The sequence below is a fragment of the Python bivittatus genome, unplaced genomic scaffold (assembly GCF_059951505.1).
Source record: "Python bivittatus isolate LINGU-HERP-01145 unplaced genomic scaffold, Pbiv_v1 ctg000480_np1212, whole genome shotgun sequence".
In the NCBI taxonomy this organism is placed as follows: domain Eukaryota; kingdom Metazoa; phylum Chordata; class Lepidosauria; order Squamata; family Pythonidae; genus Python; species Python bivittatus.
Window position 1 is genome coordinate 80,828,036 of NW_028277075.1, and position 70,286 is coordinate 80,898,321.

General features: G+C 40.5%; 1 protein-coding gene across 4 annotated transcripts; it reads left to right on the forward strand.

Moving 5' to 3' along the window:
* The first annotated feature begins 4,342 nt into the window (after positions 1-4,342).
* On the forward strand, positions 4,343-56,809 carry MRAS (muscle RAS oncogene homolog). 4 transcript variants are annotated; one of them, XM_088146407.1, is made up of 7 exons: positions 4,344-4,510; positions 33,380-33,517; positions 38,207-38,418; positions 45,488-45,641; positions 47,624-47,723; positions 51,581-51,660; positions 56,028-56,809. In XM_088146407.1, the coding sequence occupies exons 2-7, from the start codon at positions 33,474-33,476 to the stop codon at positions 56,122-56,124; spliced, it is 687 nt and encodes a 228-aa protein (XP_088002533.1). In that variant the 5' UTR covers positions 4,344-4,510; positions 33,380-33,473; the 3' UTR covers positions 56,125-56,809. The 4 variants fall into 4 exon arrangements, with proteins under 4 accessions (XP_088002537.1, XP_088002533.1, XP_088002535.1 ...); XM_088146409.1 differs by having other exon boundaries at positions 33,380-33,496; XM_088146410.1 differs by lacking the exon at positions 33,380-33,517 and having other exon boundaries at positions 4,348-4,510.
* The last annotated feature ends 13,477 nt before the right edge of the window (positions 56,810-70,286 follow it).

A 70,286-nucleotide genomic window follows, 5' to 3' on the forward strand; every position in this document is an offset into this window, starting at 1 on the left:
CATTCTACTCTCTGTCATGTCAGGAGGCGTGTGCCCCACCTGGGCAGGTTGGCTACATCACTGTTGTATCCTGCCCCCTTTTCCCCAAATGGCCATTCCCCTTGTACCCTGACTAACAGCCACAAAGTATAGGCCAGCCTCACCTCCCCATCTATGGGAAAGCATGGGGAGCAAGCTTGCTGGCAAAGAGCTGGGAGGGGAGAGAATAATTGGGGGAGAGGCTTCCCCATGTGTCTACAGCCCACCACTTCAAAACTCCCTTCACCCAGTCCAGCCAAAGGGAGATCCAGCCAGGATGGCATTGCTCAGGCCAACCATTATTCAGGATGCAAAAGAATGGCCACTTTGGGAAAGGAGGATGCAGGCTCTCTCAGCAGACCTGCCCAGCAAGGGAATGCACCTCTAGATATGAAGGATGGGACACATCTGTACCCCTGATGTGACCTCTGTCTGATGCCCTGAAGCTTGTGGCCAAAGTAAAAAAGCAGCTGTGGGCTCTGAAGAGCTCTCCATCAAGGCTGCTTCTCAGCCAGCACCCAGGAGCTGCCTTATCCCAGTGTCTGGAGGCTGTGAGGTCTGGATGGGGAAAAACAGGCTTCAACTGAACTGCGTGGCTTTGGGTTCAGGGTCTTGGTGGTACTGGGACTATACCATCTTTGGTGCTGGATGGGGTGACACTGCCCCAGACAGACCCAGTGTACAAGTTGGGGGTCCTCCTAGATTCGCAACTCCTGCTCAAAGAGCACGTGGCAGCCGTGGCTAGGAGGGCCTTCACACAACTCTGTGTTGTATGGCAATTGTGCTCTTTCCTGGATTGGGAGGCTCTGCTCACAGTCACTCATGCCCTTGTCACCTCCAGATTGGACTACTGTAATGTGCTCTACATGGGGCTGCTCCTGAAGAATATCCAGAAGCTTCACAAGTTGTACTGGCTGCCAGTTTCCTTCCGGGTCCAATTCAAGGTGCTGGTTTTGACCTTTAAAGCCCTTCATGGCATGGGTTGGGTTACCTGAGTGACTGCCTCTCCCCGATCACATCAGCCCATCCCATTAGATCTGGCAGGGAAGGGATGCTATATGTTCCATCGGCCAGGGACTTGCTTTTGGTGGGTCCAGGAGGCAGGCCTTCTCTGGCGTAGCTCCCTCCTTGTGGAACATTCTCCCCCCTGAAGTTCGGCTTGCCCCTTCCCTGTTGTCATTTAGGAAGTCCCTCAAGACCTGGTTGTGTCATCAGGCCCGGGGTTCTTTGGGAACCGGAGACATTCTTAGCTGGCTCCACTGTAATTGATATTCTGCTCTCTCTGTTTGTATATTTTAAAATCTTTTTAAAAATCTTTTTTAATTTGTGATGTTTTTATTCTAATAATAACTTTTTATCTTCTTATACTGCCCATTTTTATTCACTTGTTATTTTAACTGTTGTACGCCTCCCAGAATCGCTTTGTGAGATGGGCAGTTATATAAATGTAATAAATAAATAAATAAATAAATAAATAAATAAATAAATGTAATAAATAAATAAATGTAATAAATAAATAAGTAAGTAAGTAAATAAATAAATAAATAAATATGGGGCCCCCAATCCAGCACCAACCTTCCAGGCTACATCTCCTGACCATTCCAAATGGGCCAGTCTCAGGTTTTGCCCCAGCCTGGACATCTTCCACCAGAGGCAGCTTTAACAGCGGTAAGGCTTAGCTCAAGTATTAAGTTTGACTTGAAGGCCCCAAATCATCAGGCTTCCCAAGCTTTAATTATAACTGGAAAACACCAAATGGCAACTGGGTTTTTTTTTCCCTTGTAGGGCTGAATGTATTTATTTAATCCATTTTTAGCCTGCTTTCCATTAAAAGTAATCTGAAGCTGAATTAAATTTGCACTAATTGCAGCTTCTTATAAGAGGCTGACCCATGCCAAATTGAAGACAAAACATTTTCCCCCTTTGAGAACTGCCAATATAATTTTTATTTCTTGGCAGAATTGGAAATAATTTTCAGACATAGCTGCATCTTCTGAGGAGATAGATTCTGCCAAGTTTGAGATGATTAGGTTCAAAGCTTTTACACTGTTATTCCACAACAACCAAACCAAATATTGGTGTTCTCATGAAATCAGAAATGCTGCCATATTTCTTCCCTGCCACAGGGAAAGGGCAAAAAAACAGTTTTGTTTTCTAATAGAATGTGTCTTTATTTCATAAATGTCATGCTTAATTGCATAATATAATACCCTTCAGTTTTGACTCACTAGAGCTGTGTTTCTCAACCTTGACAACTTTAAGATGTGTGGACTTCAACTCCCAGAATCATCTTAAAGTTGCTGAGGTTGAGACACACAGCTCTGGAGGCTTTTGGAATGAAAAGACATCAGTGTTTCAGCCTTTGGGCTAATGAACTAGGACAAACTGAGTTGAGACCTTGGTCTAAATATGCAAAGGGACAGCAAACTGAGCAGATACCAGATCAAGTCCTCCTTTGCTTATCCCCAAGATATGTCATTAAAGTCAAGTAGCAGCATCCTTTCAGCAACTTCTTGTATCATAGTCCATCAAGAGGTTTTACAAAGGTTTTTAATTCTATATTTTCCTTAGGCTGAATATAACAACCACAGAAGGCCTAGAAATCTATCTGAAAGCATTCATAAGCACTGACATTACCTTAACCATGGTCTCTTTAATAAGCCACAATTGGCTGGATTCGGGTATTATGCTAAACCATCCGATACAATTACCAAGCCATTATTTTAAAACACAACACATTGACACCGAACCAAATAAACCATATTATTGATTTAGTATGACATCTCCCCATCTATTAGATAGTGAAAGGTTAGGCCTCGAGTCAAGGTCAGTTCTTTCATGGATACATTAGGGTGATTTTTGAGATTAGATTTTTGTTTTTATCCCGCCATTTATTTATTTATTCACACACACACACACACACAAATTCAAGGTGGCAAACATATCTAGTACTCCTTCCTCCTCCTATTTTTCCCCACAACAACAAAGGTGTGAGGTGAGTTGGGCCGAGAGAGTAACTGGCCCAAAGTCACCCAGCCAGCTTTCGGCAGGACTGGAACTCACAGTCTCCTGCTTTCTGGCCTGGTGCCTTAATCACTAGACCAAACTGGCTATAGTACAACAGAAATGGTTTGCCACTGCCTTCTTTCAGAGTTTTTATTTTATTTTTTCTTTTTCAGCTTCCCGGTCTAACCTAGAGCTCTAAGATTTTCTGATGGTCTCCCATCCAGTTGGTTGTTGGTGGTTTGTTTTTTGCTTTTTTTATAAATTAGTTGACTGAGTGCTTCCATTTGCTTGTAAATTTATGAGCAGTAGCTACTGATAATTAGCCACCACAGTTAATCCATTAGCATTATTCTCATATGGTGGGGAATTAGACTAATAATACACAAACTGTTGGCATGTCTAAAGCCATTTCATAAGATCATGGCTAAGACATCACTTAAGTCAAGTATCGTTAAATGGAGAACCCCAATTCCACAAATCAAATAAAATTTTATTATAATCCCATTGCCTCATTTTCAGTAATGGCTTCATGGTAAGAAAAAGAAACAGAAAAATATATCTTTTTTTTTTTCCTGGTAAGGAGAAAAGTGCCTGGATTCCGACTTCAACAGTTCCAATACTCTTCTCACTTTTATAATACTTAAGAAATTAAGGATAGGAAGCCTATCCTAGATTCCGAGCCTGAAATAAACCTGACTCGGATCAATAACACCAACTTCAACAGGGCGTAGCCCTGAATATTTGGCATCAGGCTTGTGTGTTATTCTTTGGCCCTCATTAATATTCTTTCTGGTCGTTAAAATATCATGAAGGCCAGACGATCGCCGCATCTTACAAATGCAACACACGTTCGGCATCATCTCAGAAGAAAACCAGGATCCCAGATGTCCCTCCCTTACAATCCTTGCTTGACAACCTTCACCCAGCCCACGTGTAACCAACCACAAAATCCAGAGTGACTCCGTTTAACGAGGAACCCAAATCGCTTCAAGCCGCAAAGCTCTCCGGCTCGTGAAATCCATCGTAAAATCGGGCAGGACTGAACCATTTTCTTAAAAGAGGTCGCTCTGCTGTTGTGGATGCCGGGGAGGAGGAGAGACCCTTTCATTCTCATCAATGCACTAATGACTGAAGCACTAAACGCTTCTGAACTCGCCTCCCTCGTTTAAAATAAGCCCTCTCGGGAAATGGAGCCAAGCACCCGCGTTCGTGGGGGCCGGCGTTATTTATAACAGCCGTAGTTACACTTCGCAGAGCAGCTCTGGCTTGGCCGAGGATGCTGCAGCTTTAAGAGAAGCGAGCAGGGCTGATTGGACATAGAGGGGAGGTGGAGGGGAGGAGTGAGCGGCGGACGCGGGGGAGAGAAAATGGGCATCTTTTCTGTGCTTCTCCGAGGGGATGGATGTGATTTAAGAGAACGAGGCGCCAATTGTAGCTAGGCGGGGGCTTGTCCCTGGGACTGGACGGACAACCTTGGTCAAAGCGGGTGAGTAATAAGCGCTGTGTCATTAAAGAACTTCGCTCACGTCAGTCCTGCTCGTGTAAATTATGTTTCTGCTTCTCCCCTCGCACTTTTTTTTTTCAACTCTGGTACGATCTTCTGTTGTTGAGAAATATAGGAAAACGTATCTTTCGCAACTCTTCCGCAACTTCTTTCGGTAATAGTCTGCGGGCTTCGGAGCTGATCCCGTCTCTCTTTTTTACGCGGACCATCCATTTCGGCGTTTACTCGCATGTAAGTGTGATGCATTCGGCGGAGTTCTTGAGCCAGCGCATTTCGGCCACGGGTGCTGGCCATACCGTGCACGTCGCCGACCTTTATGTCTGCACTTTTTCGAGAAAAGACATTTATTTTAAAAAGAACCGTATAGAATAACGTCTCAAAGGACAAAGCCTTGGATGTGAGCGCGTTGGATGGAAAGATGCAAAATCAGCCTTTCAAAACCATGCTTCATAGTGCAAACAAACAAAATTCGAATTCAAGGATCCTATTTTAATCAAGGCTTGTATAACTGGGTTTGGAACTCAGCGAGGGGACTGAAAATCTGAGCCTGCTCAGGTGTGAAGGGGAATGAAGGGAGAACAGACTTATGAAGAAAAATATACCTGACAAGCTGATGAGAATAAGGTGGTCAAATCTTTACAAACTTAGTCAAATGACTGTAAGAATGATCCTCTGGATTAGGACTAACACAGGTAGTAAATTGTTAGACTTGGCGGTAGAAGGTCAAGCCATCCAATTTCTTGCTGTGAGTTTAATGAAACAGTTAATGGTAGTAGCAGGCAATTAAGAAGCCAGATATTTAGCTACCTCTGTAGTTAATGATGTAAAAAAAGAAGCAAAACTAATCCTCTGAAGATCCTCTAACAAAGTGGATCTTAATCCTTTGGAGTTTATCCCACGTTATCTGTTATTCCTGAAAGTAGGCGTGATTCTTGTGCATTTGTGGACCAGTTGTGGATGTAGCATAGCCAGCTTGCTGAACATTCATCCTAAGAAATGAAAGCAGTCTCCTTGTCTCAGGATGAACTTTGCTTCTCCAGGCATTGCATGCAATTTGGCTCTTGAGGGTGATCATGTGACACTTTTGCCACATAGCCAGCTTGCAACACTGGGGGCTGCTTTCCATGTGACAACTTTCCAGCACCAAGATAACTTCCACTTCACAAGAAGGGAGAACATCATGTTCTGTCAAATCTGTGTGCTTTCGTCACCTGTGGGGGTGTTGATCCAGTGCATGGAAGTTGTCATCATTCTGTTACTGTATGTCAGCCTGTTTGTAACAGTGCAATACGTTGTGAATGGAGCTGCAACTGGAAAGTGTGGTTTAAAAAAAGAAAGAACCATGCAATTGCATATACCATCCAATGAATTCTGCAGGGATTTACACCCTCCAAATTCTCAGCAGATGTGTTCAACTTGCAAAATTGTCACTGAATCCATTTTGACACACTACTAAAGCATTCTGGAAAGTGTTCTTTATTCCTTGCCTAAATAATCTTGATACATGAAGTATTGGAATGGTGAAAAGGAGATGAATTCTGTGTTTGTACTATGAAGAGATAAGGTTAAGAATGTGTATATTTTTCATGCTTATCTAGTAACTCATGCTGAATGCATCTTGATATGAATCTTAGTAAGCAATCTTATAGGGGGCAGGAGGAAGGAAAGTTATAAGTGCTATTGTTTTGTGTTTTAGGTTACAAACTTCCACAGTGTAAAATATTGAATAGAATTCCAGTTGAGAGAAAATAGATGGTAGGGCATACAACTTATATAAAGTGGTTTGCTTCATTCTGGTGTAGCTTATTCTGCAAACTCAGCCATTGTGATCTATAAACCAAGGTTTGTGACTTACCAGGCTGTGTGAGTTTAGCAAGTTGGTTTATCAGTAAGTGACAATCAAGAATCCATGGTTTAATACAGTGTGCAAATCTAGTCCTTGTTGGGCTCCAGGGTTATAAACTGCCATTATACCAATAATTTATTTATTTTATTTATTATTAAATTTGTATGCCACCCATCTCCCCCCAACGGGTAATAGATTAAACATGTATTAAAGAATATAACAGAAGTGAGTCCTAAATGAAACTTTGGATTCCCAAGACCCCATAAATAGATTCAGAGAGAATGGTTTCTGAGATACATAGCAAGTGTCCTATAAGGCTCTTCCTATGCAAATAATATTTATGTATAAATGGGCAGAATTTTTGGTTATGTTCTACAGTAGATCAGTGGTTTTTAAACAGGGGAAATTACCCCCAAGGGAGTAACTTGAGTATATCTTGGGGGTAATGGAGCAATTTGTAATTGCTTGTTCTTGAGTTGAGGATCCAGTTTGGGACTGCCGCTATGCTTGAATAAAACAACAGTCTGGGTTTTTGGGGGTGGTGGTGATAATATTCAAGAGGAGGGATGGGTAATTAGGTCAAACAGTTAAGAACCACTGTTCTAGATTAAGCTTTGGCTTTCCTGATTTGTGTATTCAAATCATGGTGTCATGTTTTACCCATTGCTTTGTTGAGATGTAAGAGCGTTTCAAAGATGATGCCTTTGTAGAAGAAAGACATGTTTCCTTCAGACATGATTCTTATCTTTGGGCCATTTGACCCAGGAAGAGCGCCCATCCATTCTTTACAGGCTGAGAATCCTTCCCCTGCGAGAAGTTAAGGGGGATAGAACCTTCTAAGAGACCCCCCCTCACTTTGCAGCAATCTGGGCCCTTTGGATAAGAACCCCCCTTCTTTTCTTTTTTTTGCGGTGTTTTGTTTTCACAAAGCATGCTTTTCTAAAGGGCTGTTGGGACCGAGAGTACAACTGAGCAGCCAATCCATGGAAAAGTATTAGCTCAGAAGTTGTGTGATTGGTGTTACTTTGTTGATTTTAATGTTTAACAGTTTATTGTGGTATATGATTTTTACCCTACTGTGAACAACCTAGAATCTTAGGAGGAGGTGGCATACGTGTTCCGGTATGTATAAATAAGCATTTATGTCTGAACCCAATCCAGTGTGATATCCACTGTGTCTAGCAATTAAGGTGGTGGACTTGGATCAGGGACACTCAGATTCAAGTCCCTATTCAACCACAGAGCCCACTGGATAATTTGGGCCAGTTATTCTCTCTGAGCCCCCCCCCCCCCTCAGAGTTATTGTGAACATAAAATCCAGAGAGGTGCTCATGTATGTTGCCTTGAATTCACAGACAAAAGGTGGAATATACATAAAAAATAAAGAAATGAATATGCGTACCTGACAATAAGCTTTGCATCACCCCAACTAATGCACCTAAATTTCTAGAATTGTTCTGCGAATGGAAAGTCATAAGGTCTCATCCAATTCTTCTTTTCATCCCAGGACGCTGCCTTCACCTAATGGTTGTGGCATTACCTTGTTCTTATTTTGGGGGGGGGGGAGGGTAAAAATTAGCTTGAGATACACAGATTCTCTAAAGTTCCAGCTATATTTCAACTCTGGCAGAGGTCCATGTACCCATGTTATGACTGGAAAGTTTTGTGGCACTTTTATTTCATAGAAACAGCAAAATACACAAGTCAACAGTGGCAAAACCACACATTTGCAAGAATGCCATAATTTTTAGTAGGGATGATCTCGGGAGGGGGTCATCAGTGTAAAAATGGACATAACCTGGGCAGTTGAAGCCCTGTTCCTTTGTACATGTGTGTGATGCATGTAGCACATCTTAAAAGGTGGAGCTTCAATCCTTTGGGTGCACCCACCATTTTGATGCTGTTGACATGCCCCAATTTCTGCATAAACTAATAGGGACACAGAGAGGTCTTAAGCAGCAGACAGTATATGCAGTTTGATAAAGCTGCATCTGAGAACATCTGTGGCCCTGCAGGCAGGGGTTGGGAGGGGAGAAAAGAATCCCAGTATTAACCAAACCTTTATTTTGATTTATTTAGAGTTCATAAACCAGCTTTTACTTTGTGCTAGGTATGATGTAATTGGTCTGACCTCCACTTACTAACTAAAGTCTTGTAAGCTTAATTATTATAGTATCCAGGAAAGGAATTGAGAACTTGCATCCCGAACATGATTTTCTTCCCCATGCCATCACTGAAGCAGGGCCAGACATGACACCAGAAAGAACCAAGCTTTGTTTCTTTGTGGTGTCCCTCAAAGTGTGGAACCTCATCTCAGAAGTTAGGGAGATTGATTTATTATACTAATCACCTGTTTTTTTGTGAATTCTGATCAAGGTGGCTTCTAATCTAGTGATACGTTAGCTTACTGGAGGTTTGATAAGACTTACCTTATCCACTGAGCTTTAGTTTCAAATATAGTTAGTAGTCCAATCCATAATAGCCAAAATGGCCAAAGATGGATGAGTTGATAAGGCTGAATCTGTGCTGAATCTAAATTCCCTCCCATTCAGAAGTGAGGGATTTTTTTGAGCTATCCTTGAATTTTGTTACTGCATAAGCTCTGGTTTAATCATGATTTGCTGCATATATTACTATTAGCTGGATTCGCTCATTTTCTTAAGCTGTAAACCATGGTTTTCTAAATTGCAGTGGCTGGGATCATACTAAGCCAAAACCAAAGAAGCCTGCAGTAGGGCTTACCTAGATGTGCCATTATCAAGTATGCCAGTGTACTAGAAATTAGGAGTATCTCAGCATAACTCAATTCTGTGCCAGTATTACGGGTGTTTCCTTAGTCAGAGAAGGAATATTTTGCCGCCTTTTCATTATATTCTCACCATGTCTCCCTTGGTTCTGCTGACAAAAATGGAAGTCAGCCAGCATAAGTGGTTCAGCCCCTTTCCAACAGACCCATATTTTAACTATGATTATGCCCTAAGTCTAAAGTGATATGCTGATGTTGCTGTGATCCTAGTTTCAGTGATGATTAGTACTTGAGCTTTGGGCTTCTAGAGAAGCCTTATATGAATATTGAAATCTTTTTTAAAGTGAGTCAGTCATATTTTTAGGAAGTCTGACCCATCTGTTTCTTGGTAAATATAGAGCTTTAATTCAGCATAATGGGACTCTGCATTAATGTCCAAAATAAACAATGTATGTGCTAGACAGTACAAACAATGACTGTAAGGTCCTGACCCTGAAATTGTATATGTCTATACTGTCTTGAAATCAATAAGCTTTTTGCAGGGTGCAAAGATTCATTGGTGTACAATTGGGACCTCAGTTGGATGCTATTAAGAGAAACCGGCAAGGGGAGAATTAAAATGTGTGTACGGCATCTTAGCTTCATTCATTGTCTTGATGCTCACTTTCAAAACCAAACTGGAAAGTAATTCTCTGTGTACATTAAATGGTGCCTTGCACAACTGTGCCTTCTGCCTGGGGCTAATGGGTCAAATATTCCATAATACTCACAAGTAGGAACAGCTTGCATTAAGTGTAGGCAGAGAAAAGGTTGACACCACTGAACAATATGAGGCTGTGAACAGTACACTAGACACATAACTAATTTAGAATGTCGCTAGAGGCCAAGAGTCTGGAGAATTAGACTTGAAATTCAAATCAAGTTTGGAAGAGGCAGACTTTATTTTGTAGTTCTGGGTTGTATATAGCCTTGTCACCCTAGTACTAATTTTGGGGTGAGCCATCTATGCTTTGCTCTGGCTGTTTTGATACCCTGTCTTAGATCAAGGAATGGATCTGTCACAACAATTATAATGCCCAAATCAACTGACGCTAGAGTGTATAATGAGCCTGACTGTTGGTACGTCGATGCTTGCACTGTCTATTGTGATTGAACCTATTTGTCCCAAATCTTGGGTAACAGACCTACAGTATAAGATTATTTTCAGTGAGTAGATTTAGGATCATTTGCGTAATCCTCTTTCGTCAAAATAAGGAGTGCATCGTAATGCTGCAAGCGTCTCCTCTTTCATACATGCATATGACATCACAACACATGTAAAACAAGAGTGGGCTCACAATATGTTCTGCCCACCGGCCCAAACCCCATCCCCTCTGAGTGCATGCAACATATGCCTCTTTTCCTGAGAAATTAGCATTGGAAATTTGGGTTCCTCCCTGGGGAAAATGAGCAATATAATAGGATCAGGAGATTCTGAAGCCATGTGAATAATGCTGGAACTGTAGAATTCTTCTGCTTCATGATATTTCTTTACACAATGATCCATGGAGAAAGACTGTTTCATCAAAGCTGACCCTCCCCACCCCCTCAAATATCTGGCAACTAAATAGTCTGCCAACTATTCTTAAACCTTAATCTCTCCAATATGAGTAGGAGATTATGAAATGCCAAGATCTGAGGGCTTTCCAAACAGTAAATTCTTTAGATGTTTCCTTCTTTCTCTGCCTTCTGAACATTGTCTCTTTTATTTATATTTGTATAATTCTAATAAAGCACATGAAGTAGTTAGAGTCCCATGTATAAAGAAGAGGTTAAATTTATTCTTAGGGGTGGCTTGAGTAAAGGATGGCCAAAGACCAGCTCAGAAGAGAATGTTGGAAGTTGTAGCTCTTTTATACCTGGAAGGCACCAGACCAGGAATGGCTGATAAAGTTTAAAGTCCCATGTGCACGTGCTTGAAGACTGCATGTTGACATGAGCACCTGTGCGATGTGCATGTTCATCAGCTCCTTTGGGTGCAGGTATTAGGCTTGATAAATCTAACGGGCAAGTCTCTAAGGTGGGCATTCAGTGCGCAGCCCGCACAATACTGAGTCAGAACTCTCCCAGTATCCCTTACTATTGGCCACTATGCTGGCTAGGACAGCTGGCAGCTGTGGTCAGCAACATCTGAAGTATTGCATGTTGTGCACTCTTTCCTAGAATAAACTGTGCGTCACATTTGAGAATCCAAAGGAGCTCTCCTGATTCCATAATCAGCACTTTGCATTCCTACTCCAGGTTCCAAATGCTCCTGATTTTATTCTGTATAATCTGTTAATGCTTAGAGAGGAATTACATAGAGTATCAGTATCCTACCACATCAACAATGGCTCTAATGATTCCCTAACACATCATTCTCTATCTAGCTCGGTCTCTCACACACACACATACACAGAATGATGTGAAACACAACTTCTGATGCCATTTAAGATTCTTCCCAAGAAATAGAAGTTGCATAAAGTTCTTTTTCTTGATTTATTTGTAACAAGGTAGAACTTCACAGCTGCCCCTTTTCTCCTAATCTGCTTGTGTAACCCCCCCAAAAAGTTTCTTTATAACAATATTAACCTAGCAATGTTAACAGTGCAAGGGTGGGGCTGCCAGAGAGGCACAACATAGACATTAAAAAATCAAAGCTGATGAGTTCCGTCTGCCCAAGCAGTTGGACGGCTGCCTCATCATACATAGACTTGCACTTTTATTTGGCAGTGAACCTTTGTGATGTAAGGGGATAGCATGATGCGATAATCCTCATCTTAACTGGCTTTGTGCCTTGTGGGTTTCCCTGCAGAAGACATAGCAAGAAGAGAGGGGATACCGTGGAACACAAATTGTTGTGTTTCTTTGGAACTTTCTAACATTCTGTGGGATGCAAGCATCAGGAGGGTGCTCAGATCACCCAGTCTGTTTTGGGGCTCAATCCAGAACTTCAGAAATGGATTGATTTGTTGTTGATTATTCTTCGGCACTGTAATCCTACTTAATGGTCAGATCCAGTGTGAGGTTTGGAAAAAAAAAAAAAAAGGATGAGTCTGTCATATTTCAGCATCCTTTGTTGTTGTTGTGTTGTGTTCCATCAGAATAGGATGAGATTTATAGTCAAACTAGAGCATTTTCAATCACTTGTTATTGGAGAGGCCAGGAGCCATAGATGCTGCAATAAAAGTGCCCTTCTATATTCTGGCATAAATCTAATGGGTGAGCTGCCACAAACCCACCACCAAATCCACTAAAACTTCTGATCCTCATTTGAAAATGTCCAATGAGGAACAGTCCACTGTTCTTGGCAGACTGCTCCGTGCCTTATCACTCTTTCTCTCCGGATATTTTTTTTTTTATATTCAATCTGAATTTCTCTCTCTCCTTCTCCCTCTCTTTTTTAGTTTCAACCCATGGGTCTTCATCCTACCCTTGCTTCAACAAAGAGCAGGTCATTCCATTCAATTCTATGGGTCATTTATAAAGATGTTGAATAGTACTGGGCCAAGGGTGAAGCTCTTGGGAACCCTCCAAGTCAGTGCAGAACCATTTGCTAGCATTCTTTGGGACATCTGGCTGCAAAACCCTTTAGCCCAGGGTTTTTCAACCTTGGCAACTTTAAGATGTGTGGACTTCAATACCCAGAATTCCCCAGCCAGCATGGCTGGTTGTCAAATTCTTGGAGTTGAAGTCCACACATCTTAAAGTTGCCAAGGTTGAGAAACACTGCTCTAGCCCATATTTATCTATCTTGTCCACAGAAATGGTATGAGATACTTTATCAAATACTTTTATTAAAATCAAGAATCCCATAGCATTCACTTGGTCTACCAAATTAGTCACTCTGTTGTAAGAGAGATCAAACTCTGACACAACTTGTTCTTGACAAGCCCAGGCTAGTTCCTGATGATAGTAGCGATCCTTCTAACCGCTCAAAGACTTGCTGCTTGACAGTCCGTTCCAGTACCTTGCCCAGTTTTCTTCTCCCTTTTTCAAATGTTAGGAGCATGTTTGCTTTTCTCCAGTCTTCTAGTATCTCACCCATCCTTCAAGAGTTTTCAGAGACTACAGTCAGCAGTTCTGAGATCACTTCTGCCAGCTCTCAGCATCTGGCCCTGGAGACTTGAATTTATTTAAGGTAGCAAGGTGGGTTTTTACTCGATTCTAAGTTATCACTCATATTAGGAGGGGGCTGAGAGAAGAGATACACAAGGTCCTAAGCAATTCTGCCTTCTCCCTATTCCCCATTATTATTTCTCCAAACAACAGGTTAACAGCACCTTTGACTTTCATTTTGAACATAACTCTCTCCCCCCATCCCCAAAATTATATTTTGCTTTCCTTGATAACCTTATTTCATCCTGGTCCTTTATATTATCCCTGTGTTGTCCACCTTTCATGTGAATTCATTAAAATCTGCCTTTCTGAAGTCCAGGGTACAGACCAATTTCTGTTAGTGTTTCCTCCTGTAGTTATCTTGAACTTCAGTCCATCTACCAGTTCCAGAACAGCTATCACCTTGATCCTTCATCTACCTTCTGAAAAATGGAATTGTAAACAAGAGAGATGAGTAATCTGTTAGACTCCTAGCTGAGTTAGTTTTCCAGTAGATATCAGGGTCAGTTGATCTCTCCCATTGCTGCTATTATCTGTTGTTTGTGCAATTGGTGAATTGATTTAGAAAGGCATTTTCTGCATCTTCTTGCTAGGTGGGTGGCTTATGGTAAACTCCCACAACAGTATCCCTATTGTTTCTTTTCTTAACCCCTTTTAATCCTACTCAAATGCTTTCAACAAGACTTTGGTATTTAGAGAAAATGATTGTTTCAGATGGATATAGTGTCTTTACATACATAACCAGGTTGCCTCCCTTAAGTTTTATGCTCTCCACACTCACTCCACTGGGTTTATGTGATACCTGTACAATCATATTTGCATTCCTCCTGTTTATTGCCCATACTCTGGGCACTAATGAACAGACAATTGGTACTGAGGATGTCACTGTTGATCTCCCTACCACGTGCACTGGGCCTTCCCATGTCCCCTTTCCTGCCTTGTACTTCCTCCATTTTCCTGCCATGTTCCTAATGACCAGCACTTTTCTACCTGAGTCTAGGCCTCTTTTTTTCCTCTTCTTTCTGGGTTAGGTTAAAGCCTGCTCAATCAGATTAAAAAAGTTCCTGCCAAACCTACTTTTCCTCTTCTAGCAGTGTTGTTTGTTCTCCATTCCTGCTTAACCATGTACAATCAGTCCATTTGATGAGCCTGATATCTTTTCATCATATCCTGAATACATGCGTTAGGAAGAGAGCACACATCTAGCTTGTTTGTCCCTTATGACAGTGAGCCTCCCACTACTACCTTTCTTCTTTTGCACCTCAGTGGAGAACTTTGTTTTTGTTGATCCTTGCAGAGTTGAGAGTCCTTTCCATTGCTCTGGAGAGGTTGAGATGATAGTCCTGTCTTAGATGGTCTGAGCTTGCTTGCCATGTTCAAGCCTCAGATCAGTTGGTCAACTCCAGTGATATAGACTTCATCTTGACTTGTGTGCTTTCTTGCCACTTATCTCTCACCACTCCCTTTCAGGTACCTTCCTCACACAGTCTTCTTTTTGCCACCTCTGTTCCTGAACAACATCTTATATCCTATCCTCCATGAAAGTCCCTTTCTATTGGCCTTCATCGTGTGCCCTCTGTGCAATACCTGTGTACAGAGGGCACTATACCTTTGTACAGGTATGTACCTTCCATGATGAGTCCTAAAGAAGAAGGATTGGCTCCCAGTCCTTTCATGCTTTCCTCCAACAAAGACACATTTTTGTACTTCAACGTGTAATTAGCATACTTAGATACATACCTATCTTTTCTTTTCAAAAGTGCTGTCAGAGATTGACCTGCAAAATGTAGCTCCATCTGCTCCCTGATCATCAGATCAGTCAGGTGCAACATAAGCCTCTTCTTTTCAGACCATGCATTCAGACCATTTGCTCAGCAAATAAGAAAATAAATACATGCATTCAGCCAGAAAATACCGAGGCTGGTGCAATCAGTTAAACAAACTTCCCCCAAACTCTGCAGATCAACTCCACAATTCACCAACTCCCTCACAAAACTCTCCTGCTCCTATTTGCTTTCCTAGTCACATATTCCCAGCTGCTTGCCCCCATTCTAAAAACAAAATGGTTTGATTCAAGTAGAGTATAGGACAATGTAGGACATTAATTCCGCAAACATCAGGGAAGCTGCACATGGCCAAGTTTCTGCTACTGAACTAGATTCAGTGGAGTCATCTCCCCGGAAAAGTGTCTCAAAAAAGTACCAAGGCAGGTATGCAAATGTAGAGCTTTAGTACCCAAAGCTACTTGAAAAAAAATTGGAGCTGCTTTAGTGTGAATGCCCTTGAACAGTTCTTTGTGACACAACCAGTGGCAAACCTTGAATGCAGAAGAGGTTCCTTCTATGCAAGTTGGTAGAATGCACTGCATTTTGTACTTTATTTTGACAATCTGTTTGAGCTTGGTGCAGGGACTAGAGGTGGGAGAGACAGAAGTGTTTTTCTAGTCTGCCCTATAATAACAAATGAGCAAGCCCGGCAGGAAAGCAAATCTGATGATGAATTCATGTTCAAGGCTGAAAGAGGAGGATATTATTCCCAGACTCAAGCAAGAGCAATAACTTGAAAGGTTAAGGAAATACCCCTCAAAGTACTGCTTTAAAGATCAAAAAGGCCAGGCTCAGCATGTAGACCAGTGCGAGGGATTGTATTCCAATTTGAAACAGAAGTGGTGTCGACTCATGAGACAGGAGAAAAGCAGGGGCTTCTTTCAGTGACTGGTTCCACCTTCAAACTGTTTGAGGCTCATGGGAGATGGATGCCGGTAGGCCTAGCATCTGGTTTAGAATGGTATTGGTGAAAGAAACACTGGTGTGGCATCTTCTGAGAGTAAGGAGAGATGGGAGGTAAATAAAGTAGAGCAGAAGAAGGACTAAGCACCCCTCTCTTAGTTTTCCTGTAGCAAATTGCCAGCCTCAGACTGAAGTGCATTCAAAAGAGAAGAAGCCAAAATTCATGATATAGGCATAATACAGTGCAATTTCTGTTTGAGTGATTTCTATCGCATTTGTAATACTGGATGTATTCTGGATCTGGGGGGAGGCTACCAGAAGGAAATTGTCACTTGTCCCTAAAATAGGTGGACTTGATCCTTCTCTTGAAGATCTTCTCGCACAAAGCTCAACCTTCCTATCAGGAGTGTTACTCAGTAATGGCACAGTAAAAATCATGACCACAACTTTACTGATAGGTTTTCTCCTCTCTCTTCTGCCCTAGATTGTGCCCCAGAGCACTTAGCAGGGTCTTTAAATAGGAAGAATATAAATGCCTAATGATGCCTAAAAATGTTGGGTGTTTTGTAGGGACAGAGTGAAAGCTAGGCCATTAGGAGAAGGTGAAGTGGCCAAATTTCATAGAAATCAGGAAATTTCAGATGGCATGGTCTTTTGTCTGTAGCAACCACATGCTTCAGCTGTTTCTGCAGTGTTCCTAGTAATCAGTTGGCAGTTCACAAGACTATGTATGTATGTATGTATGTATGTATGTATGTATAGCAATTTATATGACTTCTCACCTCACAATTGTGAGAGTGCCACAGATCCATAGAGCCCACCATCTCTCCAGATTCCTGGACAACAGTAAGGTATTATTGAAGCCATAGCAATCCGCATACAAACTTGCTGTCCACGCAAAACACTGTGCCTGGGGCATCTGATTGTGGGGGATAATTCTGATTTGAGCATGGATTTGTCAATCTCTGAATCCACTATTTCTCCCCGATACTCCCCAGCAATCTTCTTTACACTGAGCATTTGTTGCTAGGAGGTCTGCCTTTAGTTTGGTTGAATAATGTATACCTGTCTCTGGGAGAATTTCTCCCAAACAAATATTGTTCTATTTGATTGTACAAGGCTATGAAAGTCTTTGTAAGATATTCCGGAGAGTTCTCAAATAGCATTCCAACTACTAAGGGGAGATAACTAGATTTTTTGCTAACTCCTTTGAGTACACATTATCCATATGTTTTATACAATGCTTTTAATCATCTGGAATATTTAGGGGAACAAGATCTCTTTCCATTATGTTTTGACATTACTCCACGTGTTCAGCTTGGACAGTATTGAGGACAGTAATAAGTGGCTATTAATCTGAATAGTTAATTATTAATGTTGACAAAATACAGATTATAGTTGTTGGGAATACCAGAAAAATAAAATACAGGACTATAAATAAAAGCCCAGTTGTCAGTTTAAATATCTAGTGATTATCTCATTCATTTTGTGTTCTTTAAGGCTAGAAGAAAATGTTGGCCAAACAAGAAATTGGTTTATTTTTATTTTGGCAAACAAAATCTGTTGATTCTGCCTGCACTTAATGATTTACAGGCAAAACCAACAGGAAAGTGGTTCCTTGCAGTATAAGCATAACCCTAACTTGGAACAGTGAAATAATTGATTTTATTTAAAATTAACATTTGAAGGTGGTATTTTAGATCCTACATAAACTACTTTCCTTGTTAGGAGCTGAAGCCAGTTTTTGACGTCTTTAGTATATGGTGGGCTGACAGTTTATTGGAGTTAGCTATTATATGGAAATAGTCAAAATCTTACAAAGCTTTAATATCCCAGACAATGAGTAGGTTTAATTATTCACCAAGGTGATAGCCTTGATAGAGTTTTTGTCTAATTATCTTTTTTTTTTCCTTAAGTCAGGGAAATAAAAAAATCTTCATGATGAAACAGCCTGTTGTGGATTTTGATCTTCATGAATCGTTGGCAGGCATCAGTATATGAGCATCGTCCCCTTTTTTACTGAGTATCAGAAGCTCCCTTCTTTAATGACACTTCCCCTCTGTGATTACTTTTGGATTTTTCAGAATGCTTCCCTGGCAGAGCAAGGTGTGTTTGTGGATGACTGCAGTGAAAACCCAGGAATGTATAGCTTGCATGAATTGTGTAGGCAGAGGGGTACAACAAAATGGACGGGGAATAAAAAGAATTGAATTGGAAAAAGTAGCATTGGTCTTTCTTCTGATGAATCAGATCCACAGAAATAAGTCAGTCACTCATGCCCTGGTCACCTCATGGCTTAACTACTGCAATGTGTTCTACATGGGACTGCCCTTGAAGACCACCCAGAAGCTTCAGCTGGTCCAGAATGCAGGGGCACATGCAGCGATGGGTATGCTCATGACCCACCTCTGCTTTGCAAGCTGCACTGGTTGCCAGTTTGCTTCTATGTGCAATTCAAGGTGCTGATTGTTATCTATAAAATTCTACATGGTATAGGGCTTGGTTACTTGTGGGACCACCTGTCTCCCATAATAGCTGCTTGGCCAATTCAACCTGGCATGGTTTGCACAATCCAGGTTCCTTCAGTTAAACAATGCCATCTATCAGGACCCTAGAAATGTGTCTTTTCTGTAGCAGCAGCTGCCCTCTGGAATGAGGTTCCCTCCCAAGATCCAGTTGACCTCCACTGTACTGGTGTTTCAAAGGACTTTGAAGACCTGGCTCTAACTCAGGCCTTTGGCGAGGGTGAACAAAGCCCCTTTGGATTGTGTGGGTTTGTTTCTTTTCATCCCTGTCCATTTTTTTTGTTCATTTGTTTTGTCAACCTTACCATCTTTACTCTTCTTTTTTGTCCATCATTGTATTTTATTCCTGTTTTTAACGTTTTTATTTGTAACCACCCAGGGTCATTGGGAATCGGACAGCATATAAATGACATAATAAAGTCAATTATAATGGGTAGGATCTTGCTTTAGTTATTTTTCTTTTATTCTAGTATAAAGCGTCTTGGGTACAATAATATTTTGCACATGTTTGAGTTATATTCCAAGTAGTATGTTCTCCCTCGTTTGTTCTTCTGCATTACTTGCATGGCCTTTGCTTAAACAGGAAAGATGTGAAGATTTAATTTGCATTAGATGAAGATGACAACTGAATATCTTTTTACTTCAGCAACAGGTAACAAAAGCCATTCTTTCTGAGGGAAAAAAATGGACCTGGATATGATGGAATTAAGATTGCTGCCCTGATATGAACAATACATAGCAAAGTGATATCTATTTAGACTACCTCTTTATGAGAAAAATGGATAATGCTTTTAAGATGTAATGTTTTATTAATGAGCTGGTCTTGAATTTCTAGAAAAACTTGATGTGTGAAAAAGGGAGATGGGTAGGCAGGTAAGGTGAAGTGTATTGATTGGGGGGAAAAGAAACAGAGCCAAAGTAGAGGTGATGCTAAAAGTGCTGCTTGAATTCCAGTGACTTTTTTTCAATTGTTAATACCCACAGTCAGAAAAGAAAGCAATTTTCTTTAGGATTGACACTTAACTCTTTTATTCCCTGTTATGATCCCAATGAAAAACTCTTCTCCCAGGGCCCTAATTCATATTAACAAGATTTAAAAAGGATGAGCTTCAAGTGATGCATTTAGCATGGCATCCACATTGCTACTGAAAATATCACTGAGTAGAAACTACCTTAAGATCAGGCAACATGTTTAGGATTATAATTCCCATAGAATCTAGCCAACATGGCTAGTGATCTGGGATTATGGCAATAGTAATCCAAGACATATGGATGGTATCAGATTATCTACTGTATATTATCTATTATAATTTTTGAAAATACTCTTTCAGAGGTAAAAGAAGATATAATCCATGCATGCTTGGTATAAAAAGCATCTTGTTTGATGAGAGTTCTCATGTATAAAGTTTCCTTGTTTAAAAATATACAAAGAAAATACAATTTTTGACTACCTTATGTTTTTACCATAGTAGATTTTTTCTTCTGTCAAACCCATCAAATTAAATGCAGTTGGAAATAGAATATTCTACTTTCCCCAAGCAAATGCCTTCCAGGTGTGCTAAGTTAGCAACTGGCTCTGAGAGATGTTCAAAGAGGTGATAGCGCACTCTCCCCTGAAGAGAGCTTCCCTGGACTCAGCTGTTTTTTATCACTTTTACCAGTTTCCAATCTACCCTTCCATGCAATGATGGTTGAGAACTTGGTGGCAGATCTACAACAGAGGATCCTAGATGAAATGGAATATCTAGATTCTTTTCACTCAAGATTAGATCTGATTATGGGATGGAAATAGAAACAGTTGTTTTGGCTGATGACCTCTGCCAGGACTTTGATGGGCAGTGTACCACTCTTAATCCTATTAGATCTTGCAGCAGCATTTGGTCCCATCAACTATGGTATCCTTCTGGGTCACCTTCAGAGTTTGGGAATTGGAGCACTATTTTACAATGGATCCACTCTTATCTCAATGGCAGTTCCATAGGAGGGCAGTGCGCAAGTCTTTGGGAACTCCATTGTGGAGTGCCTTAAGGCTCAGTATTCTCCTCCAGATTATTTAACAACTACATGCAACCATTACAGGTAGAGATTTGGTGGTTTGGGATAAGATGTCATCAGTATGCCAATGACAATCATACATCACCACCCTGAGCTGAGCCAGAGATGCTGTTGAAGTCCTGATCCCATTTCTGGAGGTTGTGAGGAACTGGGTGGAATGAAACAAGCTTAGATTAAACCCTACCAAAATGAGCTGCTTGCTATCAGGACAATCTAGTAGCATCACCCCTGGTAATAACTCTTGGCAGGTTCATGACTTGGGGACCTAAACAACATTTGAAAGTCTTGGCCAGGGAAGCTTTTGCCCAGCTTCAGCTGATGTATCAGTTATCACCTTTCATGGACTAAGTTATTCTGGTAACAGTAACTCAATACCTTGATCATCTCTTGGTTGAGCTGCAATGTGCTGTATATGTGGCTGCCTTTGGAGGCAACCCAGAAGCTACAGCTGGTGCAAAATGCAATGGCTAGACTGTCAGATTAGAATAATTGTGATCTTGAAGTTGCTGCATTGCTTGCTAGAAGGTTTCCAGTCCCAGTTCAGAGTCCTGGCTATGACCCTGAAAACCTTTTACATTGCAACACTGGGACATCTCAGTACAGTAACCATATTTTCTTGGAAAAAATAAAGGACAAACCTGGAAAAGGGGCAAATCTGAAAGAGGTTCATGAGGATTTTTTTTTAAAAAAACGTGTTTATAACTTTGCTTTACAAAGGAAAATTCAAGAGCAAAACCAAGGAAATAATTAAATAAATCTAAAGGACGGCTCTCTGTAATAAAGGACTGTCCTTTGTAATAAACAACGTATGGTCACTGTACATCTAAGGCAACTCCTTGCCAGGATCAAGTATGACCATCCAGACCAAGCATCAAGGGAACTGACCGCCATTCTATGAAATTCTGTCCCCCCTGTGGGCACGGATGGCCCCTACCCTCTTAGTATTTGGTAACTAGCCAAAGCAGCATTGTTTGATCCTTAAGTAAATTCAAGCTGTTGGGTGCCTTTGATCTTTTTTATTGGTTATTAGGGGTTTTCTTATTCGTATGTTGTATTATTTTTCCCTTTTTTGTTTGATGGCTTTTTTAGTACCCCTTTCAGAGCCCCTGTTGTAAGTAAATAAATAAAACACTCCTTTTAAAATTAATTTTAAATATATATTCATAATAGAAGTAATCGCATTAACAGTAATATTTAAATACACATTTCTCCCACTCTATACAAGATGCTTGGGATTGGCTTACATGTTCTTCCTTTCTATACATTTTACCTTCAGAACAGTCCCAGGGGGTAGATTAGGCTAAAAGGATCAGTGTGATGGTTCACAATTCGTGGCTGCATAGAAACTGTACAGTTGGAGGGGATCCTGAGATGGATTACCTTTTGCAATCACTGTGGCAGGTAGGCCACAATGGAGAACAATCCCACCTTGCTCCCCCAGGTCGTCACTTTTGCTCATTCCAGTAACCAGGCCACTGGAGCAGTTCCAGGTAACCTTGATTCTCTACTTGATTTTTCATTCTTTTTTAACTATTTGACCTTTTACTTTTTTTTCTTTTGTCATGTCCTTTGAAGGGTCAGGAAGCCCCTTGCTTTCTGTGGAGCAGGAGAACTCTCAGATGGTTGGAGGTACCTTTTAAGGCTCAGTCCTGCACGCAGCACCCATTGAGTAGCTCCTCCTACCTCAGGGATTATCCCCATTCTAACACCAGTGCTCCTGTACTTGGGCAATCCATAAATAAAAGCAGTGTCTTTACAACAAGGAGCAGAAAATCAACTTACATGCTGAATAGAATTAGGAAATCCTGTTTTCCAAGCCTATCCCTTCTTTCTGGTTAAATTGGGTCCATAGTAAGAACTACAGTTCTACCTTCTGGAATCAGCATTCATTTATGCATGAGACTGGCAACACGGATACGCCCGATTGTACCTGTTCAGCACTTAGTTATCTATTATAACAGTTTAAGTTCTCTACCTGCTTCAGGTATTCAGCTGCTGTGAAACTGTTTTAATCCATACTGCTCTTAAGATAATAAAACGCTTGCTTCTCCACCAGATTTCATTCCTAAAACTCTGAGAAGTCTGTTCTGAAAATTCTTTCCTAATACTTGAGGTGTAATTCAATACAATAATGTCATATCTTTTTTTTTCATGAAACTAGCGGGGGTTTGCTGTAAATTCTGCACAGATGGCTGTATGTGGGAGGACATGCATTTCCAAATATGTTCATGTTCATGCTGGTTTTCTTTTTTAGAAAAAAACTAGAAAAAATGTTTTATTCTTCTTAGAAAATAGATCTTACAAAATAACCCTGCAGCTGTTTCTCTTTTTCTCCCATATTACAATGAAAGGCATGATTCTCTTTTTTCTTTCTTGCAATAATTATATGTAATATATACTGCAGCTACTCCAATAGCTTGCATGAGATGTCACCTCTAGGTTGACTCAAACTGGTAATCTGGACAATTCAGTTATTCATAAGCCATTCCTTCTTTCAGAGATCTAAGCAGTTCACAAATGTCACACTTTGGTTAGAGAAACATTAAGTGCATCTATGACCACAAGTCCAGAGTCGCTAGGAGTCAGGTGGCATATACATTTTAAAATTTAATATGTATATGCCACCTTTATTAAATATTAATAGTTTAATAAAAACTATTATTGTTCTCCACCTGCTTCTCAGCAAGTTTGCCAAAACAAAGATATTGCGGGGGGGGGGGGGGTTCTCTCTGCTGTTAAACTTTGTGTGAATAACCACTAGAAAAAGCATACTATAGAATCAAGTTTCCTTCCTCCATCGAACAGAGTTTGGATTTCTCCATGATTGCAGGAGTTTTCAAAACTATGGTGATCAACCCTTGAAAGCAAACAATTGGGTATTGGTGTTTGGGTAGGATCTGTACTTTGATCATTGTGGAACATGTGTGGAATGAAATCACTGTAGCGTAAAGAAATTATATGGAGAGCAGACTGAGGGGCTCCAAAACAGACTATATCATTTCACTTTGGTCTTAGAAACAGGGGGATCTCCAAGCTTTCATGAAACAACTTCAGAGGAATGCTTTGTTTCAATTTTCATCAAAATGACACCCTCCTTCAGAGCTTTGCACAGCCCTCCTGTGGATTGTCAGTTTTATCCATAAAACCATAGGATCAGTATATACTGCTTGGATTTCACTCTGCCTGTCTGCTCTGAGAAACCAGAGGAAAGTGTTAATTCCTTTGTGAGAAAGGGTAGATTCCTCGTTCCTTGGTGCTCCATAGCTCTGTATTCAGAGATTCTAGGGTGTTTTGCCTCTGTTGAAATCGGTTGATGGTTTTGCTATGGCTTAATCTGTTAAAAATAATTAGCTTATAATGCCATTTCTTCAAATAAAGAGCCCCACAGTACAGTCAGCCAATAATGTGGAATGTTCTCTGGAAAGGTCTCCATTTCCCTCTCCCTAACTGCAGATGCTTTTCCCCCGATGATCATCTACACCAGCCTTCCTCCATCTAGGTCAGGGTTCCTCAACCTTGGCAACTTTACAACAGGTGGACTTCAACTCCCAGAATTGCTGGCTGGAGAATTCTGGGAGTTGAAGTCCACCTGTCTGAAAGTTGCCAAGGTTGAGGAAGCCTGATCTAGGTGACTTCCAGCTGTGTGGATCTCAACTCCCAGCCAGAAATTGCCCAGGGTGGAAAAGACTGCTCTAGTTTTTTGTTGGCAAAGTAGACTCAGGCCCCATATATTGGTGAAAGGAAACATCAGGAGAAAATACGGGGAAAGAAAAAAAGTTTGCCGAAGGCTTTCACGGCCGGCATACGATGGCTGGTGTGGGTCTTCCGGGCTCTGTGGCCGTGTTCTGGAAGTTTTGTTTCCTAACGTTTCGCCAGCACCTGTGACCGGCATCGTCAGAGTGCAGGAGCACAGACAGGAGCAGTTCTCTCTGTGCCCAGGGTGATGTGACCCTTTTGTGGGTATTTATAGAGATCTGGGGGGGGGGGGAACGCCTCTACGGGGAAGAAATGTTCCAACAGACACGGAGACTAGGAACACTCCGGAACAAAAAAGCATACCTACTATGCCCCTTAACCTTCCTACTACGATGCAGAGACACTGGGACCATCCCAGCTTTTCTCAGAACGAAAAGGACTCTCAAATCTCCACAAGCTAACCGCATTTACGACCAACTTGAACAAGCCCTCCTGCGTGAGAGAATACACACAACCCGCAGAAAACTTGCCATCACAGACAAAGAACTATTTGACACACACATCAGCATCAGTCAGAAAATGAGAAGCCAGGACTAGGACAAGATTGACACCTTAACCTACAGGAAAATGGAAAAGGATATCATTGACCACACAACCAGGCAAAAGCAAAAGTTTAACAAATGCCAAAACAGTCAACCAAAACCGGCGCTGGATCCCTCCTGCATTGTCATCAATTTGACAGAAGGCCAACTCGCGCCAGAAGAAACCGCCATCCTAGCCAAGGGAGGAAACTTCGCAATCACACCCCCCAGAATTCCTGTGGAAGATATCATCGCCAATGTGGAATCAGCCATCCGCCACTGTCCTGAAGAGGAAGCAGAGGAAATAAGGGGTGAAATAGCAAGGATCCTACAGAGAGCAAAGCCCCTCACCAGCAACATAACGAAGAAAGAGAGAAATGCCATAGAAACCCTCAATTCGGACCCCGACATCAATCATCCTGCTGGCTGACAAGGGCAACGCCACGGTAATTATGAAAACAGATGAATACAAAGACAAAGTTAGAGAACTACTAGACCCCACCACATACAGAAAACTAAAACGAGATCCGACCAGCAAAATCATGAAACAAACCAACACCCTGACGAGGAGCTCCTCCCTTCACCCCAACGTACTTCAACGCATATGCAAGACAGAAGCCCTAACACCCAGACTATACGGACTCCCCAAAATCCACAAAGACTCGATCCCACTCAGACCCATCGTAAGCGCCATTGGCTCCCTGACATATGAATTATCCAAACATCTGGCCAACCTTCTACAGACCCACGTTGGACAGACTCCAGCCCACATCAGAGACTCAGGACATTTCATCAACAAAATCACCCTGAAACTCAACCCCACGGACAAACTGGTCAGCTTTGATGTGGTCTCCCTGTTCACCAAGGTACCAGTGAGGGACACCCTGGGACTCATCAAACAGATCTTCCCAGAAGACATCACAGCTTTATTTCAGCACTGCCTAACAACCAGTTACTTCCTGTGGGATAATGAGTACTACGAACAGATGGACGGTGTCGCCATGGGAAGCCCCCTGAGCCCAGTCGTAGCAAATTTCTACATGGAACATTTTGAAAAACGGGCTTTAGAAACCGCACCCATTACCCCAACAGTCTGGTTCCGATTTGTGGATGACACCTTCGCAATTTGGAGTCAGGATGAAGAAGACCTAGAGAAGTTCCTGAACCACCTAAACAGCGTCCACCCCAATATACAATTCACCATGGAAAAAGAAGTGGACGGCCAACTTCCATTTCTAGACACATTGGTCATACGCAAACCAGACCTCAAATTAGGACACAAAGTCTACAGAAAACCCACCCACACAGACCGGCACCTACACAAAAACTCCAACCACCACCCACGTCAGAAAAGAGGCATTATCAAAACCCTCATGGATCGTGCCAATCGGATCTGCGAAACCCAATTCCTAAACTCTGAACTTAACCACCTTAATTGGGTCCTACAAGCGAATGGCTACTCCAAGAATGAAATAAAAAGAGCCATCAAACCAAGAAAACAACATGCGACTGAAGAAGAAAAACAACCACCCACCAACAAAGTATTTCTGCCCTATATCAAAGGGGTCACAGACTGCATGGGAAAACTGATGGAAAAACACAATTTCCAAACAATCTTCAGACCCACCAGAAAAGTACAAGAAGTACTAAAATCAGCAAAAGACAAAAGGGATCCCCTCACCGCCGCAGGAGTATACCGCATACCATGCAGTTGCGGGCAAGTATACATCGGGACCACAAAACGCAGCATCCATACCAGGATAAAAGAACACAAAAGACACTGCAGACTACAGCAACCAGAAAAATCTGCAGTAGCTGAACATGCTCTCAAGCACACTGGACACAAAATCCTATTTGAAAACACAGAGATACTGGACAACACCTACAGCCACTATACCAGGCTATACCGGGAAGCCATTGAGATTCACAAACACCAGCACAGTTTCAATAAAAAAGAGGAGAGTCTAAAAATCAACAAAACCTGGATACCAATCCTGAAAAATACAGCCTGCAAAAGGTCAACCAACTCAGCTCAACCACCAGGACGTGTGAACAGTTCACACAATGAACTTGCTAATCACCCCCAGCAGCCCCTCGTTAACAATTCAATAGAAGAAAAACCCTGCCTAATCCCCAGGAAGATACACACAGATGCTGACACCAAAACAAGCAGCCACTCAGTAACCCAACCCCCCAATCTCCCCCCCAGATCTCTATAAATACCCACAAAAGGGTCACATCACCCTGGGCATAGAGAGAACTGCTCCTGTCTGTGCTCCTGCACTCTGAAGATGCCGGTCACAGGTGCTGGCGAAACGTTAGGAAACAAAACTTCCAGAACACGGCCACACAGCCCGGAAGACCCACACCAGCCATCAAAAAAGAGTTTCTCTCTCTTTTGTGTTTCTGCTACAGAGTACAATAAAAATGTCCACAACTATGCATGGGAGAGCTGCTGCTGTCATTTCATATGAAATTGTTAATGCATTGTCTAGACATTGGGGTTAAGATTTTCAAGTCAGAGTCAAGATAGAGTTCAATACTTTTAAGTTAAATTAACCCAAAGGGGTTTGGTTTGGTTTTTAATTCCTGATTTCTGCTGATCAAGTATTCATTTACACACCTCTATTGGCAATATGTATTTCAAAAATCTTTAACCCCACTGACTATGATAGGACAACTTACTGGCTCTCTAACTTTGAGTCATATTGGTACAATCCACCCTCCACTCCACAGGACATTTTTCAGCCATTTCATTCTTTCCTATTATAGACAGTTGTCTATTCTTAAGCCATGCTTACTTGTTTCCATACAATATTTTTTCAAGCGACTTGAATGAATAGTGCACATAGATAATCAAATAGCAATTACATAGAGATCTACATCACCATAAAATAAATGTGAGGTAGGAATAAAGGAGAAAAATCATGCTCCTCATCATCGCCATCCTGGAATTAGTCCTTTGTCAAAGGAGGTTAACTGAGGTATTTGAACTATGAATTAATATCTTGTTTACTGAACCTTGTTTACTGAAATATAAACTAAAGGTGCAAAGAATTGCCACAAGAATACTGAATAAGGATTAAGCAATGAAGAATAACCTATTTTGCACCCAATTTACTCAGCATTTCTTTTCCCTCAATCAAGTTTTACGTTGCGGGGGGCGGGAGGGAGAGAAGCTAATCCTGGATGCCAATCTGTGGAAGCTGTGAAGCAAAATGTGATTTATTTACTCTTTCTTTTTGTTCCATTTTACAAAACTGTTTCTAATTAAGCATTTGGGGTTAGAATGACTAAATAACAGCATGGTTTCTGTCCATTGCTGATTTCCTGCTAATGTGCCTGCCAAGCCAATACTGACCTATTTTTAAGAGAATCAATAGTGCAATTGAAATGGGAATTTATTTAAGTTATGGGGCAGCAAGTTCACAAAATCCTTCCCACATCCTAAAATAGTGCATAGAGCAGTGACTCCAATCAAACCGCTCCAATTATTTCATTTTCCATGGAAATTAATAGCATACTGATAGTGGAGTTCTGGTTGCTGAAATCTTTTGCCATTTTAACTATCAGTAAGTTGTGTTTGATTAATATTTTTCCTTCGGATGTGTGAGCTAGAGGTTTATTACTTCTGTGACAAAGTCTCACAAGAATATATTACTGCATCAGTGTTGTTGCTGCCTGTACTGCTAATGTGAAAGCCGATTGAAAGGGCAAGGAGGTTTTTAGTGCTATTTCCCATTTTTCTTTGTACTCTTTTCTCTTTGTACATAGTGTTTGAAACATAGTGAGAAACATCAATGTTAACTGTAAACATCAACTTTAAGATATGTGGACTTCAACTCCCAGAATTCCCCAGACAGTTGGCTCCTATGTATTACTCTGTAATGAATTACACAGCCAACGTAAAATACTGACAGGCAGTCTTGATGAAAGGAGCCTGTGGCCATCTTCATTCTCTGTGGGCATATCCGGTCATCAGCTGTGATTGTATCTGTCTGCATGATGATATTTTTGGGGTACTTCTTTCATTCCAAAGTGGGGTCTTACACAGACAAACAAAGAGCTAAGTATATTGTTTAATGGACTAGATCATATATACAGGTTTGAGACACCTCCCTTCTTTTTATGCTTTTTAAAATCTGTACTTAGTTTACATATACGTATCTAAATATTGCATTATTGCAAACTGTCTTTGGAATGGAATCTGGTGAAGCAAGGTTTTCATTGTAAGAGTAATGAAAGGGCAACAGTTGTGCACAATGGTATATCACAATGACTCCTATGATGACCAATCTCATACCTTGCTAAGAATGGCTTATTTTAATCGCCACAGAAACAGCTGGCCAAAAGAAGGCAGTATGGTACCCACAGATACCTTCTGTGCACCTGCAGGATCTCTGCACTCTTGGCTGTTTTAGATTTTAATTCAGAGAATGGGAGATTGGCATGCTGTAGAGCATCAGCTTCTAACTTCATCTTTCATATAAAAATGTCTCTGGCTTCCACAGGGGCTGGTAGGCATTCTTAGAGAATGATGGATGACCATATTCTGCCTAGAAAAAAAAAAAGGCAAAAGTAAACCGGTAGTAGCATCATGTGGGAAGGATAAAAGAAAAAAACCTCACCCTTTTGTAGCTGGGTATTTTGTGACAGATCATACCTATTGTGGCAGCCATTTTGTGAGAGTACCCTCAAGAGGTTCTCAATATTTCATCTATGACATTCAGCCCAATAACGGTGCTTTTCACTGCATTGAAGACAAGGGGATATGAAACACTATGTTAGCATGTATTAGAAAAAGGAACCCCTGCCCCGGATGCAAATATCTCAAGTAAACTGAAGTTTACATTTATTACAACAAGTAGTTCTTGGTGAAAATTTGTTGAAAGTGCAGTGGATTTCTATGCAGTGACCAAAAATGTGCATGTGAGTTCTACATAAAGTTATAAGATGAGAATAAAATTTTATTTTTCAATGTCGTTGGCACATCTCCCTGGAAATATAAACAGTGAATTTACACTGTCCATGGGATCCTTTTCTGTTTCTTTTGGAGAGAGTCTGCACTGAGTTTTTCAATGGATTGTTCCCAGCTTTTGTCCTTGGATACTTTATCTAATGTTTTTCCTCTTCTTCCTAGAAACCCATATATGGGCTTAGGTTGACATACCATAACATAGCTGTGAAGATCCATTACCTCCAGCATGATTTCAGAAATGTCGTGGTTCATTTCTGGGAATGCCTTCTTTCTTTGCACTGTTTTCTGTGTAAATTTACAAAGACACCTCCAGGGACAATGATTCATCTTGAGATGTGTGTGTGTGTGTGTGTGTGTGTGTGTGTTGCTCTCACTCCCAGGATATAGTGGCATTGAAACAGAAGCAAATGGATGTATAGATAGGCTGCGCATTGAATTTTGTCAATGAATGCTTGAAGTACAGCAACGTAGTCCAAAAATGAAAACTCATGCAATGGGATTTGGCTGGGATAGACCAAACACTCCTTTTTTGACATCCCCCGAGAGGATTTGTTTAATTTCATGTGTTTTGTTTAAAAATATTGTTTCAAAACCCATGGCAGGCATCTTTTCAGTAAAGAGAGTTTTCTATCCACAAACCTATCAAGAATATGAGCAATCCTTCTTGGGTTGGCGGTCAAGGTAAACTATGAAATTGGTAATGCTGTCTACATCCGTTATAGGCAAAAAGAAACAAATCTCTAGTGGCAGGACTTTGCTGCCTTCTGGAGGCTTAGAAAGGCTTGGCTGATATCTTGGGAATTGTTACTGGGGGTGGGTGGAAAGAAAAAAAATGATGCCTCTTCTCTGCCTCTATAGTTTTAAGTCCAGTTCTACTTCTCTGTTCTAAATCTTACAATTCATGTATGCATTTTGTTGTTTGTTGTTGTGACGTTAATGTTTTCTTTCTAAATCCTTGGACTTGGACCATTTTTAAAATCTGTCTTGCATGGTTCTGTGCATGCATGGGCACTGTTGACCAAATTCCCCATGCCAGTCCTAAAGAAACCAAAGATTAAAGCCTTTTTGTGTGAACAGTAATCAAAGTGCACATCTCTCTGCTTGAAAAATATTAAGTTATTCTTTCCTTTTTTTACTGTCCTGGAACCCATGTCACCCATTTTCTCTGATCTGCTACACACACGTGGGCATGCATGTACTTTTGGTGCTTATGAGAAAAATGGGGAGTTTATCAGGCTCCTTCAAGATGCAAACTGCAAATATAACTATGTTTTATTTTATATATGACTTATTTTTTGACTATAATGAAGAGATTATACTGAAGCTCTTAATTTAATTTAAGAGGTTAACACTTTTTATATCATAGCATGTTTTAAAAAGGAAATCTTACATCCAGCTTTCACCTTTCTTTTTTTCTAGCAGCATGCAGTTGTTAATTAGTTAAGCCAGGCTCAACTCCAGCACATTGTGTACAGCTTCTAATAATAATTGGTAGGCAGCAGGTAAGAATGGAAGAGGATAAAAAAAAGGTTTCATAGTAATTGTAAACAATGTCTGGCTTAATCTCTGTCTCCAGCCCCCATCCAATCTCCCTAACATTAACCTATGGCTACTATTTATTTGCAATGGTAGATAATGGATTTATATAGTGTTTTCTCCCTTTAATGGTCAATCTAAAGATTTAAATGTGACTCTTTAATGACTAAGAAATGACCAGGGAGAAATTTGTACTTTTTTGTAACCCAGTATCTGATGACAGCTGTCAGAGGAGGCACTATATTAACAACGATAGCATAATAACTTTCTGGTATGCAGTTTATCCATTTTTGGTTATTTTATTTACTTATTTATTTGGTTCTACCATCTGAGTACTAAATTAAAATATGTACATTTTATTTATTTGTTTGTTTGTTCGTTTGTTTATTTATTTTTGTGGATAGCTTTTGTTTGGAGATTTTTGTCATCATTTATAGTCTGGTCATTTTCTTGTCAAAATTGCATCCTTCCAATTGCAAATGTTCCTACTACAGAAATTGTCAAGATAGACTTAGTTTCCCATATCAGAAGACAGAGAAACCTTTCCTTGAACTCAGGTTGCTGGAACCACCACTAGGTTACCACCAAGCTTGTTAAGCTGGTGTGACAAATCTGAATTGATTAAAAACAAAAAGTTCCAGATGCCATGATTACGGAGGCAAGTTTTGACTGGTCTTTCTGGAAATGAGGTAGTTTCTTTTTTCACATATCTGTTAAAGTGAAAGTAGATTAAAAGTTTTCTTGTACTGAGCAGGGAAAAACATATTTTTGAATCCAAGAACAGATGGAAGCTGGGGAGTTGCTTTTAAATGAGAATGTATGTTCTTAAAGTTGATGGCACCTTTCTCAGCTATGGCTTGTTATGTAAGGGATACAGCTTGCCTGGAGCTGTTGTTACCAGAGGATGACATTTCGGAGCTCTAAGTGTCATAGACAGAGAGAGAGAGCGTGCGCACTTTATTGCACTGAAGCACGTTATCCCTCAATATACTTCATCCCTGAGCAGTCCCTACAGTGTTCCCACCATTCAGGCACAATAGATCTGCCAGCCACAAAGATCTGATGAAAATGTTAATAGATGCCCTGATGAGTTCAGTGAACTTGCTGGCCTCTGAAAGACTCTTGAGCCAGTCGTTGGATTAAGTGGAGGGAAAAGGTAGCCTGCAGATTTCCTGCATACAATAAACTAGCACATCAAAATTCTTCATACAAAGAAATAATAACAACAGCAGCAGCAACAACAACTTGTATGCCGCCCGACTCAATGACTCAGGACAGCTCACAATGGTCAAACAAATTACAATAAAATCAATAAAAATTAGAGATTAAAGTTGTGAAGTATAATGAGGTGAGCAGTCTCACTCTCCCACGTTAAAAGCCTGGCTGATTTTTACACAGTGTACATGATGTTTAAGCTTCCTATCTTTCTTGATGCACAAACCTACAGAACCCAAAAGCTTGCTCTCAAGCTGACTAAAATTTTGTCGATCACATGGATTAAATTAGATTAGATTTTATTAATTTCAGTCAGTGACCAACATAAAAAAGTACAAAAAGATCAAGTATACAACAGTGATGTATCACTTATTTTATTGTTTATTCACAACAGTGCACATTATCACAGCTATTATTCTTGAAAAAAACTGTATCGAAATCTAAAAGGGGAAGTAAATGTTCAACTTCTAATAAAATAATTTGAGAGTATAAACATAAATCATCCTATAAAATTTAAAAATCTGGGGTATTAATCGTAGATAACCAAAATAATTATTACAATACAAAGAGCAGAGTAATTATTAATATAAACTTGAGACCAATTGTTAACTCACATTCATCCTTCTAACATGGATTTTTTCTTCTTTATGGCCAATTCGCGTTTTTGTGTAAGTTAGAAAACATGGCCTTTAGAACTTCAAAGCAGGGTTCTCCCCTGGAGAAAGAGGATTTTACAGCCATTGAATCTGGGATATTATTTTTATTTGGGTACTTCTACACAATGCCTTTCCCTTCTTATTTGTGCAGCAGTTTCATGCCACTGTCTGACGTCTGAGTGGATGAGAAAGGAAGACCCATCCAGATAAACAGAGGGAAAACTGGCAAGACGAACGTCTCACTGATGATCGGTCTGCTAATTTACATGTATGACATTTCAGTTGTGAGGCAAGGATCATCCTTTGATTGAAAAATATACTGTAAACTTTGTCATAATGCTCCTTTGGATTCCACAGCAGACCTGATCTTGATCTCTTTTTCATCTAAAATAAATAAAAGTATAGTTATAACACTGATCAAAGGAAATAAAGAAGTTCCCCTTTGATTTATAGTGCCTTGAGAAGTTTGATCTGCAGGGACCAAGGGTGGTAGACTGAAGATATCATTAATTAGCATATCAGAGCGTTGTGATTTCTAGGAGAGACTTGCCCATTTCCAGGGATTGTGTTAATCGGAAGGGCCACATTTTGGGAATTTCAAATCATTTCCTCTTTGGTTGGATGAGAGTCCTTTTTCTATTATATCTACATAGGCAGGCATCTGAACTTATGGAATATCTGATTTCTTTCTGCTGAATAGTTAATTCAGATTCATTGTTTCCATGCTACTATACATACAGTAAAGAAAGCATTCCTCACTTGAGCATTAAACAATTTAAAGCAATGTTGATAGCTTCTTTTAAAAAAAAAAAAAAAAAAACCTTGAAGGAAATTAGCAAGGAATATTTTCTTTATAAAAAAAGGGCAAACTCTCAGCCAATGCTGGGCACTTTGTACATAACTTATTCCAGTTGGAGAAATGGAAAAATAAGTTGTGTTTTTATGAAGCTTGAAGGGGCTTAATTAGAGAACCAGTATTGTGTAATAGGTAGAGGACACATGCACAACCTTTTACAGATGGATGGCTACACTGGGCCTTTGATTGGCATGTTACGCATTTAATTACAAGTAAATTAAAATTCTAACTCATTACACACTACAGATTAATGCAATGTTTGGAAGAAGTGCCATATTCACCTGTAACACCTTCAGGATTAACCAATTTTATTGGGGCATAGGCTTTTATGAGCAGCAAATTACTTCATCAGATGCAACATTTGGTTAAATTTTTAGAGGGTATCTGAAGGCTGCACCAAAGAGTTTGAAGGCTGCAGGTTTTTTACTCCTGAGCCATACCACTTAACATGCACTAGAGATCCATTAGGTGGAATTGGATAAGTCATTGTTTATCAGCGTAACCAACCCCTCAGATATTTTGTAAGAATAAAATAGGAAGTCCCTGAGTGAAATAAATGTGATAGAATAGCAGAAACAATCCAGCTAACATGTAAACAACATTAACTTGTTCAACATTGTTGGGCCGAGGTAAAGAAACCCAACAGTAGAAAGACAGTTGTGTTTGTCTAACTGGATATTTGCCCATGATGTTATGCGATTAATCTTTTGCACTAGTCACTTCCATTACAACATGCATCAGGGAGAAAAGTATTAAACCTGTTGCCCTCCACTGCAGCATTGCATTTAAATATCAGTGGAGCTGAAGGTAAAGGCAGAGTTTAAGCATAACCAGCTAGCAGTATAAAGATATTTGAGCCTTAGAGGATATTTTTTCTTTTTGCTCTTGTTTCTGTAGTTGTTCCCTTCCCAAGGGTCAATCATATGGTTCTTCTCACTATGGGTCCTGAAATCTACTGATGGTGTTAATCTTTCCAATGAACTTGAGATCATGAGCAGGAGGAGAAAGACATGCTCTCTGCTCATCCCTTTAGTTGCAGGATTGCTGAAAGATTGCAGCCCAGCAACTTTCTAATTCTGCCTACCCAAGTAATTGACAGTGATGTGAGTTTTATTTGCTGAGGTTATAATTTTGTGACTCCTGACATAACAGCTCAGTGTTCATCAAGACGAAATGCCTTTGGCTGCCTTTTTGTGCAATGCAAGTGCTATGAGTACAATATGAAACATATTGCTTCTCATTCAGCAGAGATTGAGAAGAGCAGGTTTGTAGTTTTGACACCCTCCCTTGAAGTAAAAATACCTGGTGAGCATCAAATGAGACTCAGAATTATATAAAGGCTTTTTGAAAGGCTTCTCGTTGCTTACAGAAACACTTACAGAAGGGTCCTCATGTCAGCTGCCAGGTTTACCCTAGGATTTTTAGATGGTGTTCCTACTGAGGGACAGATCTGGGTTTTTATTTGGAAAAAATGCAGGGCCTATACAGTCTTCCCTAGTTCTTGGTGCTCTGTAGAAGTCTCCAGCCAGCATGGCCATTGTTGAGACTAGAACCTTGGTCAAGAGAACCATGGTGAGTGGTGCTGTGCCAGTGGTTTACTGTGGGGCAAGTTAAGGACAGAGCCAGATTTCAGCATAAACTAAACAAGCTACAGCTTAAGGCCTCATAATCTGAAGGGGCCTCTCAAAATTTCAGATTTTTTTTTTTTGGTTATAATTTTATTATAATTTCATACATGAAAGTCTCCACATATTTAAGCCTTCCTGTATACTCACATGGCCCTCATTACTAGATAATGACAGACTTTATTTTTACATGCATCCATACCTTCAAAGAGGGACCTTCCCAGTCCCATCATGGGTTTCTTAGGTTTCTTGGTGGCATTGTTGCCAAATTTAGTTGTTACACAATCTTACTCTCTGTTAGCACTTGTCAGATAGAGTCTCTACAGCTTCCCATAGTTTGAGGCCTCACCATGTCTAAATCCAGTGCTGGTTCAGAAGCAGCAGTTGGTGGATTTCTCAGCCAGTAGGAAAACCACCAACAAGTTGCTGTAAAAGTTCTAACAGATGGATAAACCTGCCATTCTAGACATCAGTCAATATTTGCTGCTTCCCCCAGCCCATGTTTGGAGGAGCAGTTGTTTTCTGCTGAGTGGGAAATTCACTAATTTCCACACCTTAATTTGTCCTAAATTCTGCAGATGTACCACTTGCTGGACATGACAGAGTAGACACTGGGAAATTTTGGCTGATGTACTTTTTGCTACCTCACAGACTTCTGTAAACTATCTGACACAGGCTGTCTGGATGTGCCCAATATCTAGGCCCTCAGAAAGGCCATAACAGCCATTGCTGGCATCAGTAGTACCTCACATGCAACTTCAGTTGTGGTCCTGAACACCATACAAGGATGGCTATATTGCAAAATTTAGTAGGGAATATTTTGGTGGAAACATATTTAAGATTGCACTAAGCCAGCAATAAATGGGATGGATGCAGACCCAGCACTGCATAATTTTTTTCTTCATGAGGGTCCTATTGATTGTGTTTAAGCTGACCAGAAGACAGAAGAGGGCTACCACAGAAATACTAAGACAACCCAGCATCTGTTGTTGTGTATGAATTGTGTTTTTTCCTGAAAGTTTCATAACAGGATTAAGCCATTTGAACGTCACACATGTTACCATGGCTACAGTAAATCATTATCATGCACAGCTTCTGAGTCAGGGAGTTTCTCTCCAAAAAGTATCCTTATTTCCATATAACTCTTTCTCCCTGTTTTTTTCCATGGTTTGATTCTGAACTACATAATCCCTTTCAAACTGTGAGGATTAATTACTGACTTCTCAGAATGGGAAGCAAAATCTTGCAAATTTTGACTTCCTCCCTCCCTCCTTCCCTCTTGAATTAAGCTAGCATTTGGAAGTCCAGCCAGAAGGAACTAGAATATTAGTGGGGGCTCTTAGGAAATTAAGAGCAAATGAAACTGATACTGTTAGGGAGTGGTCTAGGTGAATGCCTCTGCTCAAAATGTTCTAGAAGAAATTAAACTCTCTCAGAATGACCAGGAGTAAATCTAGGTACTTGCTGAACTTTCTCTGTCATTAAAGGTGTGAGTAATCCTAGTGTCAGGGAAAACAACATACCTTGGTATACCACCTATGATTTTACCTGTGTATAGGAAGGGTTGTATATGCGGCAATAATTAATTTCAACCCAAGCTTTGAAAGTTAGATTTGAATGATCAGCTTTAACTTCAGCTAAGGAAACATTTTTGTTTGTGTCTGTGGTGGGAGTCCAAGCCACACCATCCTGGTCCTTGGGCACAAAGCTGCCTCTGCAGATTTTGTGCAAAGACCACACTCAAACCTGCAGCTCTTGGCAAAGTGGCATATATTTATTTCTTCATAACCAAATCAATCATATCTTTGTATTTTTCTTAATATAATAAAAACAAGACAGTAGAACAAATTTCCCAGTAACAGAATAGCTAGCAGATGGAGATATTTTTTACTCTTCTTTGTGCCTGACTTGTTATTTTGGAGAGCTCCTTGTTACTTCTTTCGATTTCACATGGATACATTAGCTAGAAAATGATGAACAAAATGAAATTACACCCAGACAAGATCAAGATGCTTTTGATCAGAAGGAAATTGGACTTTGAGGCTTAGTGTTAAGTCTGTTCAGGAAGGGACTGTGCCTTCCTGAAACAGTAGGTGGGAATTCTACTTGATCCTCCAGAGGGGCCAAGAAGCACATTTTCACAACTTGGTCTGCCAACCATAATCATTACTGAGCAGGTAGCAGGGCATGCAACAGTTGTTCATGCCCTGATTGCGGCAATCTAAGCTGCACTGTAATGTGCTTTAGGGGAGAGAAAGAGACTTTCTTCTGTTTACTCCCAAGATATGAAATTCACATCCTTTGGTCCCTGTTCTCTCCACTTTAACTTGGATTTCTGAATTCTTTTTTAAACAATATGTCTTTATGCATTTTTTAAGCTTGCTTTGATATTTTATTTTACTTGCCTTTGAATGGATGATGGGTTATAAATCTTATAATAACAATCAACGTGCTGTTGCCAGTATACACTGTTTCAAACGTTCTGTTTCTTTTCTAGGTTTGGCCCATTTGACACTATGGCTACAAGTGCTGTTCCAAGTGAAAACCTCCCCACCTACAAATTAGTGGTGGTTGGAGATGGGGGTGTAGGGAAGAGTGCCCTCACCATTCAGTTTTTCCAGAAAATCTTTGTGCCAGATTATGACCCAACCATTGAAGATTCCTATCTGAAGCACACAGAGATAGATGGGCAATGGGCAATTCTAGATGGTAAGCTACCCTTTTCTGATTTGTCTGGCTTTTCACCTGAAAATCCAGGTGTTTAGAAGTATACATTTTGCTATATATTATACGTTTGAGATCAAGGAAACTTAATAGAATGTAACTAGCTCAATTTGGATCATTCTTATTTTATCCAAAGCAACCTTTTAAGTAAGTCCACAAATAATTCACCAGCAAATACTAGTATGACAGTGGCTAGTGCAGGAAGGATGGTGCATTCTGACCTCTTCTGTGCCAGGAGCACAGCAGGAGAAGCCTTTCCTCTTCTCATAGTTCACTTACGTTCTGTGTTGAGCTGGAAGAGGGATCCAGGTCCTCTGTCTCCCCTCAGCTACCAGCTATTCACTCACCTTGCACTGTTCCTTACATGATAAGCTTAATGGGTTTGGGGCATAAGGTAGGTTCTGGCACTTTTCAAAAATTCATTCTGGCCAGCAACTATGCAACTTCAGCAGCCAAAACTGATTATTGGATATAGTGAAAAGGGAAGAGAAATGGGATGGATTATCTTGGATCACACTATTTCCAGCATAACTAGAACAATGCAGAAAGTTTCTCCTTATGATGTTACAGCAAGCCTACCCACAGTAATATTAAGAAATGCTCTTTAGTGGCTCTGGGAACACAAGATGACACAAAGAGATGAATAACACTCCTTTGCTTGCAATATTGTTCATTTTATTTGCAGTGCTTCGGTTCTAGCCAATGTCCAAGGATGAATGGCAAATAGGAGTTTCCTTTTAACTGGAATTGGTGAGATAGAGAGAGTGAATTCTTCTAAATGATCTGATGAATATCATGGCCAAACAGGTATTCAGACCTAGGCCTTCCTCAAAACCCGGCCCCCGGCACTTGATCACAAGTGAATGTATTTCTTTTCCATTCAAGGTTTTTGTAACAATGATTAAATAAATAGAAGTCACCTCTGAAATCAGCTGAGCCATGGGCTGACTTTCTGAATTTTTTTTCACATTTGTTTTGTTTTTAAGAATAAGTCCATCTGAAAAAGAAAAAAAATGTAAAAAGCTATGAAAATGTATATACAATGGTGATGAGATGCTTTCTGACAATTACAGCCATTTTTTTCTGCATAAGCTGTTTTCATTTTTTCTCCCTTGGGTCAGCATGTCCAATTGCTAATGGATTAAATGTATAGGCATATATTTGGTGGATTTGCATGTACTGCGGCAATCCAAGAGTGATGCTTGTTTGACCAATTAGCTTTATTTCAGCATCATCAAATACTATTTCAAAAAAGCTTTAATCTTTAAAAAATTATTAGAGATAGCCATATAGGAAAGAAGACAACATGGAATTGTTTTCAGCCCTGAAACCAAAGTGAAATGCTTTAATATGACTAGAGTTATAAATAAAATCTTGAACAGCTTTTTCAATTGGGAAGATTTATTAGCCCTGGAGAGAACAACCATTTTTTACCTTTTTTTTCCTTTTCCTTTTTTAATAGTGATGCTTAAGTATAGAGTGCTTGTCCATTATCCATTAGGAATTTTTATAACTCTGCTGTTACGGGTGTACACCTGAAATTCCAATGAAAACAATTGCTTAAGACTAGATGCTACTTCATGAAACCACAATTATGAAAGATGTACAGTGGTACCTCTACTTACGAACTTAATCCGTTCCGTGACTCTGATCGCAAGTCGAGTTGGTCGCAAGTCGAAGTAAATTTTCTCATAAGGTTCAATGTAATTACCGTTAATCCATTCCGCCGTCCGCAGACCACGCGGCAGGGCGGAAAAATGGCCGCGGACCACGTGGCAGGGCGGAAAAATGGCCGCGGACCACGTGGAACGGGCGGAAAATGGCCGCGGTCCACGTGGAATGGGCAGAAAATGGCCACGGACCACGTGGAACGGGCAGGAAAATGGCCGCGGATCCAGTTCGTAAGTCGAGGCGAGTTCGTAAGTAGAGGTAAATTTTTAGGGCCGGAGCTGGTCGTATCTCAAAAAATTCGTAAGTAGGGGCATTCGTAAGTAGAGGTAGCATTGTATTCAGGTATCCTCAGTTAATGACCGTAATTGGGACCGGCAACTCCATCGCTAAGTGAGCTGGTTGTAAAATGAAAAATCACATGACTGCACCAACTTATGAGGGCAGTTCTGGAAGTTCCTATTGCAGTCGTTAAGCGAGCCGTGTGCAGTCATTAAGCGCAATGTCACATGAGCACAACTTGCAACTTACTGCCTGCTTCCAACAAGCAAAGTCAATGGGGAAGCTGGCAGGAAACCACAAGTCACGGTCATGACAAGCTTTTCTTCTTAGGCGGCTTGCTTTGTTCAGGTCCCTTTCTTGCATCGAAATGTAAGCCTATGGAGTCCAGTTAGATCAGGAAAAAGCATATTTCCCAAGTTTCATCCTGTGCTCAGTGGCCTGGAATGCTTGGAAACCTTCTGGTGCTCAGGAGGAAGATGAAGAAAGCTCAGTCGCTGCCTCTTTCTCACAGGCCCAGGCGCAGGTCTGCCTGCAAGGTGGGCTACCTTTTGGGAAGAGGTAGAAATTCAGAAGCACTTGCTTACACCGCTGAAAGCAGGCTGGTGGGCAAGAGCATTTCATCTGCCATTGTGGGCGCAGGCAGCCGTCTCTTATGCTTGCTGGCCTGCTTGCCTCATGATCTAGAAGCTATGGAGCTGTCACGCCATGTGATGCTGCCGCTGATTTTCCTGATGGTGGTGGGGTGCCTGTGGGTCTTCTGGTCATTGGCGTGATACACAGCCTGGGTGAGCACAGTATACACTGAGCCAGACACCAACTGCATGGTGTGGGACAGCACTGAAAGCAGGTGCTATGGGAACAGCTTGCCCAAGGAGAGCATGCAGGGCCTAATGGGCATCCCCTGTGGTGGAACAGCTTGCCACATAGAAGGCTGTGACCCGAAGGTGGAGTATGAGATCCCCATGCCACCAGGAGGCTCCTCAGGAGAAAAAGTGGTGGGACTGACTTACAGGAGCAACTTGTGACTTCCTGCTGGCTTCCCCATTGACTTTGCTTGTGGGAAGCCAGCAGTGAAGGTCACCAATGGAGGTCACATGACCACAGGATGCTGCAACTTGTAAGCTGGTTGCCAAGCACCTGAATTGTGATCAAATGACCACAGGGATGCCGCAACAGCTGCAACTTTGAGGACCAGTCGTAAGTCCCTCGCCATCATAACTTCAAATGGTCACTGAATGAGTGGTTGCTAAGTGAGGACTACCTGCATTGTCTCCTTCAGTGCAGGGTATTTGGTGCTAGCCACAGGAAGATGAGATCCTGATGCTTATATTCTTGCTTGTTCAGAAGCAACATCCAATTTCTTCAGTTGCAAGCAACTGTGTTTCAGGTTTTAGCTTAAAATCTTCCCATAAGCTTTATCAGCATTGTTTGCAATGTTTTGTTTGGACCACTACTAGATGCATTATTACTTTACAATAAAAGCATATTATTTCAGCTGTCTGCTTTTGCATAAAGAGCCAAAGCAGTTTGGAATGAATGGACCAGAAGATGCAAGAGTCAAAGATAATTTTGAAAAGCATTCAGTCTTGTATAGTTAGTTAAGGAGCTTATTGTTTTCTTTACATAATAAAAAAAATAGCAAGCTTTATTTCCAATTAAGATGTTACCATTATGTTACAGGACATCTTAAAGTTTATCACCTGATGGTTGTGAAAAGTAGTTTCCTCAAAAAAAACATAAGAAAAGGGAATAGAAAGAATGTCAAAGTAAGATCAGACTGGGATGCATCTCAGCCTAGGGCAGAAAATGCCAGTGTTACCTCATTCCTGCTGTTCATGAACCAATATGGAGTACAGATAGTCCTCAATTTATGACCACAATAGGGGCCATAAAATTCATCATTAAGCAGTACAGTCATTAAGCAAGACATCATGTGACCATACCCAATTTTATGACATTTTTTGTGGTGGTCATTAAGTGAATCATGCGGTTCCCCACTGATTTTGCTTGTTAAAAGCTGGCTGGAAAGGTCGCAAATAGCAATCACATGATCCCAGGATGCTGTAACCATTATAAATACATGCCAATTGCCAAGCACCCAAATTTTGATCACTGGACTGCAGGGATGCTGCAACAGTCATAAGTGCAAGGACCAGTTGTAAGGCACCTTTTCCAGCACCCTCATACCTTGGAACAGTTGCTAAATGAATGGTCATAAGTCAAGGACTATCGGTACAGTGGATTTGAATTTCTACCATGGGGGTTACAGTGAGCATAACCAATGATGAAGAAAACCGTCGTTCAGCAAAATCCAAGGGATCCCACTCTGGTTTTATAGTATAAACTTCATTAAAACAAGCTGTGCTGCTCACTTCAAAAGCCTTTGGCAAGAGAATGTCCCAGCAATAGGAGTCCTACCCCATTGCCTTTCTGATTGGCTAATGCTGATCTTGAGCCAGAAATAAATGTTTCCCTCTCCTCGTAGAACAGAGGGGTTGTTTTAAATCCTGACTTTTACTTTGGTGGAAGGACAGATGTTCTCCCCCCCCCCCCCCGAAACAGAGTCCTTTATTTCTTTCACAAATCATGCTTTAAAGTTGCAAGCCTCTAGTTCAGGAATTCTAAAAATTCTCATCCCTGTGTGTTTCCTGTGAAGGAAAGACTACAGCATATTTATTTACACAAGCAAATGTCATGCCAGAATCATGTGATATGATATGATATAATATACCATAACATATTAATATAATATTATAATCTATAACATGAGAGAGAGGGTGGGTGTATTACGTAACATATATATTTTATTATAATCAGATATATTAAGAGGCAGTTTGGTGTGGTGGCTAAAGAACCGGGTTAGAAACCAAGAGACTGTGAGTTCTAGGCCTGCCTTAGCATGAAGCCAGCTGGGTAACTATGGGCCACTCTCTCAACCCAACTCACAGGGATATTGTGGGTAAAAACAGATGGCAGAAATCTTGAGTTGTAGAAAATAATGGTGGGATGATATCATCATCATCATCATCATACAATACTGTATTAGAACGTGCTACTGTTTGCTAAGCAAAGCACATGAGAACTAGAAGAACCTTTCTGATATTGTTGTTTCTGGATGCAAAGAAAGGAATGGGTCCAGTGTCAAGAGTCACGTAACTTTGGTGCCTGCCTTAGTGGCTGATGTTTCCTAGGGACAGTTGCCATCTGTGAGTGTGCACGTGGTATAAAACGTGTGATAGTCAGGGGTGCTGGAGCTGCTGCATCTTCTGCTTTTCCATCGCTGTTGTGTGGCTGAATTGCTGCGCTCTGACCGTAGGAATGCTTCTGTTGCTTCTGTCGTCAGTAGCAATCTTCAAGCAGCTGTAGCATCAGATTCCCAGGAGCATTGTAATGGTTACACTGCTATATAGTGGAATGATGTCAGAGGAGAATAATTACAGCTTATTGTGGTAGCCACACTGCCACTACTGGTTTTCTCTACTTCCCACTGTTCCCAGTAAGAGGATATTCAGTGGTTTTAGATGCAGTATACAGACACACTGGCAGAAGATAGAATAGCAATTAACTTTCAAAACCAGAGGTGTGCCCTTGCCGTTTTGGAAGCCACAGTTTTTCATCAGGCTGGCTGTGGATATCCAGTGGGGAAGGAGAATTCTTTCTGTAAAAGCTTTGAGGAATTCCTGTCTTTATCTGTCATGTCCTAAAACTGAGTCCTAGTCTTGCAGACAAAACTCGGGTGGGAAAAAACTTTTCCCTTCATTCGGATTAAAAACTCTGCCCTTAGTCTGTCCTACCTGAGACTGCAAGTGGTGAATCATTCATTTGAAACCATAAGTCACATTGTACATTTCAGCGATGAGACAAGATTTGAACTCTTCCTTTCTAAGCAATCATCCTGATATAGCCACGCTTTGATGTGAGGCACTGTCAGGAACAGTCAATGTTCCTGACAGTGCCTCACATCAAAGTGTGGGTATATCGTGTGGCTATATCATGCAACGTGTGTCACTCGTCAAGGCTTAAACCCCCTCAAAGGAGGACTTAATATTTTAAAAAAGTAACTCCTACCACCACATCTCTGCTACTAGTATGCAGTACAGTATGCCTCTTTTTCAGAGATTTTTCTTTTCTTAATGGCCTTGAAACAATTACTTAACAATGGCTATGAGGTTGTGCTTTCTCCATCTGGTAAAGAAAAGGCATGAAAAATAATTTCACTTATAATACAGGAGGAAAGCTCTTTCTGCAGAGAAGAGTACAAACCTAAAAAGACCATTATTACACAGCAGGCTTTTATCTGACCGCATGTAAACTACAAAACACGCTGAGATTAAGTATAAGAACAGCCTCCTTTAGACCAGATTGCTGGCTAGGAGTTTTTGAACAAGCAGCCCAAACACATCTGGAGTCACCCAGCCCAAACTACTTGCTGTCTGAGTCACCAAATTACATGTGCTCACATCTCAAATCCTCATTCTTCTGGTGAAGGAGGAGGAGGAGGAGGGATGGGGGAAAACACTAATGATCCAAGGGTACTGAGTCCATTTAATGCATTCCGACACACGCATAATAAACACCTGCAGCAAAGTGAGTCCTGCTCCCAAGGCACTCTTTGGAGAGTAAAGTCCATCTCAAGTAAAGCCTCCTTCAAGCTGAGGCTGGCTCCTGACTTCAGTTCCCCATCTGTGCCATTTACTGGGCAGCAACATGGAAACGGTTTGCCGTTGCCTTATTATGGGATTATTACTTCACTTCATCTTTGGTTTGCTTTGTTACATTCTCCCCAGCCTAGTCGAGCCTGATCTTGCTTAGCTTTAGGGACCAGACAAGATAATCCACCTGGTTATCATTCGCTGAGGCAAAAGAAACCTATACACCTATCTACAACCATGTTTAGGCTCCCCTTTGCTGTACCTTCCTCCAGATGCAAATGGTAGGGGCAGAGCCAGCAGAAGTCCTATCTCCTTCACATATTTACTACCTACATAGTGACACATGCTTGCAAATAACAGATCTGATGTGGTTTGGGAAAGTGATCTAAGGGAGCAAGTGATTTTTCAATCATTTTCTTTTTTCTTTTTTTTTTCTCTCCTTCTCTCACTAGTCCTGGATACTGCAGGCCAGGAAGAATTCAGTGCAATGAGAGAGCAGTACATGAGGACAGGAGATGGGTTTCTTATAGTCTATTCGGTCACAGATAAAGCCAGCTTTGAACACGTGGATAGGTTCCATCAACTCATTCTCCGGGTCAAGGACAGGTGGGTGCCCTCAAATCTCCAGATGAAAAGCTTTTCAGTGTGATCAGTCCATTAATTCAACTGCCAGTCATCTATAGAAGACTAGAGAGGTGCTATGAATAACATTAAAATTACAATTTCTATTTGTTCTTTTTTAACCATACCTATTTGTGATATTGCTTGACTATTTCACACATAAGCAGCAGATAACAAAAGCTATGCTTCAGCTCAGTGTCTTCACAACATTCATATTTTTTAGAATCACAATAATGTCTTCCTTTGTCTTTTTCTTCTTGAATTAAAGAAAAATAGCAACAAAAACTTCAAATATTTCAGGTTGATGAGCTAAATCTAATCAGAGGGCCAGGTAAAACTACAGGTAGTCCTCGCTTAATGACAGTAATTGGGACCAGCAATTCTGTCGCTAAATGACGCAGTCATAAAGCATTATGTCACATGTCTGCGCCAACATATGGCGGCAGTTGCAGCAGTTCCGATTGCTGCTGTTAAGTGAATTCCATGTGATTGTTAAGTGCAATGTTACACGATCACTGTTTGCTACCTCCTGCCAGCTTCCCCACTGTCTTTGTTTTCATGAAGCTGGCAGTGAAGGTTGAAAATGGCGATCATGTGACCGCAGAATGCTGTGATTGGCAGTTGCCAAGCGCCCAAATTGCAATCACATGACCACAGGGACATTGTGATGGCCACAACTATAAGGACCAATCATAAGTCTCCTTGTTCAGCACTGTCATAACTTCGAACGGACACTAAACAAGTGGTCATTAAGTGAGGACTACCTGTAGTCAGGAAAGCTTTGAGAAATGAAGTACGTTCCCTGGACAGAACCTCCTTCCACTATCACATGCTTTCTCCACCGCATCTTACCTGCATGGAGGACTTCATCTGCAATTCTGCAAGACTCAGGTGAAATGTGAGGTCTTGGGAAGAGGGATGAGCTTTAGGGAACTGGCAGAAACCTGACTGGATATCCTAGGAATTGTGCAGCCTAACAATCCCCAACAATCTCTATTAGGTCTGTGAGCTGGAGGCTGCCTCTCTTTTATACAGGATAGGCTTTCTGAATATCTATCTTGAATTGCCTTTATGTGTACATTTCCAGCACTACAAACTCCATTGGAAATGGAGTTAACAGAACTGTAGAAAGTACTTTTAATACTGTTGACCACAAAATCATGCAAAAGCCTTACAACATTGGTTGTTTCTCATAACTATTTTCCTAAAAACACCTAGCATGAAATGATCCGTTTAAGCCATCACTACACAGTTTTTGTCACTGAATCACCCACCACATCCCCAAGGTAACTGATTTAGTTAGTAACCATCAATTCATTTCCTATCAATGTATGTTTGAAGTTGGATTGTTTTTCTTAATATAAATCACTTTTTATCTGCTTACTGAGCTTCAGTCCTCCTTTTGTTTGTAAAATCAAAAACTAAGTACTTCAGTCCCCTAATAATTATACCAGGCTGAACAACTTGGTGCCATCTACAGATTGAGGTATCTCATTGCTTACTCTTAACTCCAAATCACTTTTTAACCATTTGAATTGCATTGATGCCTGATATTTACAGTTGCATGCAAAATTTTAGCATTTTGCTAAAATTGTATGTTTCAGTGAATCCCTAAAACTGAAGAAAAGCTGACACAAGCTCCACATAGTACGAAGTCAAACATGATATCTTTCCACAGTTTTTAACTTTCTAACATTTAGAGCTTATGCCAGCTTCTGTTCACTCAGACATTCATTGAGATACACAGTTTGACTAAGGGGTGTTTTGCATGCAAATTTTATTTTATTTATTTGTTTGTCACATAAAGCCATGCAAAATTTTGTTGAACTACATTACCTATTGCACTGTGTGATATGATTTGAACAAACATCCATTATTATTTTATGGAAGAACTAGAATTGACCTTACTGTGCCCACAACAAAGATATAGTGTACTGACATTTCCTCTTATTCTTTTTGTCTTTCAGAGAATCTTTTCCAATGATTTTGGTGGCCAACAAAGTTGATCTAATGCACTTGAGAAAAATCACCCAGGAGCAAGGGAAAGAAATGGCAGCAAAGCACAGTGTATGTCCTCTTGGTTTCTTCCCACGCAGCTCTGCTGCTGTGGCTTGGAAATGGCCCAGGGGTGTCCGCAGGGTATTGTGAAAAAAGGCAAGATGGCAGCCACGACATGGGCAAGGCTTAAATCACACTGTCACAGCTGCCATCTTGACTTTTTTCACAATACCCTGCGGACACTCCTGATGTGGTCCCCGGTTCAATTGGTCCCCAGCATATCCATTTAGAATAAAGCTGTTGACAGAATGGCTTAATTGAGCAACTGTCACTCTGGTTAGACAGCATTCAGCTAAAATCCTGAGGGATGTCATCAGTGGAATTAGAAAACAAATTATGAAGTGGATTTGGGATGAGCAATTTGATGGTGGCAAAATTAAGGCAGGCAGAATAAGACAGAATCTCTTTCCTTTTCAAAAATGTAAACACGTTTTCCTTCCAATGCAAACAAAAATTCTTCAGAGATTGCCTGCCATGGAGTAAATCTGGGGTAGGAGTTGCTGAGGTCCTAAGCTCCCTCAACCTCTCCCAGTATGCCCTTTAGCTGAGACGGGTTTAGGATCCAGAAAATCCTCAGCTCCATGGTACACTCTGTAGGAGGACTGTCTGATGTCATATCTGTTAACCCCATAAAAAATAGAGCCAGAGACTTGCAGAGAGGGAGAAGGAGTAGGATCTGATGCTGGATTCTCCCCTCTAATATCAAAGTCCTAACTCTGCTGTTTTCATCCATCAGTCAGTCCTATGCTCCCTGGGATCACACGATGATGCTAAACGCTATGGCTGGTCTAGAATCGCTGGCGCATTGTTCTTACCCACAATCCAGTTCATTTTTCATATTAATCTGAAAATATTTGTTTTAAAAAATGGTCTTGATGTACATGTTGTTTAAATGACACTTTGAGTATGTCAAAAGTATTACAAAAGCATAGCAGCACTCAGAGATACTGGTTCAAGAAGCGGAGATGAAGACTCCTCAGACATTTTTATACTGAGTTCATTAGTTAAAAAGCAAACGTGAAACTACTATCTAGATGCTGGTAGATTGAAATGCCTCCTACTCACATTTGAAACTAGCCTGACAACGCTGCAAGTTCTCAGTGCATTGATATTGTGGAGAAAGGCCGAGATTTATTAGGCTCTAAAGAACATTTGGGGGGAGGGGAAGGTGAGTGAAGTTTCAATCAGACAGAATGGCTCCATTTTAGCAGTACCGTCTCTTAGCATTTGCTATCTTAGTGCCAGTATGCAGGGTCATAAAACCACACTTAGAATACCATATATAGTTATGCCTGTCCCTTCTTCATCCCTTCCACCAATGAAAAGAAAAGGAGCAGAACTGGATACAGTACATAAAAATACACTTATAAATGGCCAAGGGAAAGAATCATGTTAAAATGAAGCTTTTTAGCTTGGAAAAAGATGACTGAGAGCATATGCACACTACACCCTTAAACTGTTACCTTTTTGTGTTGATACAGGCTTAACTGTAAGCCCGTTTCAGAAAAACCTGCCTGTGCTGACACTTTGGCAGCAGCTTGCAAGAAATTCAGTCTGGGCTGGAGGCTATCAGGGGCCCCCATTGGACAATTCTACTGCGACTGGCCCTTCCCACTTTTCTGTTCCGGGAAAGTAATGGCCTGTTGCTCTGCTTTACTAGAAATACACACTTTTCTGCGTTTCTGTGTGTAAGCTCACCCACACGCAAATATATGCTTACAAAATTAAATATACACACACATCCAAGGTTAAAGCATAAAAAAGCACGTACATATGGAAGCACAGGTTTAACATAACAAATCCTGTTTTGCATTTTCCCAGTTTTTCCTCAGGAAAGTCTTTCTCAGTTGCTGAGTTGTTATTACACTGGTTTGACATGCGGAATTTATATGTAGAATGTTTATAGTTCAAATCCCAGTAAAAACATGTTTTTAATAACTGTTTTCTTTCCCTGAGCTACCTACTTTTCCTACTGACCTTTTTGGTAAATCCCCCTCCCCTGTTTTTGGGGTATACCATTTGATCATTTTTTCAGTCATTTGAAGTAGAAATAGAAGTAGAAGGACTTTACTCCAACTCGTAGATAGACAGACAGACAGATGTGTGTGCGTCCATGTGTGTATACACGCACACACACAGGCGGTCCTTGCTTAACAACGACAATTGGGACCAGAATTTAGGTTGCTAAGTGATGTGGGTGTTAAGCAAATCATCACGTGACCGGACCCAATTTTATGACCGTTTTCACACTGATCATTAAGTGAATCATGTGGTCTTTAAGTGAATCACGTGGTTCCCCACTGATTTTGCTTGCCAGAAGCTGGCTGGGAAGGTTGCAAATGGCAATCATGTGACCCTGGGATGCTTCAACCATCGTAAGTGTGAGCTGGTTGCCAAGCACCCGGATCGTGATTATGTGATTGCAGGGGCACTACAACGGTCGTAACTTTGGGCATCAGTCAAAAGTCAGTTTTTTAGCAGTGTCATAATTTCAAATGGCCACTAAACGAACGGTTGTTAAACAAGGACTACATATACATACACATACACACACACACATGTACTGTGAGGGAGTGAAGTTCTGTGAGGGATTGCTGTCTGTGCTTGGGAAAAGTAGCTGCAGCCGAGTAGAAACGCTTCTCACTCCATTTCCCTCACACATTCTTTCACGAACTCACAACTTTACTCACAAGCATCCAAGCCGCATTCCAGCTGCCTGTGATAATTGAACCACACCCTGGCATTTTCAAGAACCTGCCGACTTCCAGAGGCAGCCTCACCCCACCCAGGCTCTTAGCTTACAAAAGCAAATGCTAAGACAGAGCAGGGAGATGCGTGCAGGAGGAAAGGTGATAAGCAAACAGCATGCAGACGGGGAAGCGGAGGCGACGTCTGGAGGTTGGCAGGCAAGAGGACGATCGATCATTCAGCCACCGGGACAAGTTATGGCGGGCTGCATATTCTGGTGGGAGTCCTGCCTGGAGCTTTGCCAGGAGCTCAGTAGCAACTGGAAGAACAACCACACTGAGGCAGCGCCTCATCCCAACCAGCGTAAGAACTTTTGCAAGGAGGCAAAGGTTGTATGCCACTCGACAGACTAATAGAATTTTGCTTGCACTAAGTATGAAGTATTACAGGACTGAGTATTGAAGGCATATTTACATGGCAACATCACCTTGCAAGTCCTAGAAGGGTGGAGAGCAATAGTCTATTGTTGGGGAAGGTGTGGGCTGCAGTAAAGCATTGTGTACAGATTTGCTATGCTGTGGTATGTCCAGTCCTTGGAAAGAAAAGAACCCTCGCACATATACGTATGCGCGTGCACGCGCACACACATGCCTAATCAAGCTGATGTTATACCCATTTCTTAAAGGAATGCTAGGAACAATAATTCTGTGTGTATAAAGGTGGTGAGTAGATATGGACTGCTTTCACCCAACAACTATTCTCATACTGTAATTTTTGGGGGAGAGCCATGAAAGTAAGGTCACTATGAAAGGTTACAATGCAACTGTGCCACTAAAAAACAACTTCTGCTACATAAGAGCATATACAAGACTTTAAAAGAAACTTTTGACAAATTGTCCATACTTCTTTCTTAATTTCTAAAGAAACTAGAAAGTTTCTTTCTAACTTTCCTACATCGGTGTAAAGGTCTCTGAATAGTTTTGTTTTTCTGAAGTCCCAGGAATTCAGGCCTAGGGGAGAAAAAAATATAACGCACTAACTTAGTATACAAAACCATCTTCTCTTTCCATTTTAATGGCATTCCCAAATATGTGCTTTCCCATATTTCCTATATACTGAATGTGCACTCGCTTTCCCTGTAATATATGTGTAAAAATTACTGAGCCTTTGTTTTCCAGATTCCGTATATAGAAACTAGTGCTAAGGATCCTCCACTGAACGTTGACAAAGCCTTCCACGATCTTGTTCGAGTAATCAGGTGAGCTATCCCATTATTAAATCAGCCCGATAGTGATTTGGCTTATGGTCATATCATGAATCAAACTTACTTTAGAAAGAATAGTTCATTCATCATTCACTAAGCATTCCTTTTCCGCCTCAGCCATAGACGTTCATTATTTATTCATTTGTTCGTTCGTTCGTTTGTGCATTTTTGGCTTACCAGTGACTATCCGTAGGATATTTGTAATGACTGTTATTTTCAATCCATATTTATCTTGAACAAATAAAACTTTCAAAGAATGACATCAAAATGTAGTAGGCATATGCTATAACAATTAGAAGTTTTTTTTTTAATTTCAAAATCTTAATACTTTAAGAGGGCTGAAAGATTCCCATTCATAAAGAATTAGACATTAATTAGAGCGCTCTTCTTCTTTTGTCTTCCAAACATGTTTATCCATCTCTGAATAGGTTGAATCAATGGACAACTCTGCAGGTTTGGTGCCCTTCCAGACATTAAAAGAAGCTGTTCCATTCAAAATCAAATAAAATTTGTCGCCTTTTGTGTGTATAAAAAAAGGAAAATGTAACCAGGGGCACTGGTTGACCTACCACTGTTTTAAGGCTTAATGCACACATAATGCTAAGCCAGGATTTTGAAGCCATGGCTTGTAGAATAAGAATTCCTTTGTTACCCTAACCTAGAGTGGGTATGAGAAATTCAAGTTAATCCATAATGAGTTCCTGATCACATTAAGCCCACCCCCACCTCCCAAAAAAGAAATGGTATTACAGATTAATGTGGTTTGTAAACCAAGCCTAGGAGAACCTCTGTTTGTTTTCAAAACATTTTAAAATTCTAAGAAGCGATCAGAAGCTCTGAGAAGCAAGCAAACATTCTGAGAAGCAAGCAAAACAACCACAGAAAGCCTAGCCAGATTATGAGGTGAGTCTGGCTGGAAAACTAAAATGGAGAGGTGAATGTAAGCACTTCCCCCAGAGAACTCTTAAAACCTGTTCCTTGCTGACTTTAGCAGTAAAGACAAAATTGCCTCTCTCATCATGACAGCTAACAATCTCATTTGCTGGATCTTGCAGCCATTCCTATGAGCAAAGATCATGTATTTTCTGGCAAACATAACCCTTCATTGTGCTAAGCTGTTTTGCAGCAACCTCCACCCTGAAGTACTGAGGGGGCAGGATGTCCTAGCTCTCTTGCCCTTACCCATTGCTCTCATCATATATACAAGAGACTAGCCACCTGTCCCCAAAGGATCACTATGCTACTTTCCAAAGTTCATTAATCAAAGGCCCTTAGCTGTAATGGGACATCTGGTACCAGATGCTTTGCATGTATACATTCTTATTTTTTTTAAAAAAAATAAAAAACAACCATGCCGATTGTTCAAGCCAGGAAAATTACACACCCTTGCCTTGCAGTTGTGTTCTCAGGAAGCTTTCCTAGAATAGAGGCTTTCTGACTGCCAGCATTAGCTACACAAAATAGACAGTGTAGACTTGATTTCTGCAGGGTACAAGCTTTTCAGTCATTGCAGATTCTTCCGGCTGTTCCTGGCTGGCAGCGAAGGAATGCAAGGGAAGAGGGATTAAGAGGTCAAGAAACCTTAATAAATGCTGCTTAGTTTAGCCTGACACTTAATTGTGGTTACAAAATCAACGGTGTAGTTGCATTGTATCATTGTACAGTTTTTTTTTTCTTTCAAGAAAATTTTATACAGTGAAGTTCTTACATGCCCCATAAACAGCTTTTGGGCACTTTCTTGCTTATATTCACCAATTTGAACCAGGTCTTGCCCATTGACAATGGCAGAGACTCAATGGGGAGTTGGTGGGGGGATGAGAACAGAAGGACAACTTGACTATAGTTTCTTTGGTTTGAAGTTCTTGGTAATCAAGTTGGGAATGAAACTCTAAAGTACATCATATGAACCAAACTTGGTTTCATCAAGACTTCTCCAACTTGGTACCCTTCAGATGGGTTGGACTACAATTTCCAGAATCCTGGGAAAGTTGGAAAAGGCTGATATAGGTTCTTTAGATTAGTATTGACAACATGGTGTCTTTCAAAGCTAAAAATAGTCCCACATACATCCAAGATGAATTAAAAAGCACTGAAATCTCAATGCAGTTTTAACTATCTTGGGTAAGGAGGCAAAAGTCACAAGAGATGTTTCACAATCACATTAATCTTGTAAAGATTTTACAAGACTATGCATTCTTGCATGGAATTTGGTGATCTCAATCTGAGTTCTCATGAAATATTAGGAGATTTAACAGATGATATCCAGACTTGAAAGTGTGCTGACTGCTGCTGCACTAAATGAATTATCAGCTCAGTCATTATAAATCATATCAGCTGAAATTGTATACAAATTTACTTGGGAGTAGATTTTGTTGAGCTCAGTTGAAATTAAATTTCTAATAGCTCCCTATATTCCCTTGTGGGCTCTCAAGTCTTCAATGGGTTATCTTTGGCTGATCATGCTAAGGATAAATACATTCACGAGCAGTTCAGTTTTTCCATGATGGGGCTTACATTATAGAACAAATTGCTGCTGGAGTTGAGGCTGGATGCCTTTCTGTTAAAATGGAGCAGAGGGTTCAAAATATATCTTTATATGTTAAAATGTTAGATGTGTTTAGATAGTTAGATATATACACTGCCTGGCTACCCATTTATCTGTAAAAATTAAATATCTTCGTTTTTGCAGCAGCCACTATTTCCAAACTGCAGAAATAAGTAATCTCTCTATCCATACTGATTTTGAATAACCTGAAAATGGCATGAGCTCCTTGTCTGTATTTAATTTTCCTTTGGTATATTCATATCAAAATTTTCTTTTGTTCTTCCACAGTTTTTGCTTAAATTATGTTTTAGACTTTAGAATTCATACAGAAACTCAGGATCAATCTAGATCTGACATTCAGTCACGGTGAGACTAAGTAAAGTGATGAGATTCACACTGCACTAAGCCATGTTTACTTTTATCTTCGTATGATATGCACACTGGGTCAGTGAAAACACCATGGTTTATTTTAAGACAGGGAACCACAATGTGGAATTATGGATCTTTATTGGCTTGCTGACTCCAACTGTGACTGAACATGAAGCATAACGTAAAAGCAGCAAAAAAAAGTACTAAGGGAAAAACAGGAATTGCTAATCAAACCATGATAACTTTGACTTAGCTTGATTTGTGAATACAGCCCCTCTTTGCACGGGTGGTATTCATTCAGTCTTTCATCTCCAACTCTTTGGGGCTCATAATTTTCCCTCACAGCTTCTTTTAGTTTTCTGCATGTAAAGGCTGCCACAATTACTGCTTTAACTTTGAAATCCAGATAGTCAGCTAATGTAACAACAGTAAGGTCCTCAGTCCAGCTGGGTTCTCTGTTATCAGTTACTCTGTTCAGTTATCTGTTCCCCCTGCAAGACTCAAGGATGCCATCTACTTATTTGCGTGATACTGTGTTTTTATTCTGTTTTCCGTCTGATTTTGTAAGCTGCCCAGTCTCATTTTGGAGTCAGGTGGCACCTAAATCCTATAAATAAATAAATAAATAATAATAAATAAATCACTCATGTACAAGCTGTTCAGAATAAAACTTCATTTAACTTCAAAGGCTTTCCAGTGCTAAAGACAGAAATCTTAAGGGTAGAGCTTGTGCTTTGCCTGCTGGGTCAACACTAGATAGACCGATGGGCTCCATAGCGGAGAATATATGTAGTTCAGGGTTGAGTTGTTGGAGTTTTTTCTATTCCTCAGCTTGCTTCTCTTCCTGCAGATATTTCATTACTAGCCTGGTAATGAAAAGTCTACGGGAAGAGAAGCAAGTTCAGGAACACAAAAAGCCCAACAGACCAATGGTCTGGCTCTGTAGATGGCAATTCTCGGTGTTGCTAATGTCTATATTTTTAGCTTAGTGGAATTATTTAGCATCATTAAAAAGAGGCATCATATTTAAGCCTTGGCAGTATTTACAAGGCATTGAGCCACTTATTGTACCCACTGCTGTATATTTTAAGTATGGTTTGTTGAATAAGCCACAGTTGGAGGGTTCACACATCCTGCTGCCCTGTAAACATTCATTTACAAACCATGTTAAGGCAAAAGCAGACAAAGCACATTTTGGCTTAGCATGCAAAATCAGTCTAAATCAGCAGACAAGCATGATGTAATTAAACGTTTCTTGCAGGAGGAAAAAGACTGCTTCAAGGAGGGAGGGAGAGTGCTTAATTTGACTCACTCACCACTTTTGTGATGCGAATCACCCACCGCCACAACTCTTGTGTCAGTCCTGTGCCCAGGACATCTTAATATGTAGTTCTAGCTCCTTCAGTCTTAAAAGCAGTACTGATATTTCTTCTGTGTTCCCAAACAGGCAACAACTCCCAGAAAAGAGCCAGAAGAAGAAAAAGATGAAGTGGCGAGGAGACAGAGCAACTGGTTCCCACAAACTGCATTGTGTGATTTTGTGACTGTCTCTTCCTGTGGTTCTCCTTTTTCCCATGCCAACTTGAACCTAAAGAAACAATTGTACAACCCAACTGCAACTTGACTTTTCAAGAAAGTGGTTCCTGCCCAAAAGAACTCAAAGGGAAGAGCTCTGGGGCATTCTTGAGATTCAGCCACATGATTATTTGGCAAAAGATGCAGAATGGTTTTGAAAAAAGGTAACCCCAAAGCAGAGACAAAACAGAATCCAAGTTTTATGACTGTCAGTCATCTCAATAGTCTCTATTTTAAAATGTCTTGGGTGAATAGAAATGTTTTTACCTGCAAGCATTCCCAAGGGGAGCCTACTTCTAAACAGTCATTAATGGTTTTATTTAGTACTGAGTGTGTTGTCAATCAGGGTCAATATTTCCTCTCTTGGCAGAATTTTCTTTTGCACTGAATTCCCCGGTATGTCTTCAGCAATGCAGACCATGCATATACGTGTGCAGGAAGAAGCTGGAGCGTAGCCAGATCTTTATCTGGCAATGCCAGCAAAGGATGGAGGAACATGGTGGGTGGGTGGGTTGTCATTCCCCATCCTGGTTGTTCATCCTGTGTGCCAGGTTGTGTTTTGTCAGCAAAAGGCTGCTATGAAATAGGGGGAGGGCAGCCATTTTGCTACTCCTGAGAAATATTTAAATTAAATGGTTATTTACAAATAGTAAATTGTGGAGCATTTTTGTTTCATTTTTGTTATGTTGAAGAAGAGAAACATGGATAATGTTGGTGCAGATATAAACTGAACACATAAGATGCCTGGCTATGAATTATAACATCAGAATGTGTGGTGATGCTGTTCTGGTTGATACTTTTTGGGGGGGGTTTCTAAGCTCCATAATGTAACATCAGTTTTTCCCATCATAGTACTTTCTAGATACGTTGAATTTCAATTTGGAGGCAGAAATTGTCTTCTCCATTAGAACAGTTGCTGTTTTCATACTATTAATGCATCCCTACATTCAGGAACTCTTGCCTCTACTTCTGTAAAATCAGTTCTTGCTTTCTAAAAATTGAGGATTACTGTATTTAATGCCTGAGAGTCATCTGTATAGTACCATGTGCAATGCAACTGCATGCATTTTTCACGAAGGTTCCAACTGAGCCATAATCCTTTTAATATGGAAACATATTCAGGAAGAATTCCATAAATATACTGTTAGATAGCAGATAATGCATGGAGAATAATGGGAAACTGTGTATCCATCCACACCAAAAGGTAGATAGGTTGTGGCTTTGAATAGACCCAAAGCTAGGTTTTTGTTTTTTGTTTTGTTTTGTTTTTTTGGTGCCTTCAAGTCAGTGCTGACTCCCAGCAACTGCCTGGGCAAGTCCCTGCAGTTTTCTTGCCAAGGTTTTTCAGAAGTGGTTTCCCATTGCCTGCTTCCTAGGGCTGAGAGAGAGTGACTGGCCCCAGGTCATCCAACTGGCTTCGTGCCAAAGGTGGGACTAGAACTCATAGTCTCCCAGTTTCTATCCTGGTGCCTTAACCACTACACCAAACTGGCTCAGAACTAGATATGGTCTGTGGTATTCAAACATGATGCACATTCCTTTGTATCCAAAAATGAGACGACAGCAGGACCATAATGTGCTTAAAGCAAAGGAAGTAGGAAACAGCTTCCTAGTGTTGGCAATCAATGGCTCAAGTGTTTCAGAGATTTAGTTTTATCCAGCAGACTGAACGGCACCACATTTTAGTTCTTTACAGACTGCATCATAAGGAACTAGGGTACAAATTTTAGCACGGTATGGTATGGTGGTTAAGATGTCGAGCTAAAATTGGAAAGATTAAAATTCAAGTCCCCAGTTGAGCATAGCCCTCAATGGATAAGGTGGGGCTAGACAGCCTTTCAGCCCACATTATTGGCATAGGTGTTCTGTTTCATGGCACACTAACCCAAGTGAGCCTACTTCATGCCCTCCAGGTATCTGTTGAACTCTATCTGCCATACTTCTAGCCTTTGCTAGTGGGAATGGTTCTGCAACTCTGGCTTTAGGCACAAAAAGTAAAAGCACCTTGTTGGGTCAGGCTGAAATCCATCTTAGTCCAGCATTTGGTGCTTCACAATGGCTGACCAGACACCTCTGCGCTATACACAATAAGAGATGGAAATGTACCTCTCTTCCACATACTCTCTGCAACAAGTACTTGGAGGCACCTTCCCTCATCCCAGAAGTAATAGAGTCTTCAAGGCCAATAGCCTTGGATAGAGCTGTCCTCCATGAATTTTTCCAATCTCATTCTAAAGCCACCCTAATTAGTGGCCATTACCATGTCTTATGGTAATGAATAGATGCTCGGTGGAGGCTACTTTAAAACTGGCCTGCATGATATAGCTCTGTGGAGCAAGCTGCTGCTCAGATGTCATGTTATGTGATTTGTACCCATACACACACACACACACACATACGGACACCTCCCAGACTGTGTTTAGAGTGCCTAATAGTGGAGAAAAAAAACTTGAAATCCATGCAGTGAGAGGATGCAAATATAAACAGAATTTGGAGTAGAGCTGATAGTCCAGAGGGAACAATTGCTTTTATGTGCTGCTGCACTGAGCTTAGTTGAAGCCCCATTATGAAGAGTGCTTTCAGTACACACGTGAGAGAGGTTTACCCATTCCATGCTGGGTTTTCCTCCTTTAAAACAACTGTTCTTCCAGACAAGTAATGAATATGCAGCAGTTCATGGGAATAGCCTCTCTGGCAATTAGGACAAGGCCTCCTGACACAGAAAGAGGGCGGGCAGACAGACTCCCCTTTGCATCTCAATAACGGGAGCGCCTCTGCTGTTGTCCCCAGCCCCAGTACTGAGCGGTGGAAGCCAGCCAGGAAGTCTGGCACACACTTCTGGTACAAACAGACCCTTTTATGCCTATTTCCCAATGAAATCTGGTGTGGGTGTGTGCATGTGTGTAAAATACAAATGCAGAGCACCAAAACAACTGCAGGAAATTCAAAAGGAGGACTGATACTCCAGCCCTTCTCACGCCATTGTGGAGAAGGAACAAAACACAATGATGTGAATTGGAGAACCAGCAGCTCCTTTCTTTCTCTTTTGACCTTCCTGTTCTTGGTCACTTGGACTGAGATGAATTCCCATCACTTCTATATGTTCAAGAAGTGTGGGGTTTCTTTTTTTTTTTCGTTTGCTTGAGTCTTCCCATAATTCCTGCTATTATGATGGGGGGTGGGGAGCGAAGAAAAGGGAAAGTTCCTTCTCTCTTCTGTGTCTGACCACTCCCTTGATTAAATGTGAGCCATGTGTGAGGAGATGCTGTATAAGAAAAATTGCTGTTGTGAAAAAAAATGGAAAAGGAAGTAGTCTGTATGCCACCTCAAACTTCTGGAAGAAAGGTAGAGCATCCATTTAAGACATAGATAAAACATATATTCCTCTAACCCAAAGTTCAACACTTAACAATCCTAAAAAAAAGGTTGCTGTATAATGTTGCATGTGGGGAAGGTTTAATGAGAAAACTCCTTATAAAACGAAGTCAGCATGTAGATGTAAAAAGGAGTTTATTGGAAAAAGGAAAAAAACAGGAGAAACAAGGAAAGGCAGCAATCACACATACAGAATTACAAATAATTCAGTGCAGTCAGCCTAACTAGTTGGTTATGTAAATCCTGCTTACATAAGATCTTGGGTTTCAGAGCATCTTCAGAGTTCCTTGTAGAGAAGGTGGTTTGAGAGAGGGCACTGGGACTTCCTGTGGTGTGTCTTAAGCAGGTTCTCACTGCTGCTCCTTCTTCCCACTATCCTGCTTATAGAAAGTGGGTGATAAGTGAAGGCCAGACAGTCAGAGGAGACTAACTACTGCTTTGCTCAGTCAAGCAAAATAGTCTGTCTCCTTGCCAGCAAATTGTAAAATAATCTAACAGCTGAACTCACCATGGTAAATAACTGCCACAGGCTGACCTGAGTATGTGCGGGTGTGGTCAAAAAAGTCACAAATGTGACTACAATAGTGCAATGGAAGCTCTACTCATTTTTATGTGTACTGACCATTGTGGCCACCCTCTTGATTTTTTTTTACCATACCCTGTGGTCTCCCCTAGAGCTTACACTATAAAATCAATGAACAAACCCCACCCCTCTTCCTAATGAGCCTCGACACAAGCTGATTTTCCCAGTTATGCCAATGTATTAAAATGACCCTATTGAAAGGAGAGATTTTTTTCAAAAACAAAAGCTGAATTCTCTTTATTCAGGCTCCTCAGCCTGCAGTCAACCAACCAGATGTTTCAGGGGGATTATTGCACTGTGCCAAAAACTAGAGACTGTCACATCATGCCATGTTTCAATATCAGAGGGTGGTTTGCTGCAAAGGGTGAAGTATGTTTTTGCCCAGAATGACCTTTAAACAAGCCACCATCAAGCAAACAAAGTCTGTTATAGCATGCTGTGCCCTTTTCTGCTTTGAGAATCTGTGGACCAGGGTACCCATGATACAAAGAAGGGTGGGAAAGTGTAGGCTATGTCTCCGTTGGTTTCCTAGAAATGAAACTTTTGAAGCCATCAGAGGATAGCACTGTTGCTCCCCACTCAAATTTATTGATTGTCATTTACAGAGAGTTCTCATGCTTTCTTTCTTCCTCACTACATATTAAGAGAAATCACGTCTTCTACACAAGACATTCTCGAGCCTGGTTTTAGTTTCACATGGTTCATGAATGAACGTCTTTATTTATGCTCCATTAATTTTATTCCTTTCTAAAATGCTTCAACCACCTTTTTCTTACTCTAAGCAGTATGCAAACAGCAACAAGCCAATGCAAAAATAAATACATAGAAATGGGTAACTTCAACAAGTATTTTCTGTTTACTTGGATCAGATGGGCAGAATCTGTTTGGACAGGCAGTCTTGTAGATACCCAGACCCTGAACCATATTGGGTTTTATAGGTAACTGCCAGCATCATGAATGGCATTCAGAAACAGACTGATAGCCAGTGCAACTCTCACAGCAAAGATATTACATGACAGTAATAAGAATATCTCACCTGTATTTGAACGTATCTAAATAGGAATATATACATGTTTGTTATATCCAAGAAAGAAGCTAGACACCATCTACTATACCTGTATTCGATTACTACTTGATCATTTGCATTTTTTAGCTATATGGCATATGCAGTCTCAGTACTTCAGTTTATTAGAGGATTTAGACACGCACTCCTAAGCATCAAGATCTAAAGCATGATCCAGACCTGTGTTAGAGTTTCAGATCCGTAAGAATGAAAAAGGTGTTCAAACAAGACCCAGAAGTGCCTCTGAAAAAACCATTTTGCCTTCTGTTTCAGTTGAGCCAGAAGTCCTAAAAGCAAAAAAGGGGAGAGAAGGATAGAGGCATGTTTTGGGCTGCCTGGGACAAACATAAAAATGTTTGGCAATCATATACTGTATTCCATACCTCTCTGAACATGATTGAGGAAGCATTAATATAAGTGAAATTTTTAAATGAGATATTACCTTTTAATTAAAGCTGAAGATAAAAGTATTGCTAATGACACCCTGCTCATATTCGCTATATCCAAGCATCAGTCTTCAGGAACGTCTCCCATACAAGAATATTATAAGTACATCCTTGACTCACTTGATTCTTTTCTGGCATCTCTTTGCCTTTTCTGATTCATCCACACTGTTGAAAGGAACAAAGGTTGCCTTCCTCTCATTTTTACCTTTTCAACTCACCAGCTGAAATTGTGTTGTGTCACAGTTGACCCCATCAATAGGCAGAGGGAAGCAGCACATTGGGGGGGGGGGCATAAACAGGCCGCCAATTTTTAGCTATTTAATATATTTAGGGTAGAGAGAAGTCCTTATGGAACCATCAGCCTCAGGGGCCTAAATAATCTGGCTTTGCTCCTGGGCTGAATGGGGAGAACATATAATTAGGGTGGTCTCCCATCAGCATTGATGACAATCACATGTATCCTAGCTCTGCAAGAAGAGGTATGATTTCCTTTCTTTTTATAATATGTGGTGCTTATTCCAAGCTGTCATGTTCTAGTGCTTCATTAACAAGTAGCTACCATATAGAAAGGTGGTGAAGACTACATTAGTATGCATGGATACTCTGCTAAAGCTGAGTTGGAACAGGATGTTTTGTTGTCTTTTGTTGTTCGCTTGTATTTCTTTAACTTCCATTTTGTTACCAGCTCCACTATTTAATGTTTTTCCTCCACGTTCTTCTGGAGAGAAACCTGCAGCTATGTAAGGCACAAGAAAGCTATGCCATAAAACCACAGGGAAACAGTTAGATTATTAGCTTGACCTCATGCCATAATAAATCCACTATATGCACAGGCATATCTTCTCCTTGCTGCTAAGAGTGCATTCATTTGGATCTTAGAGGATTAAGTCACTGGCAATAAATACATAACCTGGCATGCCCACCAGATGCATGAAATGTTGGGCATGCATTAGCTTGGTTTTAAATTCAAGATTAGAAAAGAAAATTAGGCTTTGTAAATTTAGGGCAGGAATGTATCATCAGCATAGTTTCAAAAATCTTATTTGCATATGCCAAAGAATGATGTTTTTCTGTACATCACGCTAAAATGCAATCTGGCATGTGCTTAGCTCCTAGGAAGGAGGACACTTGTGACAACATAATTGTCCTTCTCCTAGAAATAGTGATTATAGTGGTATTAAAAAGGTCAAGTGAGGTAGCTGCCGGCCATTAAAAGCCTGTTTATTGGGAGGAGCTGTTTTGTCCAGCCAAAGGGCAAGAAGAGGTGTTCTGCTTTTCTTCCCCTTTTTATTCCTTAAAAAAAATTGAGCTCCACCTTTAAAGCACATCGTATCCTGGGGTAAGCCAGGTATATACAAGATTCTGTATATACACAGGATCAAGGCAATCATGGCTTCGCTTCTGCCTCATGGCTACACATGATGTACTACAAGCATGATTAGTGGGGATTATCACTTCATCATCATCACTAATCATCATAATTAGTGGGGATCATCACAGGGAAAAATAGCAGATCTGATGTATGGAGCACACATGACCCAGATGTCATGACCCCACCAGCAAGGAAGGTGATGTTACAGAACAACCACTGCTTGGCATTGGGCACTTTTCCATCACTTTCCAGAATCTTCTGTGTCTTTCTACCCAGAAGCAGCTTCACAAGTAGAATATTGTGGTATGTCAAATTCCCAGTCAGCAGGAGAGTTAGGTTTTGCATAACAAGCTTGAAGAGGATCTGCTGAGGTTATGTCTTTCTGCCTATAATCAATAAAAATGCTGCTATATGGAAGTGAAGACATCCACCTCAAATCCCAGACATAAAGCAGTCACAGGGTAGGAGTTCCAGATCTGGGCAGCAAAAATCCAGACAACCACAAGAAGGCAGCAAAAAGATAGCATTTTCTGTAAGCCCTTGCTGTCATCTCCTGGTTGTCCAGATATTTGCAGCCCAGATCTGGTAACATTTTTTTTTTTTTGGCAGTAAAATTGACAAGAACCCACTCACTTCCTTTGAGAGATCATTTTGTTCTGCCAACTCAAAGTACATCATCCACATTTTAGATGGCTGATTCAAATATTTGCATGCAGTTAAGTACTTCTGTGTGGAGCTTTTAACTTTCACCTGATTCAAAAGGAGGAGGAGGAGGAGGAGGAGGAGGAGGAGGAGGAGGAGGAGGAGGAGGAGGAGGAGGAACATGGAAACTTCATGCTTGAGGATATTTCAGTTGTTGTGGCCAAATTATAGCCTACAGTTACAAGTCAGGAGTCAGGACTGAGAAGCAATTGAGATCAGAGACAAGCAGAAGGCAACCCCATAGTCAGGACCAAAGAATAAGACCATAAGCCAAAGATTTCCTAGAAGTCAGGGGAGGGTTACTCAAGCAAGGGGTCAGCTGCAAATCTGTTCCTGTCCAGAACAATCCATTGGCCATCAGGAATGGGGAAAGTCAGTCCACATCTGGGAAATGGCTGCAGGTATATATGGAAGCCTACTTCACCAGGTGTGGCAGAAAGCAGCAGTTTCTGAGATGAATACTAGGCTCTCTTCATCAAGGTCAAGAGGTGACCCATGTTGCTTCAATGAGGCACTTGGTATTGCCTCACAGCATCAGCATGTACTTACAACAATTGAAAGAGACTTTCAATTGTTTCAACAGTTCTATTCTATTGCCTCTTGTAGTATTTCTAATAGCTGCCTATTAGTTGTTTCCAGTTATTAGAACAATTGGAAGAGGGCTCAGAAGAAAGGGAAAGCAAATCAAGGCACCCACTTCAGTCTTAGAAGCAAGAGGGTCACCTTGTTTCACAGAGTAGCTCAGGAGGGTCCCTGGAGCCATCACTGAAACCAAGTGTACCCTTTGAAGCCCTAAAGGCTAAAACATCTGCATATCTATTATTTGGAAGAGGGGAAAGATGGTTGCTGGAAGCCGTTGTTTAAAAATCTGAATGTTATAAAAGTTGAAACAATAAGGATGGCTTGTCTAAAGTTTTATAAAGAGACTTAGACTAGCCCCCCACCTGACTTTCTAGAGTATAAAAAAGAGGGAAGGGAAGAACCAGACAGACTTGCAAGATTCTGTTATTATAGCATATGTCAATAAAGTAGAATCCTAGTATTTCTTGTGGTGTCTGTTTCCTGATTTGGTCTGCCTTCAAGGGTGACAATATCCCACATTTTCTCTGGGAGCTCAAGGAGGTCTACATGAAGATCTCCCTTCCCACCCACCCCCCACTTCATTTTATCCCCTCAGCAACAAACCTGAGGGGTAGATCTGGCTGACTCAAAACTTTCCAGTGAACTCCATGAGTTAGGGAGAACCTCAGTTTGAGTCTCCTGGGCCAAGTCCAGCCCTATATCCACTCCACTGATGTCAGCCTTACCAGGTGAACCAGACAGGAAACACAACCAGATGAGCTAATTCTAATGTATGGCTACATTAACAGAATCTTGCAAGCCTGAAAGTACAATTCTCCTCCTGTCTCCTTTACACCCCAAGAAGTTAGGGAGGGTCTCTTCTGAGACACTTGCCCCGCCCACTAATCCAGCTATGGACTATGCTGTCTCTTATCTGACCGTTCCCTTGGCAGCATTTCTGGGCCCAATCTCCCAAGGTCATTCCCACATACCATTACAACTATACCAACTCCCCACTCACATTAACTCTCCTGTACTTTCTTCACCCTTAAAATATATACTCAAATAAAAGATACTGCAAGAATCTAGTTCTACTTTTTGTAAAAATCAGCTGAATTGCCATGAATTTTTTTTACATTTAAATTTCCCATTTAAATGGAGCTATTTTCAGAATGTATTACGGAGGCGCAATTTTTATCAGGTTTCTTCTGGGAATGAAAATCAGGTTGAATGATGAAGGAAAAGTGTGGATGCATAGAAAGAGATAAGAGATAAATTAGTATGAAACAATAGACAATGCAACATTTTCACCATAAAAACAAAGCCTTCGACCTTCAGATTATAATGTCCATGGTTTTTAGCACAAGTAAAAGCATATAGTAATATTGTGAACACTTATTACTCCAATTCTACTAATTCTGTGCCACAGATGTTGGCACAGTGTTCTGATGTTGGCTGGTTTTCTTTTTCAAGAATTGAACCCTACCCAAGGACTTTGAAATCTTAAGGTAGCATCTAATTATGGAAACAGTATCCAACACTGCTGTTGTTTGCAGCTGGGCTGTTGTAAGTTGTTCCAAATTTAGGCAATCCAAATTATTTCTAAGTCTTCATAGTATTACATCTAGTGCCCCATAATAACTGATAATTAAATGTTGACTTCTTCTAAATTTTTGTAAATCTCTATTTGCAAATCTCAATATTTTGCAATCTTTTCCAATCCCTTGTCTTCAGCATTACCATCTCTTGGAATGACTATATTAATAAACCAAACATAGCTCTTTTCATTGACAGTAATGAGTAGTATGTTATGCTTCATTCCAGTTCCATATCCATTTTTGCTGTTATTTTCAGTTTCATTACCTGTGATTTCATGTTTCCAGGAATTCTTACTGACTATGAATCCATATTTTTTACGTAAGTATATATATAATAAATAATATATATATATATATATATATAATAAATAAAGTATAAATAACTTCCCAACCTGATCATGCCTTTTTAGCACAAATAAAATCATAAGCTCTTGAATCATCATCATCATCATCACCACCACCCCTGAAGAATGGTTCCTCATTTTTCCTGACTAAATGACTTTTCACATAGGATGATTTGTACAGACATTTATTTTGCTGCACATACCAGTAACCAAACAGACATTTAAATGTTATGCTCATTTTACATCATGGTAGTTATGACACATGAAAACAGGAATGGATATATCTCAGCCACAGGAAAGCAAATCTAGAAGCAGAGGTTAGTACAGTTGAGTAGCTGTCAGTGACCATGAGCAAAAAGAGGCCCACCTGCAATAGCACTAACACTGCAGATGGGTGGTTCTTCTGAATGAGGGCTGAATCAGTGCCTGGCTATGCTCCTCACTAATCAGTTGCCATCTTGTATCACTGTAGATAAAATCCCTGATTTCACACTGACATTACATATTGTAATATATTGTGCCTAACAAGGGCAAAACAGAGCCAATTATTTACTTAGTTCGTATTGAGTAGTCTTGTGACCTCCAGTCTTAATCCCTACATGTAAGCTGGATGTTTGGATCCACTTTATTCAGTCTGCTCACTAAATTAGTCCAGACATGATACCTAACATCAGGCATAGTTTTTGAAGAAATCTAACACGGTGTGGAGTACAGTGCCTGCTCAGTAATCTTTCAGAAGAGTCACTGATGCTCACAGATGTAATTTATCTGCTGTTTATGGGGCAAATGTGTTGGTGGAGTTTTGAAAGCTAGAGAGAAACATGGGAGAGGAAGTTCTGGTGAGAAGGATCACCACCAACATCATGGGATTCACTGGTGGTATCATATCAGAAGGCCTTCAAAAAACTGATACCAGAGAGGCTTTTGGGGGAAACATCTCTTTCCCTAACTTGTATATATATGGTATAAAGTTGCCATCAGGTTCTGCCCTTAGCCAGAGGCACAGAGAAGGATAGTTAACCGAATCAGACTAGCAGATACAAGAAGAAAGAAACTCCATCAGTTTTGAGAGCATGGGGCCACTCGCTGGAGTAAGGAGCAGAAGTCAGAAAGTGACTTCTTCATTGTACATTCACAATAAAGATAGCTCATAATTTAGAAATATTCTTTGGCATGGAATATTTATTAACAGTATTAATAAGTTTATTAGCACTCAGATTTGAGAATTCTGTAGCAAATGTAGAATCTATCTGGAGTCTAAAAAGTTATATTCTATGCCAGTGTTTCTCAATCTTGAGAACTTTAAGATGTGTGAACTTCAACTCCCAACGCTGGCTGGGGAACACATCTTAAAGTTCTCAAGGTTGAGAAAGACTGTTCTATGCCATTCCTTATTCTATTGTTTATGGACCTCAATAAGTTACACTCAAAACTTTTCATTTTTAGAAATCAAGCATTTGCAAGAACAAAATAAATTGTAATCTTAAAAAAGAAAAAGAAATCTGACATTCCTTAGAGTTTTGTTTCATGTATGTGTATGTACATATGGAGAAAAGAAAGGATGGGTGAAATTTCAGCAGAACCAAGTAATAAAGAGCAAAAATTGGGAAAAAGAGTTTCTGTACTGACAGACTAACCAATGATCCAAGCATTATGTTAAGCCAAGGAGAATAACTTTGGGACAGACAAAATCTATTAATGAATAAACGTTTCCTGCAACTAATAAGTTTTCTCAATGAATTATAAAACCCGTGATCTATCAACCCGGCAAGACTGCACGAGAGGAACAAATGAAATCTTCAGAATAATGCTGGAGGTAAAGGCAGGGGAGAAGAAAGGTTAACTTTTTCCTTTTTTTTTTTTTTCCCTGCAGAAGTCAAAATTCTCACAAGTGGTCTTATGCATAATTATTCTTGATAATATGCATTTGGAACTTGGTCTGCAGAAAAGAAAATGGGCAATAATTTTTGAATGTAATGAAAATAGGAGAGCAAGTTTGGTGCAGTGGTGAAGGCACCAGCCTAGAACCCAAGAGACCAGGAGTTCTAGTCCCACCTTAGACACAAAGCCAGCTGGGTGACCTTGGGCCAGTCACTCTCTCTCAGCCCTAGGAAGCAGCCAATGGCAAACCACTTCTGAAAAACCTTGCCAAGAAAACTGCAGGGACTTGGCCAGGCAGTTGCCAGGAGTCAACACTGACTCAGAGGCGCGCACGCGCACACACACACACACACACACACAAAAGGAAAATAGAGCATGGAGAGAGAGGAATGAAGGAAGGAATTCAGCATCCCTTCTGCTTATCATTCCTTCATACAACACTGCAGCCTTCTCTATTTTTTAATTTTAAAAATGGAGAATATTTATGGGTATTTTTACCAAAAGGTGCTTCTCAGTTAACGGTTCCTAGTATAGGACTGCCAATCAAAATTCACAGTATGGTTCTCCCTTAACATGGCAACAGGGGTGTGTGTTAAAAATGGAACTAATAGAAAATACAGATGGGTTACAAATGGGAAATAGTGTCATATGAATCCCTGTCAAAATTCATGTTTATACTTGGCTAACTGTACGATACCAGTGTTTGCAGAAAAATCCAATACTGATTCATAATTTTTTGTGCCATATTATTCCAATGAAGACATGGGTGAAACATCATTGTTATTTAAGATGCAATTTATGCATTAAATCCTCTGCGCTGTATTTTGGAGATCTTTTTTGTAAAGCTACAGAGAATTTGTCATCATGGGATGTTAGCTAGACAGAAGAGCTCTTTTTAAATTAATATAAGAGCTTGTTTCCAGTGTCATCGAAAGTGGAAACAAATAGGCTTTTCATCTATTCATAATGGGCTAATGATAAGCGCAATTGATTGATCCCATAGAAAGAATGGCACCATTTATATCCAAAGTAGGCAATTTGTAGAACTTGACTGATAGATCAGTGTTGACCCTTAGGATCTACAAATCTACAAATCTGTAGATTTAATAGAATCCTGGGATCCACCAAGTATACTCAAGCATGAACCACCATCTTGGGTAGGTTGATATATTCTAAGAATGAAACAACTGGGTGTTTTGGAACAGTAGGGTATTTTGGCTTAGTACAGGAATCCATGAGCAGTACCATTACCAAGTTTAAAGCAGTACCATTACTTTCACACAAATGTCCACTATGAGCCCTGCAGATGGACCAAGATAAATATAGATAAAGATAAAGATAAATGTGTACATACATAAAAGAATGTCACGATGGCATAGTAAGGAATGGCATAGTAGACTCACCAGAAGGAGGCAATAATCTTCGTGACTCTAAGAGCTATTACCAAATAAAAAACCTACTATTCAGTGGAATTTACAAGCACTTATTATAACCTACTTGGTGCCTAGTTCTCACCCTTTATCCAGAAGTCCCTGTCGAGTAATTCCTCCTCTCACTTTGCCTCCAACTGACAACTCTTGTAACCAGGATATTACAGCCTATATCTGGCCAATTAATTTTGTTATCAGACTTCCTGATCAATGCTGTGGGTTCACCATTCCTTATTCAATAAAGCCAGACAAAAGTCATGCATAATTCATCTACCTGTGGAGCAAATTCAGCAGAACGTCTTCCTCTTCCACGGGTCTATTCTTGCTGCCACTAGCTAATAATACTAAAGGGTTCAAAATAAAAAAGCAGGAATTAGGGTATAAATCAAAGAGGCCATTACAGGCATCATATATCTTCTTGAGATTAAGTGGTCCCCTGATTCCCAAAGGGCTGAAGAAATCTGAGTCCCTTGATAGCAGCAGGTAATTCTCTTGGATGTTATCCAGCAATTAAAACATTACTCAAGATAAAACAGATGTGCAGATTTAGGAGCAGAGCCATAAATCCACCTTTATAAACGAGCTCTGGGCAATGACGTATATTTACAGATATGAGTGATGAGCTGCAGTCTAAAAATCTATCTGCAGAGTATCATGGTGAGACAAGGCTCCTTATGAAGGCAGGAAGACTTAAAATAAGCACAGCATTGCGAGTTGGACAATGTACAGGCCCTCAGTAGCTCAGACAGCGTTAGCTTCGCTCTGCTTAAATTTCT

Excerpts from the sequence above, each read along its gene's own strand:
- MRAS (XM_088146407.1), top strand. The coding sequence starts at position 33,474 with ATGATCGGTCTGCTAATTTACATGTATGACATTTCAGTTGTGAG. Across the intron at positions 33,518-38,206 it reads TATGACATTTCAGTTGTGAG|GTTTGGCCCATTTGACACTA; the intron begins GCAAGGATCATC and ends TTTCTTTTCTAG. Across the intron at positions 51,661-56,027 it reads GATCTTGTTCGAGTAATCAG|GCAACAACTCCCAGAAAAGA; the intron begins GTGAGCTATCCC and ends GTTCCCAAACAG.